Below are 72,089 nucleotides of genomic sequence, written 5' to 3' on the forward strand. Positions count from 1 at the left end.
TGAATGGAAGTCACCACTCTAACCTTGGTATGCATGCCTGTTAACAGTACTGTGAGGGCATAATGATCGCTCTCTGCCCTGTCAACCACCTTTATATCCCCCATATTTAACCAAAGGTGTATATCCAGCAAGCTGTAAACAATTCTACTTTTACGCTTAGCCCTCTTAAAGGTGTACCTAGGCATATGGTTGGAAAGTGATTAACCATTACATGCTCGTAACCCGTTAGTATTTTTTTTTAAAATATATTTTATTAACCTTTTGTTGCTTTACATTTATATGTTTGCTCGAGTTAACAACTTGCATTTGTTGTATGTGAACATTAAACAGTCTGCATTTGTGACACACATTATACAAGTTTCGTTGCTTATTACTTTGGTATTGTTAACATTTTCTATGCATTCGTTAATACTTGGTGTTGATATACCCAACCCTATGACGAACCGTGCTATACACTTCGCAATCCTATACTATCGATTTAACTCACGTATGTGATCAGTCAACTTAAACCCGTTCTACTCTGTACTTTGAATAGGAGAATGAGAGCGAAGCAAAATGAGAAAAAGAAAAAAGGAAAAAAAGAAAAATACGAAAATGGATAGAGAAAAAAAAAGGGAGGGGGGAAAAAATAAGCAAGATAGGAGAACAACTTTACGGCGTTATGTGGGTGGGATTTGTAGCTAACGGTGTTTGAGGAGTTAAAGCATGTCAGCATGTAGGGGGAGGCCAGGTGCACCATCGCGAGAGGGGGACAATAGGCCGTTCGCTTTATCCCCGTATCCAATGGTGATATAGTATTTGGTGGCTCGTTGGTTTCTGTTTCGCGTTCCTCAGTGTGGGCTCTACGAGTGTTCAGTTACCCCGTGGAATTCCCTGGGGGTCCCATCCCATAGGTCAATCCACCAAGATGTGCTAAGTATCTCCCACCACTCCTATTGGGGCTGCTGCTCTCTTGCATAGTCCATCCCAGTTCGCCACTAAGTCTTCCCTGGCCGGGGCAATAGGAACCTGACGGATGCCCTTGGCCTCCTCCGCCTTCAGGACCTGTAGTTCAGCCCTGGACCATTTCGTAACATCCTTTTTCCAATCAGCCAGTGAGGGGTGGTCTGAGGATTTCCAGCCCTTTGAGATCAGTCTCTTGTAAAGGGCCAGGGTTAGGTCCAGGAAACGCCCTCTTACTTTCCCGTTTAATGCTGCCGGCCTGAGACCCAGTAAGCACAGTTCCGGGGTAGGGAGTAACTCCGTACCGAATAGCTGGAACAGAATAGACAATATCTCCTTCCAACCAACCTGAAGCACTGGGCACCCCCACACCATATGGTCAAAGTCTGCCTCACCCCCGACATCTCAGACACGCCCTGGGGGGCCCCCTGTATATACGGAATAGTCGGGGCGGTGTTAGGTACGTTCTGTGCAGGTAATTATATTGGATGTATTTTAACCGCGCATTCCGTGTGATCGTCCGGGGGTATGCCAACGTTTTGTTCCACTCAGAGTCAGACAAGTCCCACCCAATCGTGCCTCCCCATCGCTCCCTCAATGCCTGCAAGGGATCTAATATGGATTGTAACTGGGTTTGGTATATTTTTGTTATCAAGTGGGGCTCCTCCCCCGATGTCAGTAGGAGGTGGAACACTCCGTGAGGAGTGGGTTCAGCGTTTATCATGCACCAGTGGTCCTTCAGTGCGTGCACTAACTTCCCGAAGAGCAGGAACTGACCCCGGGGAACACCCACACCCGCTCGCTCAGCAAACCCCCTCAGTACCCCCCCCTCGAATAGTCCACCCACTGTCTCAATCCCTGCACCCGTCCAGGGACCGAGTCCCAGGCTTTTCGGTCCTTTCCCCCCAGACTCCATAATCAGTGCCGATAGCGGTAAGGCCGGTGAGTATGGTGGGCCCACTCCTACTCTCTTCGCGCATCTCTTCCAGCATGCCATTGCGACTTTTAACATTATGTTGTTTCCAGGCAGGACTATTTTCTTGCCTGTCTTGTGTGTCGCAATCCATGACGTGTCCATTACCCCCTGGGTTGTCCACAGGTCCAGGTGTCCTTTGCCCGCCAGCCAGCCGGCTACCCACTGTAGTTGGGATGCCAAGTAATAAGCCTCAAAGTCGGGGGCACCCAGTCCTCCCATGTGGGTCGGCCTACAAGTGGTCGTGAGTGCAGTGCGTCTACGTCCATCGTCCCAAATGAGCTCTCTGAGCAGTACGTTCAGGTCACGGAACCATGCCGGAGGGATCAACAATGGTAAATTGACAAAGTAGTAGAGGAGTCTTGGAAGCATGATCATTTTAGATAGTGCCACTCTGGCCATTATTGATAACTTCAGGGAGCGCCAAAACCCTACCGAGGACCTCAAGGATCGAGTCACTTTGCCAAGGTTACCCTCCCTGAGATCTTCCAATTCGTGGAATATTTGAATACCCAAGTACCTGAAGGACCGGGGGGCCCAGTTCACGTCTGTCGGGCATGTTGGTGGGCGCTCGCAACCTGCAGTCAAAGGGAACACGTATGTTTTGCCACGGTTTAGGCGGAGTCCCGAACCCACCCCGAAGTCCTCCAATGCCCCAAGTGCCCAAGGGATACCACTGGGACCGTCCCTAAGATAAATTAATATATCGTCAGCGTAAAGGGAGACAATGTGTTCAGTTGGCCCCCACTCGACCCCCCTACCCGCACCCCCCTCCCGCAACCGGGTCACCAGGGGCTCGATTGCCAGGGCAAACAGTAGTGGGGAAAGGGGGCACCCCTGTCTAGTGCCACGGACACCGGATACGCTCTGGAGATTGTTCTACCCGTCCTCACTCTTGCTAGCGGGGACGAGTACAACAGGTCCACCCAACTAACCCAGTTTTCTCCCAGACCCATTTTTAACATCACCGACCTCAGGTAGTCCCACCGAATCGAGTCAAATGTCTACTCGAAATCCACCGCCAACAGGGTCCCCGCCAGCGGCCTCAGTTCTTCGGGCATGTGTAATACAGAGAAGAATCGCCTAAGGTTCAAAGAGGTGCTGCGACCGGGAATTAAGCCATTTTGGTCAGCATGTATCAGTGTGGACATGTGGGGGAGCAGTCGGCCGGCTAAGATCCTGCTGAGGATCTTGAAGTCACTATTTAGCATGGATAGCGGACGGAAGTCGGACACCAAAGCCTCCCTATTGGCTGTCTTGGGGAGTGGGACTACCAGCGTCTCACGTAGTGTACATGGTAGCTCCCCCTTTTGTATTGCCTCTGCATACATCTCCGCCAAGCAGGGAGTCAGTAATGATTTATATTTCTTGTAAAAATCCATAGGAAGGCCGCCTGTACCAGGGGTCTTCCCAGGGGCCAGCTGCGTTATGGCATCATTTATCTCTTCCATGGTCACTGGCCCTCCTAGCTTATCCCTATCCTCGAGACCCAGCACCGGTAGGGGGATCCGTAACAGGTAGTTGTCAAATGTCGCCGTCTCCAAGTCGTTAGGTCTTCTATACAGGTGTGCGTAATAATCCCTGAATGCGTCATTGATGGGGCCTGGGCATAGCCTGCGGTTTCCCCCTCTATCCAGCAAACTTGTGATGGGTTCACTATCTCCGTTTGGGTGCACCAACCATGCCAACAGTTTACCCAACCTCCCCTCCTCTGATTGTATGGATGCTAGGTATTTTTGCATGTCATGGCATCTTAGCCTTTCTTCAGCCTGTGAGTGTTCTCTGCGTGCTTGATTATATTTTTCATCCTCTTGCGCTGCAGGACCCTGTCTTAGCTCCCCCTCGTGTATGACCTCCTCCAGGGCGGTTAGTTCCTTCTCTAGTGTGCGCCTCACTCCCGCCGACTGCCCGAGACAGAAACCCCTCGTCACCACTTTGAGTGTCTCCCACTCCACGGCCCTGGAGGGGGTGGATCCCTTGTTTGTTTCAATGTGTTCTGTTAGGTGGTTGCGCAGTGCCTCTCTATATGCCTGATCTTCAAGTGTCGCAGGGGCCAGTCTCCATGACGTGATGGGCGGCCTGTCCCGTGATACCCTCATCGTTAGTAGTAGAGGGTTATGATCCGATATTGTGCGAGCAAGGTATTCAGACTGGGTCATATGACGAGCCAGCCCCGGAGTGCAGACCACCCTATCAATTCTGGTGTGCACTCGGTGGAGGCCAGAGTAAAGTGAATAGTCCCTGGCGGTCGGGTGCTGCATCCGCCAGACGTCCACTAACCCCCAAGTACTCAACCACTCAGTTAAATTTTGTGGTGTTTTAATTAATGTTGCCCCTTGGAGCGGTGGGGTAGACCTATCCATGTTTATATCTAGTACTGCGTTGAAGTCATCTCCTATTAGTACTTTCCCTGTGCTCTGGCGGGTGAGGTGACTTGATAAGCCGATCATGAATGGGATCTGATCTTGGTTGGGGGCATAAATGCAACTCAGGACTAACGGGATCCCCTGTAGTTTCCCCTCCAGTATCACAAACCTTCCCTCTTTGTCAATGCTGGAAGACTCAACTGTCAGTGGGACCCCCGCTCTAATCCAGATCAGTGCGCCTCTTGCATAAGCTGAATACTCCGTGGCAAACACCTGCCCCCTCCACCTCCGTCTTAGTTTCTCTCCCTCGCCCATTGCCAAGTGGGTCTCCTGCAACATTGCTATCTGCACCCCCCTTCTCTTGAGGAATGATAAAACTCTATGTCTTTTAGCCGGATTGCCCATCCCCCTGACATTCCAGGTTATAAGATTGTAGTCTGCCATCCAGTGCTTGGGACCTGCTTGTGGCAGGTCTGGCGCGCCCCTGATCTCAATAGCCTCCCCCACATGCCCACTCCTCCACTGTAGTCAGATTTCTCCACCCATTTAGCCGATTTAACTTGTAACTGTAAACCCCAACTCCCCAACCCCAGGGCGCCTCCGGAACTGTAGGTTGCCCAATAAACTGTGCTATAATGCAACTTTTTCAAACACATAACTGCAGTACTCGCCAGCCAAGTCGGACAGGCAAGAGTCGAGTCGGGGGGGGGAGCCAGGTCCGGAGGGGCCACTCCTTCAAACAGTGTGCTATATCTCTGTGCGCCGCTACACGTCCGGGCTATACGAGCTCGTCGGATGTCTGTGGGGTCACACTCGGTGCTCGCAATAGGCCCTCCGAGTCTTCGGCAGAGGACACCATTGTATCATCGGACTCTTCTTCGGACCCTCCTCGGGGGGGGCACCTCACCACCCACCCGGGCCGCCGCCTTTAGGGCCGCCCTCCTGTCCGTTTCTCTCTGCGTTTGCGTTGGTGCCAACCGAGGGCGGTCACTTGATTTCATCCCCTTCGGGGCTCGGCGGGCTCTTCTCGCTCCAGGGTTTTCACTTGCAGGTCGCACATTTTGGGATCTACGCCTCTCAAGCCATTCCCATGCCTCCTCCGGTGATTGGAAGAATGTGGTCTTACCCTCCACCATCACTCTTAGCCTGGCCGGGTATAATAGCGAGTACTGGATCCCTTTGTCTCGCAGGGCTCTTTTGACCATTAGGAATGAGGTTCGCCTGTTCTGGACCTCCAGCGTGAAGTCCGGTAACAGTGTAACTTTCCCGTTCCCTATTTTGAACGGGCCCGTCTCTCTGGCTTTCTGTAGGAGGATGTCCCTGTCTCTGTAGTGCAGAAGTTTAGCGATTATAGCACGGGGGTCTGCCAGGGGCTAGAGGTCTCGATGGTACGCGATGGGCACGTTCCAGGGTGTAGAAGGGGGTCAGGCATCCCGGCGCAACCACCTCGCTCAACCATTTCTCCAGAAAGCCCACCAAGTTTGACCCTTCGGTCCCTTCTGGGAGGCCTACCACGCGCACATTGTTCCTCCTGTTTCTTCCCTCCGCGTCTTCGGCACGTTGTTCAAGTCTTGCCACTCTGCCGGTCAATGAAGTTACCTCCGCCGCTATGTCTTTCTCCCATGTCCGCTAATGTGGTTTCCGCTTCTTTGACCCTGTCAACTAACTTGTGATGGCCAGCTCTCAGGAGCCCCACCTCAATCGCAACCTGGTTGATGTCACGTTGCAATGTTGATTTGGTATCCTCTATAGCCCCCAGTATCTTGTCCAGGGTGTCCTGAACTTTAATTTGTGATTGGTTTAGTGAGTCCGCTTCGCTCACCCCAGACGGCAACTCGGGGTCCATGGCTCTATTCTTGTGACGGCCCTTGGGGGGCATCGGTCCGGCAAGCGGGCGCGCCTCAGAGGTCCCGGAAGACGGTCCGCGCGCGTTTTTGTGAACCACAACTGGGATTGTCCCTTCTTTTCGTACTTTGGAGCTCTAACTTCTACTCTCGGCCCTTTTTGGCCGAACTCCAAGAGCTCCGCTGGTCGTGTCTGAAGTGCGGCTCCCAGGATGGGGGGCACTCATGCAGTAGGTCGCTGCCAATTACTCCCTATTTCAGCCCCGGTGCCTTTGTTCGGACTTCCAGTCAGGCCCCGCCCCGGCAGCCAGATCCAGGCGCCCGCCACAGCCAAGGCCCAGTCATCCATCCAATGGGGCACTCACCCACTTTCCAGTCCTCTTTCCGTGCTCATGGCTGTCCACCTGATCGTGTTCGTAATCTTCTCTCAGGGGTCAGTTGTGCCCCAAGGCGTCCGGTGGCTCCGCGGTCCCCTCACGCCGGACAGTCGGCCCGGGGCTGTCCGTTATGCGCACCTCTCTCAAGGCGCAACACATGGGGATCCGTGTTCAACTACTGGACCTCCACAGATGACACACTCCGTTAGGCAGCCCATCCCGTTGCCTTTTCCGTGCCCAGGTACTCCAATTAGGCCAAGTACAATGTCCTCAGGTCGGCTCTGGCAAAGATGGGGCCCTTACGCCCGCTCTGTCGCTTCCGTTGAGGGCTTACACCGGGGAGGGGTCCCTCCTGGACCCCCATTTCTCTCCAACCGCGTCAGGGGCCCCAGGGTACGCGATCCGGACTCGCGCCGCAATTGCGAGCGCAGCCGCACCTGGTCCGCCCGCCTCGTTCCTGCTGCGGTCGGCCGCTCACCACCAGGCCTCGGCTTTCAGCAAGCAGTAAATTCAGCCTCCGATGCGAGCGCCGATGAACTCGGGTCGCCCGCTTCGCTCCCGCCGCGGCTGACCGTGCAACGTCAGGCCGTGGCTTCCAGCAGGGGAGGGGCCGCACGCCTTTCCCCGCAACGGGACAAACAGCACGACCCGCCTCTCGCCCCAGGACTGCGTTGGGGGCCCAATCGCGCCTCCCGGCGGTCCACCGCAGGGAGCCCACACTCCGTGAGCAGGCGGCCCGGACCAGCGCGCTGGGAAGGATTAATCCGGCAGGCCCCTCCGGAGCTAGAAAATCAGGCGTCCGCCATGTTCCGGACCCTGGCCATGCCCCCCTCGTAACCCGTTAGTAAAAGCAAATAAACCTAACTGGGAGGCTACAGGGATTAACTTATACATATAAGGAACATCTATCTCAGGAATATTACAGGCCCTATATTCTTCTTTCATCAGCTAACTTAAGGTTCCTTGGGGCTCAAAGGTTGTGTTAAAGTCACCTGCAACTAATATAAAAATGATTGTTAGTATCTTGATTCAGTTAGTTGCCCAAACCTTGTAGAGTTGAGGAGTCCTTCTTACCTTTGGTACAACGAATGTAAACATTAAACATTATTTCAGAGGGAAACCTGTCAGAAGAAATAAGTAGCCCCAGTACACCTGGGGATCTTATATATAATAAGTTGATCTTTACAAAAACTGAAGTTTTCACCCAAATGGTTGCTCTCCCAGAGGGACGACAAAGGTTGATGTACTGCAGCAACATTGTAGTTTCAGGAAAGAAACACACATGGAACGAGTCAACAAATTGACGCCAGCTTGGATCCCCAAGCTTGGAGTTTAAGACTTGTTGATTCCAAGAAAGTAATCTTAGAGCATCCTGACTATACCCCAACAGTTGCAGAATTAGGGTTAGTTTGGGGACCCAATCCTTGGTCAGGCTGGCATGGCTTGCTATGATTATTTGCCAAGATCCTGTAAACCCCACCCCCCCCACCCCCAACTTGCTTTAGTTCATTATCACCCAACCTTCACATGCCAGAAGATCAATTGGAGGTGGCAAGGGGTCAGGTGGAAAGACTCCTTCCCCTCAAGTACCCAACCCTCAGTCCTGAGTCTCTGTAGGAGTATCCCAGGGGTAAAATATTTACTTCAAATGCCATGGTAAAGCCTTGTTAAGAGGAATGAATGAGAGGACCTGCTACAGATGGGATAGCAAAACCACTCAGTCACCCTCAAACTCTTTTTCCAAGTGGCCTACCCAAGCCACTCGAGGAGCATACAAAATACATGAAAACAAATTGGTTTTGCACTGGACACAGGAACAGAGTCAGAGGGTAACCTTGTTCATTAACTGGGTAGTACTTTTGGTAGCTTAGGGATAAAGTTTGGGTATGTTTGCTAAGATCTACACATATGTGCCAACAGCTGGTGATAGATGCAGCACTAGAGAGTAATACCTGTCTTTTGCTGAGGGTGATGAACTGGATGAAAAGGCAGACAAAGCCTGAAGAGAAGATGGCACACTGGACTGTTGGGACGTAGAACACCAGGTGCCTGCTGAGAAGGTGGCTGGTAGGGTGTAATAAAACCACATTGGTTTTTCTGGCAATAGATGTGGTACAGGCAGCAGAGGGTTCCCTGGCACTGTTAAATTGCTCCCTAGCAGGGGCACCATGCCTAGGCCCCATTATCTTGGACAGTTCCTTTCAATTGCTGTCAGTCACTCAAGGACAGGAAAAGGCTGGTGGCTAACACTGAATTAAGAAGATCCAACACCCTAGAGAAAGGCCATTATAGTCAAGGTCAGAGCCATGAGAAAGGTTATGGGAAGAAGGTGTGATCGTAGGCTCTTCTGTAGTGGCCAGTGTTCTTGGCTGTTTGCTGTGTTTCTTGTGCTTTGCTGGCAGGGAACATTGCACAAGGGGCGCAGTTAATGATAAGGATGGTGGACACTCCTGTGCTGGATGATGGGAAAACTCAGAACCGCTACTTTAAAGCCCCTCATTGAGGCCTGGTAGATCAGTGGGATTAGCAGGAGGGATCAAATTATGATTTTCGACAGTAAGGGAAAGTCGGTGCTCCACAAACTGGATCTCATTATCAATTAACCACTGCTAGGATTAGCTATTTTGTGCTTGCCCATTTTGGTCCTGAGGGCCCGACTCTTGAGGTGCAAGCTGAACTATAAAGTAACCCTGTTGAGTCCTCCAAAAATTTCCTTAAACAGGCACAATAATCAAAAAGTGCACAAGAAGCTAAAAAAAAAGTGTTAGGGTTACGCCAGAACCTTGGCACGGATCTCACCTTAGGACATAGATGATAAGCGACTGCAATGACTGACCGATCCAGAAGCTGGTGTCAAGGGCAGGAGCTGGGTCTTTTCCAGTGGTTGATGGGTGCAAGACAGGCCTGCTCTTAGCCCGAGATTTGCCCGTGCACTGCCTGTGAACATCCCACACAGCAGGAGTGTGGGCAGAGCTTTGTAGCACCTCTGGTGTCAAGCGCTCCTCCTCTGCAAGTCAACTGGTGACTTCTGGCATGGATACCTCTGGGATCCAGAGTCCCCAGTGACTTGCGTAGCCAATAGACAGAGGTTACTATTTATTTTATAATATGCTTTTGGCTATTATTTATAAGTAATCTACTCATTTGTTATTTACAAAAGGAGGCAGGTTGTTGTCCATATTGTGGTCCCTGCCATGTAGAAAATGAAGAGGAAGAGGAACATGTACCAAGTACCAAGACTGTCAGGGACCAGGATATGGTCATAAAGTACCCCTTTTTTCAACAATTTCTGCTGCCGTTTGGAGCCTGGATGAACCCATTTATATCCAACCAAGCACAACAATATCCCCCAGCACTTAGACCTGCTTTTTTAGGGAGAGGCCAGAATCAGACAAGAGGAATTAAAAAGGGAAAATTTCCTTGGGGGGATGCAAGCCAATGCATACTACCCAGGAGCAAAATCAAGGATCAAACTGTGGGAATGAGCACGAGTGCTCCTTAGTATTCACCCTTGCACATAACACCAGAACAGACCCCTGTCCCCAATAAGACACTTGGGTTTGTCCCTACTCCATCTTTTGACTGATTCCACTTACACTGTGTAGTTGTGGAATTTTGTAGAAATATTAACTATGAGTCTTCTTCAAGGGCAAGCAGGAATAATCCAGTGCTGGTGACACAAATCTTTGGAATCAACAACTTTCTGTCCTCCAACAGCAGCTGTTCCAGTAGAAAAACAAGCCTTCGAGCAAACTATCTTCAAGGAAATAGAGGCAATTCATGAGACTAAACTCAAACCATTGCACTATATTACTTGCAAAGAATGACAGGCACTGGGAGAGCTGGAAAATGACTTGAACATTTTTATAAAAACAGCCAACAAAGTGGGCGATATTGTCCAACAAATAAAGTCAGAGTGTCTTGCCAGAATGCCTACGGTTAATATTGGATGTACAACACTATCAAGTCATCACAGAGGATCCTAGAAAGTGATACAGAATGTTATTCACAACATGATGGAAGAAGCAGAGATTGGTGGTTAGATTTCAAAGAAGGAAGCAGACTTTTTTGTCAATAAAGATCCTAAGATACTTACTTCTATGTCCTACCCAAAATGCAAAAAAGCCAGGTGCCCCCTCCTGGTCATCATATAGAGTCTGGTATCAAGTGCATTTTGAAACCGCTATGTCAATTTCCTGATTTTGTTCCTTCGACCAATTGTACAACATACATCAACATACCTAAAGGACACCAGAGAGCTTCTACAGTTACCAAGAGATATACGTTTTGCTCCATCTAGTAATATACCCATTGGATTAAACATCAAGAGCCTGTATAGGAGTTTGCCCCAGGATGTGACTTTGGATACCTTTGAAGAAATTCTTTCCAACAAGGACTGGGAATATAACACACCATGTCTTTTCATTTTGGAATGCTGTGGACTGGCTTTAACTGAGAGTTTGCATGAGTTCCAGAGCTCCTTCTATCTGCAATTACCCTGATTAGATTATTCAAAAGAGCTGGAAACATGAACGGAATCAGAACAGAGATGCATTCTTCGAGCCATCTAATAATACTTCAGCTACCAACCAATTGACGTGTGTAACAACATATAATATAATATTACTTCTAAGAATTGGCACATAATTAATTTGGGATCCCTAAATTTTGAAAGACCAAGATTTGCTTGCAAGAGATTTCAATATATGTGGCCCTTTGGTGCACAGTTGACTACCCACAACCCTGCTCAAAATCAGTACTGTGTCAACTCTCTGGGGTCTACAACATGTTGTTGCGCATTTTCCATGTGGATCCTGCAATGTGCGCCATCTAACGAGCACAACAAGGACCACTGAGTTGGACCATAAAAAGAATGGATATTAAGAAAAACACATCAACTGCAATATCACACATGGGTTACATGATCCCTTCCCCATGTAATTTGCGATACATAGGGATGACCAGTAGGAAAGCCAGGACGAGAATTGGGGAGCATAGGAGCAATATCATGTGCAAGAAAGTCACAAGAAAAATGAGCAGCCACTTTCTAACAGCCAACCACGCCATCAATGACTTACAGCGGGTCATTCTGGAGACGACAGACAACGTCAACTAAAACGCAGAAAAAAATATCTTTGAGAGAGAGCAACGGTGGAGTTATTAAAATAAGACATAATGGCATTCCTTGGTTGGCCTTTACGTGACAAATACAAACCTTAGCACTCACCTTGTTCCACACTGAATTTTTGCATATTACTAATTAGCTTTGGTGTGTTAACTTCTTGTGTGCCGTGGATGAGGTGATCTCGTCCTGCACCCGACCCACAGGGGGAGCGCTAGCACTCCCCTGTGGGCCCCCCACCCACACCCCCCGGTCGTGGATGGAAGGGGAATCCCTTCCCCTTCCACACCGACCCCCCCTCGGCAATCTGATGACGTCAGCGCGCTCACATTTGCTTCCAGCACGTCGAGGGAAGAGGACTGCAAACAGGTGAGTCCTTCCCTGTTTGGGGGGGAAAACAGACACGGGGAAAGGACAGGGTTTTTCCTTTCCCCCTGTGCCTGTTTTCAGTAGATTCCTGCCCCACGATCGCGGGCGGGGCCCGCGATCTTGGAGCAGGAATCCCCACTAGGCACCAGGGATTTGTTTTTATGTTTAGTTTTGGGAGCGACCCCTTGGGCAAGGGTCGCTCCCTTTGGGGGCTATTTTTATTCCTATTTCGCCCCCCCCCAGGGGCCGAAAACCACTAGACACCAGGGAATTTTTATTTGTTATGTTTTTTGGGAGCAACCCCTTGGTCAAGAATCGCTCCCATTGGGGGCTATTTTTTTATCCTATTTCGGCCCCACCTGGGGGCAGATCGGCTGGTTTTTCAGCCGATCTGCCCCCACGGGGGGGTCCGAAAACCACTAGACACCAGGGAATTTATTTTCTTTGTTTTTGGGCAGCGACCCCTTAGGCAAGGGTCGCTGCCCCGGGGGCAATAATGTTTTATATGTTTCGGCCCCCCTAGGGGTTAATCGGCCATGTTTTTGGCCGATCTGGCCCCCGGGGGTTTGAAACCCACTAAGCGCCAGGGATTGTGTGGTGTGTGTTTTGTGTGTTTGGGGGCAACACTTGGGCAAGGGTGGCCCCCCCAAAGAGGGGAAATTTTGTATTGGCCATCTCTGCCCCCGTTGGGGGCAGATTGGCCTATTTTTGTAGGCCCATCAGCCCCCAAGGAGGGCAGAAACCACCAATACGGCAGGGATTTTTTTTTCCCCCAGTTTTTTGTTTAGTGCTGGGGGTTCCCCCTTTTGCCCCCTTTGGCAAGGGTCGCCCCCTAAAGGGGGAACAGAGCTGTTGGCCATTTCTGCCCCCCTTGGGGGCAGATCGGCCAATTTGTTTTACGCCCATCTGCCCCCAAGGGGGGCAGAATCTACCTAGGCACCAGGGATCCTGTGTGTGTGTGTGTTTTGTGTGGGGGTGAGGCACCTTTGGCAAGGGTCGCCTCCCAAAGTGGGCACGTTAGTGATGGCCATTTCTGCCCACCTTGGAGGCAGATCAGCCTTTTCTTTTTAGGCCCATCTGCCCCCAAAGGGGGCAGAAGGCACCAAGATGTCAGAGTTTTTTTTTTTTTTTGGTTCCCTTTGTTTTTTTTGTGCTGAGGGCACCCCCATTCGCCCCCTTTGGCAAGGGCCAGCCCCCCAAAGAGGGTACAGAGCTGTTGGCCATTTCTGCCCCACTTGGGGGCAGATCAGCCTATTTTTTTTAGGCCCATCTGCCTCCTAGTGGGGCAGAAGCCACTTAGGCACCAGGGACAATTTCTAAGTTCTTGGTGGTGGGGTGTTTGTCAACTGGCGAAGTATTTGTATTTGTGATTATAACAGTTTATTTCTTCTTTTTGTTCTACTTCAAAGCTTTTGCTTCCTTTGCTGTGGATCCCTGTGGTTTTGGCAGTAGGTGCATGTTTTAGGTAAGTGAAAGCAATTTACTCCAAAGGAGTGTTGTTGACATGCATGAATGACATGTTTGTAGGTGGTGTACTAAATGCAGTATTGTGTGTGAAATTGTCCTTAGATTTGAGCACAATTATATTTGTGTTGTCATATGTCTTATTTGCTTTTTTCCTTTTTCGTTGTAGTGGGATATCATTGGTGATTGCTGTGTCTGTGCAGAGTAGTTGCTGGTGAGTAGCTTTTTCAGGCAAGTAAGTGGTATCGTTTTTTAGTACATAACTCTTTGTGATAAAGCTACACTTTGTTTATTACATATTTTAGTGCTAGATGTTGTTGGCAATCCATTTGTTATTAGTGAGCTTCATGGCTAGCCGCAGAGTGACCGCTCAGCAGGTTGTTGGCATGCTCTTTGAGTTGTCTTCAGACCATGATTACGAGACTGACTCTGCATCTGAGGCAGCGGAGGAAGTGAGAGATTCTGGCAGTGAGTTTTCTGTCAGAGAGTGTTCTTCTGATGATGAAGCTACTCCCAGTGCAGATGAAGGCCCTGTTTTAGAGGAGGACATTGATGTGCCAAGAGTGCAGCAGCCTGGGGCTGAAGAGTTTCCCATTAGAAGACCTGACACCTGGATTTCCCCAAACATGGAGCAGCCACAGTTACCTGCATTTACTGGTCTCCCAGGGTGTAGAGTCAATACGGAAAACTTTTTGCCTGTCCATTTCTTTCACTTGTTTATGGACGATGTATTTTTGGAAGAGATTGTGGAGCAGACTAATTTGTATGCAGAACAATATTTGAGGGACAACGCTGCCAGACTTAGGCCTCAGTCTAGAGCTACTCAGTGGGTTCCCACATATCTGGAAGAGATGAAAATGTTTTTTGGTTTGACTTTTTTGATGGGGTTGATCAGGAAGCCGTCACTGGCTTCTTATTGGTCTACTAGTCCCTTGATGGCAACAGCTATATTTCCTTTAACTATGACACATAAACACTATTTGCTTCTTCTTCATATGCTGCATTTTGTTGACAATACTTTAGCCTTGCCACGAGATCACCCTGATTCCGAACGTCTTTTTAAGATTAGGCCTGTCCTTGATCATTTTGTAGATCGAGTTTCAGAGGTCTATGTTCCAGGCAAAGAGATAAGTGTGGACGAGTCTTTGGTCCTTTTCAAGGGTGTTTAGTTTTTAAGCAGTACATTCCTAGTAAGAGGGCATAGTATGAGATTAAATTGTGTATGCTGTCAGAAAGCAGTACAGGATATGTGTAGAATTTCCGGGTCTACACTGGTAAGGATTCCAGTATTGACCCTCCTGGTTGTCTGGACACTTTTGGAGTTAGCAAAAAAATTGTGTGGGAACTTGGTAGATGACTGTTAAACAAAGGTCACCATTTGTACATAGATAATTTCTACCCTGGAGTGCAGTTGTTCAAGGAGTTGTTTAGAGTGGACACTGTTGCTTGTAGCACAATCCGTTCTAACCGGAAAGTCTATCCAAGGGAGCTTGTCTGTAAAAATCTTGAGAGGAGACAGTGCAGTGCCTTGCGGAATAATGAGCTGCTAGCTCTGAGATTTTCAGACAAGAGGGATGTGTACATGCTATCTACCATCCATGATGAGAGTACTTACCCTGTGATTGTTTGGGGTCAGGTTGCGGAAGTGCGCAAACCTGTGTGCATTTTGGACTACAGTAGGCACATGGGTGGTGTTGATAGAGTAGATCATAGGTTGTAACCTTACACTGCTCTTCATAAGTCTTAAGTGTGAAATAAAAAGTTGGCCCTACATTTATTTCATTTGGCAACTTTTAATGCTTTTATTGTGTTCAAGGATTGTTCACCTGAGTCAAGGATGACATTTGTTAAATTTCAGGAGTCAGTGATAGAAAGCCTTATTGTGGTGGAACAGGCAAGAGTTCCTAGAGTAGAAGTGGTGGAGGATGTGGCTAGATTGAAAGATCAGCACTTTCCTGATCACATTCCTCCCACTCCCAAAAAAGACTTGCCCACAAAGAAATGTAGAGTATGTGCCCGGAGAGCAATCCGGAGGGAGAGCCGGATGTACTGCCCTGATTGCCCTTCAAAGCCTGGGCTGTGTCTGCCCGGCTGTTTTAGAAGTTACCACACCAGGAAAAACTTTTGGGAAATACCGTAAGCGTAAACTGCCTATTTTATATTTTCATATGTTCACTTTCATGGTTGGCATTACCGTCATGTATTTAGTTAGAGCTTTTGTGTTTGTAGTTTTGGACTTATTTTATAATTAGTTAGTGGATTCTTTGTTGTTTATAAACAAAATAAAGTGATGGCGGAGTGCGTGAGGTGGTGCTTGGCTGGCGGTGTGTGTGGGGTTGCGCTTGGCTGGCGGTGTGCGTGGGGTTGCGCTTGGCTGGCGCTGTGCTGGGGTGGCGCTTGGCTGGCGGTGTGCGTGGAGTGGCGCTTGGCTGGCGGTGTGCTTGGGGTGGTTCTTGGCTGGCGGTGTGCATGGGGTGGCACTTGGCTGGCTGTGTGTTTGGGGTGGCGCTTGGCTGGCGGTGTGCGTGGGGTGGCGCTTGGCTGGCGGTGTGCGTGGGGTGGCACTTTGCTGGCGGTGTGCTTGGGGTGGCACTTGGCTGGCGGTATGCGTGGGGTGGCGCTTGGTTGGCGGTATGGGTGGGGTGGCGCTTGGCTAGCGGTGCCAGCCAAACGCCAGTCCACACACTCATCAGCTGGTGTGATTGCTGTATAAGGCATATGGGCGTATGAAAGTGATGGTCCCTTGACTGGCTCTGTCTGTCGATGCAAGTGTTGTAATGTGCTGTGCCCGTGGTTGGCGGCGTGAATGGTCTTGTGCATGTCATGTATGAGAGGTGTGTGAATGGAATGTAAAGCGGTTGGTGCCTTGCCGTGGCTTTACAGCTCACGAGCTGTGAGTCATTGGTTCAGTTTTTTGGCCTTTCAGTTATTAACAGTGCATTTCACTTTTGTGAAATCTCTTGTTAATAAAATTTGATCTACTGAACCATCACTCACCCTCGTGCCAAATCAAACCAGCATGTGTGGTAAAAATTAAAAAACCTGCTCCGCTGTAATCAGGCGTCGCAGCACACTTGTGACACGCTAGGTGTCTCAGGTGGGACCCCGATGATGAAGCATGCCACCAACTTGGTTGGTGGGTGACGGGTCTTTTTCACATAACCTAAGAGCGTTTCTTTTCACAATTTTAGTGTTTGGCACATCACAGACGTATGTGGACACATCAAAATGATATATTACAAAACTACCTGTGTTTGGGGGGGAGGAGGCACCTATGTTTTTGGTCCTGGGTGCGGCCTTCAACTAGGGAAACCTACCAAACCCAGACATTTTATAAAACTAGACACCCCAAGGAGTCCAGGGAGGTGTGGCTTGCGTGGATCCCCCAACATTTTCTTACCCAAACTCCTCTGCAAACCTCAAAATTTGCTTAAAAAAGCATATTTTCCGGACTTCTCATTGTACGATCACCGCTCCAGCACAAAATTCCTACTCCCCAGCGTTCCCCTCTGTCTCCCAAGTAAAATGACACCTCACTTGTGTGGGTCCCCAAAGCAGAGTCAGCCTAAAGATGTATAAAAGAAGAATATGTGCATATCAACTCGGTGTGCTATCCCCATAATCTCTACAAGTTTGTGGCCTTTTTCTGTTGCAGGCACCTGGCCCAGCCACACAAGTGATGTATCATTTTTATCGGGAGACTTGGGGGAACGCTGGGTGGAAGGAAATTTGTGACTCCTCTCAGATTCCAGAACTTTCTGTCACTGAAATGTGAGGAAAAAGTGTTTTTTTAGCCAAATGTTGAGGTTTGCAAAGGATTCTGGGTAACAGAACCTGATGAGAGTCCCACAAGTCACCCCATCTTGGATTCCCCTAGGTCTCTAGTTTTAAAAAATGCACAGGTTTGGTAGGTTTCCCTAGGTGCCGGCTGAGCTAGAGGCCAAAATCTACAGGTAGGCACTTTGCAAAAACACCTCTGTTTTCTGTAAAAAAAAAATTGATGTGTCCACGTTGTGTTTTGGGGCATTTCCTGTCCCTGACGCTAGGCCTACCCACACAAGTGAGGTATCATTTTTATCGGGAAACTTGGGGGAACGCTGGGTGGAAGGAAATTTGTGGCTCCTCTCAGATTCCAGAACTTTCTGTCACCGAAATGTGAGGAAAACAAGTTTTTTTAGCCAAATGTTGAGGTTTGCAAAGGATTCTGGGTAATAGAACCTGGTGAGAGCCCCACAAGGCACCCCATCTTGGATTCCCATATGACTCTAGTTTAAAAAAATGTACAGGTTTGGTAGGTTTCCCTAGGTGCCGGCTGAGCTAGAGCCCAAAATCTACAGGTAGGCACTTTGCAAAAAACACCTCAGTTTTCTGTAGAAAAATGTGATGTGTCCATGTTGTGTTTTGGGGCATTTCCTGTTGTGGGCGCTAGGCCTACCCACACAAGTGAGGTATCATTTGTATCAAGAGACTTGGGGGAATGCTGGGTGAAAGGAAATGTGTGGCTCCTCTCAGATTCCAGAACTTTCTGTCACCGAAATGTGAGGAACAAGTGTTTTTTTTAGTCAAATTTTGAGGTTTGCAAAGGATTCTCTGTATCAGAACCCGGTGAGAGCCCCATAAGTCACCCCATCTTGGATTCCCCTAGGTCTCTGGTTTTCAAAAATGCACAGGTTTGGTAGGTTTCCCTAGGTGCCGGCGGAGCTAGAGGCCAAAATCTACAGGTAGGCACTTTGCAAAAAACACCTCTGTTTTCTGTAAAAAATGTGATGTGTCCGCGTTGTGTTTTGGGGCATTTCCTGTCGCAGGCGTGAGGCCTACCCACACAAGTGAGGTACTATTTTTTCGGGAGACTTGGGGGAACATAGAATAGCAAAACAAGTGTCATTGCCCCTTGTCTTTCTCTACATTTTTTCCTTCCAAATATAAGAGAGTATGTAAAAAAGACTTCTATTTGAGAAATGCCCTGTAATTCACATGCTAGTATGCACACCCCGGAATTCAGAGATGTGCAAATAACCACTGCTCCTCAACACCTTATCGTGTGCCCATTTTGGAAATACAAAGGTTTTCTTGATAGCTATTTTTCACTCTTTATATTTCAGCACATGAATTGCTGTATACCCGGTATAGAATGAAAACCCACTGCAGGGGGCAGCTCATTTATTGGCTCTGGGTACCTAGGTTTCTTGATGAACCTACAGGCCCTATATATCCCCGCAACCAGAAGAGCCCAGCAGACATACGGTATATTGCTTTCAAAAATCTGACATTGCAGGAAAAAGTTACAGAGTAAAAGGTAGAGAAAAATTGCTGTTCTTTTCACCTCAATTTGAATAATTTTTTATTTCAGTTGTTATTTTCTGTAGAAAACCTTTGTAGGATCTACACAAATTACCCCTTGCTGAATTCAGAATCATGTCTACTTTTCAGAAATGTTTAGGTTTCTGGGATACAGCATTGGTTTCTGTCCATTTCTGTCACTGACTGGAAGGAGGCTGAAAGCACAAAAAATCATAAAAATGGGGTATGTCCCAGTAAAATGCCAAAATTGTGTTGAAAAATTGGGTTTTCTGATTCAAGTCTGCCTGTTCCTGAAAGCTGGGAAGCTGGTGATTTTAGCACGGCAAACCCTTTGTTGATGCCATTTTCAGGGGGAAAAACCACAAGCCTTCTTCTTCAGCCCCTTTTACCCATTTCTTTTTAAAAAACGAAATGTTCACTGTATTTTGGCTAATTTCTTGGCCTCCTTCAGGGGAACCCACAAAGTCTGGGTACCTCTAGAATCCCTAGGATGTTGGAAAAAAAGGACGCAAATTTGGCATGGGTAGCTTATGTGGACAAAAAGTTATGAGGGCCTAAGCGAGAACTATTCCAAATAGGCAAAAAAAGGCCTGGCACAGGAGGCGGAAAAGGCCTGGCAGCGAAGGGGTTAAAAATGTCTGTGCATGATTGATCAACCTCTTAACCTCTCTCGTGTCACATTCAAAAGTTTGGATATAGTGACTGAGATGGGAATCATGGAGATTATAATCACTTTTATTAGACAATTGCACAGTGATGTTAAGGCATGTGTGCGATATGGCAATGTGAACGAATGTTCTGAATATTTTGATATAAGAAGACGAGTAAGAGAAGGGTGCGTCCTTGCCCCCGTCTTATTTACACTATATAAGAATAGGATGTGCTAAGGTCAAGTTCTAGTGACATTCCTTACATAGGGTCTCGTTCTATACCTATTCTCCCATATGCGGATGATGTAGATTTGATTGCGAGAACAGGTAGAAGGCTTCAAGGATTAATAGATGATTTTATCATTTTTATGCAAGAACTTGATCTGCAAGTTAAATGAATCCAAAACATGTACTATGTATTGTGGGGTAAAGCCTAGGAAAAGACCTGTTCATGTGATTAAGGATGCTAAAGCTATGGAGATAGCGGCATTTCATATCTGGGCATTTCATTTGATAATAAAAGTATGTGGACGCCAATGATTGAAAATAGGGTAGCTATGTTCATGTGAGCCATAAAGGCCTATATAGGTTTATAAAAAAAGCTTAGATCTAAACCTATTAAAGAGAACCTAAAAATGTATGCCAGTAAATGTGTGTAGCTTCCCACATATGTGCCGGGCTGGGATGGGTAGAATGCAAAAAGTATTCAACTTGTAGAACATACTTTTTTTAAAAATCTGTTAGCTGTCCCAGTAAGTTGTTTGAATACGATTGTCCATAAATAATTGTGTATTTCTTGCATTATGGACTTTAGTAATATGGCCCCTTTGATACTTTGGCACGCCGTCTGCAGGAGGGAGGAAACAACTTCAAATAAGTGGATTCCAAAGGACTGTTTGCGACTCCATGGTGCCCAGAAAATTCCTGTTTACGACTCCATAGTGCCCAGAAAATTCCCTGGCTAGCTTTTGTCAGGAGGACCTGTGAGTTGATTGAGTGCCCAAAGTTATTTAGGGAGCTGGAATCCTGTGTCTGTGTCAGTAAGAGGTACCTTAAGCATTGTTTCAAGAGTTGGGCTCAGTCACAAAGAAGTATGGAGGATAGTGCAAAACTGTCAGTTAGATGCTATAACAAATTACTCTCTTATGAAGGACATCTGACAAATGTATGCCATAAACAGAATATCCAACATAGATTTGCCCTGACCAGATTCCGTTTTATCGTCCTGCCCCTTATGCTAGGTTTTCCTGAAAACTGTTAGAATTTGGGAGATTTCAGATGGTGCCCAGGTGATAATCATTCTGTGCAATCGACTTTGCACATATTGTAATTTTTGTTAATTGTCTGTGATTCCCAGAAAACTGTTTTTAATTCCCATTCTTAAAAAACATGAAAAAACATGGATTTAGCTACTATATACAAGCGCTGTTGTTTTTACAAAACGTATATAGTCCATTGGTATGTAAGGCAGTGGCCTTGTTGCGTAGGTTCTCATTGGGGTAATAAGGTTACTGGATTTGGGCGGTAGGATCACCTGTGTTGTGGGTACTAAGTACAGTTCCATACCAGGTGACACCTGTCGGCCTAATCCGGGGTTTCCGGCTAACTAGCAGCACCCCATCTCTGAACGAGATGATTGTGGCAATCAAGCTCATGGTAAGATAGACTCCCCAGGGAATCGTGATATATCAGATCTCATCCCTTTCTCCCAGTTACCCAAATCTCACTTAGGCAAAGACAGAAGAGGCTGAATATATTTAAATAAGCATTGTTTAAGAAATCTGCATCTTAGATAAAAGCAGGTGCATAGCAACAACGAGAATAATGAAAAACAATAGGAGCAGGCATGTGACTAAAATTTAAAACACAAGGACAGGCCTACCATACTGTCTAAACATGGGAATGGATCTATAACCCCTCACCTACGCTAAGTATGAGCACAGCATACTAAGCCCAATCTGCCCTTCGGTTTTCCCCCTGGAAGAACATCATCCCTTATACCTGAAGAGGAGGCCTGAGGTCTATAGAGACACCGTCCCCATCTGGTTCAGGGCTCGGCCGTCTAAGCAAACAGCTGTAGCGAACCTTGCAGTTATCAGTATGCAGTTGAGGTCCCCTGGCAGGAATCTCCCTCTAACATGTCTGGGACTAAGGGGGGTTATTATAATAGGACAACTGACATTCTAAGAAATGGTCCCCATGCATAATGTTGTTTATGCGAATGCTGGAGATACAGCATACCACGTTTGTCGGCAACCCTATCTGACTGTAGCCTTGGAGAAAACACAAAGCGAACTACATGTCCTACTAAGAACGTGATGCTTTCCTTAGGCGTAAGAACAATGAGATAAAGAAAATAAAACAGCACCGCAAATGTAGCTATTGCTAGAAACACAAATCAGTGTGGTTTAAATTGTAATTTAGTTAAAGTGCAGGCCTGGTCAGCTAAAACAATGTGAACAGAAAATGGGTGAAATAGCTACAAAACAGCATCATTCGGCTACAAGGCTATCTAAATTCGCAGAGGGGTAATACATTAGGATAAGGTTTGCATGTATGTCAGTGGCTTCTCCTTGATATGCACTTTATAATTTATTACTGCTAACTCATGATCTTTTATGTTATTATTTGGTTGAAATATGGATTGTTTTTGTATATTACTTTTTTGGATGTTTTATATTTTTATGTACTTTTATGCTACAGAAATGCAGCGGAATAAAGATATTTGACTGACTGAATACCAAAAGCAAATAAATTAAGCTGAGATCAACCTGAGGTATGGCACAGAACAGATGGGCTTAACTTAGAGGCAATGTGTAAGATATATAAAACAGCAAGAAAACCAAAACACAACTCAAGAAAACCCCAAGCAAATTTAGAAATATAGAGTACATTTTAATAAATAAAGTGACACCAAAACAATCAAAATACAATTTGGGAATCCACAGATATACATTTTCATAGAGTTAAGCTACAGCAATGATCATCGGGTTGTACTTCACCAGTACCGAGGCATGGGTTAATAACAACTGGTATTGAGTGTGTGTTGGAATCAGAAACCAGGTTTGACCCAGTTTGAAAGATTGCATTTGGATTTAGACTTTGAGATGGGAGATAAAAGTCACCTGTTTACTTTTAGTGGGAAAGTTCCAAGCCGGGTTAGTTTGAATTTCCTTACCAAGGAAGGTCTAGGTTCAGACTTAGGGCCGATTTAATTCCTGGTGGTACGGACACTTCCTCACAACAGAGTATCCTTACTGCCAAAAATGCAGCCTGCCTACCAAATTTACCTGCAAGTGAACCTTAGGAGAATGCACCCTCTCCACCGTGATTAATCCCCTCCGATAGCCCGCTAAGTAAGGGTCATCGGAGACTGACCTGACATTCTACCCAATTTAGATGGACAGATTTACAGGTCAGTTTTCACTGCCTGTCACCTCCGGGAATACCCTGACAGTAAGGGGCAGTGAAACTGCTAATGTCGCGCCGCACCACGCGGCGCGAGCCGAGCATTCGGCTCGAGCCGCACAGCGCGCCCTCAGGACGCGGCGCGCCCCGAGCCTTCTGTGCACCTCACGAGGCCCCAGATTTTGCTTGGGGCCTCGCTCTGCTTTTCTTTGCGTTCCTGGTGCCCCCTAACCCCTCCTTACCGGTTCTTTTTTCTTCCTTTCTTCTTTTCTTCTTGGGGCATTTTTGTTGTACTTTCTTTATGTTTTTTCCCCCTTCCCATGTTACCTTTCTCTTCCCAGCATTCCTTGTTCCTTATTCTCTATGGTTCCTACTCTATTCTGTTCTATGTACTTTTCCCTATCTAAGATGGTGTCCTTTTACTTCCTGTTGGTCATTTCCTGTTTCTTGGTATCTAAGGGTTCTGTTTTCTTCCTTTCTGTGCGCTGCAACACTATCTGCTCTGATTGTGTCTTCGCTCCTGATTCTTTGCCTTCGGTTCTGAATCTCGTCAAAATTAGCGTTTACCTGCATTTTGTTTCTTTTTGATTCCTGGTTTTTTGTTCTTGTTTCAGGAATCTTCTGTTTGGAGGTTTTTTCCCCATTTCAGGTTTTTTTTCCCTCCGGCGCTATTTCTGAAGGGCACGGTCTGTTCTTGGCGTTACCATTGCCTACAGCACCGTGGCTACTAGAAAGAGTCGCCCCTTTCTGGGCCAAAGCCGAACACTCAAGACCCACGCCACTCGATCTGCGGATTCCAGGCGTAAGCAGCACGTGAGTCGTGACAGATTGCAGCGCCCAACCATTTCGACGTCCTCCGACACCATGGATGATACAGTGGCGGCTGCTGCAGATCCAGATCAATCTCTTCTGACAACAATTCAGCAACAAGCTCAGGAATTGCAACAACTACGCAATGAGAATGCTGTATTACGACAGGCTTTGGCCTTCCGCAGTGGCGATGTTCCGACTATCTCTGCTTCTACTCTTCGTTTCTCTGGTGAACCAACTAAACTGCGTGAATTCCTTGATGCATTAAGGGTGTATTTCGCCTTCCGACCTACCCAATTCTCCCATGACAGGACAAGGGTGGGATATCTTATCAGTGCGTTATCCGGTCCTGCCTTGGCCTGGGCAACCCCGATGCAGTCATCCAACGATCCGGTATTGTCGGACTATTCCGCTTTCGTGACTCGCTTCAAACAAATGTTTAGTCGTCCAGGATTGGAGGCCTCAGCGGAAGAAGCCTTATGTGGCATCCAACAAGGCTCACAAGATGTCCTTCAATATATTACACGTTTTCGTCAGTTAGCGGCAGAGACCACCTGGGTGGAGCGTACCCTGGTGACTTTGTTTCGCAGAGGACTTAAAGAAGAAATAAAAGATGAGTTAGTACATTCCACCAGAGTTGAAGATCTTCGTGGCCTGATGGATCAAGCACTTTCCATTGATTATCGTCTTCAAGAACGACGAATGGAGAAGAAAAGGAGTAGAGGGTCTTCCCAGCCAAGCACTTCACAGGTGTATCTGCCTCGTTCTGAGGAATCTCGTCCTCCTGCTAGAGACATAGAGGGGGAACCCATGCAAGTGGATACTACTCGAGGGCCACTCTCTGCTAGTTAGCGGGAAGACAGACGTAAGAAAGGATTGTGCCTGTACTGTGGTTCTGCTGGTCACATGCTTCGTACCTGCCCTGTACGTCCACCAAGACCATCGGGAAGCGCCACTTCCCGTCCTCTGTAAGAAGGGAGGGGGCGGGATCATCGGCTATACCTTCCATCAGTTCATTTAATGACAATACTACATACTTGTTCATGTTACTTGTCATGTTACAACTACCTGACGGCCGTCAAGAAAGGACTATGGCATTACAAGATTGTGGTGCTAGTGGTATTTACATGGATAAGACTTGGGACACTAATCAACAGATTCCAACACAACCCAAAGAAATGCCTGAACAAGTGCACACAGTGGATGGATCCTTGATATCCTCTGGTCCAGTCGATACTCCTACCCTGATGTTAAATTTACAGTTTGGTAATCATCAAGAACACATCTCCTTTGATCTCATATCATCCCCCAACCATACCATCATTCTCGGAATTCTGTGGTTTACAAGACATAATCCGTATGTGAATTGGGTAACCCGGACTATTTCTTTGTCCTCACAGTTTTGTCATGAGAACTGTTTTGCTTCCGACAAATGTTGGTCACCGAACAGATTAACACCTATTAAAAGTACTACGGAATATTCCATCAATACAGTCCAAGGAGTCCCTGAACACTATTTAGAGTTTCAAGATGTGTTGCAAAAAACATCCAGACCTGTATTACCTCCACATCGAGAATACGATTGTGCTATTCCCTTGGAACCTGGAACTGTCGTTCCCTTTGGAAGGATGTATTCCCTCACGGAACCTGAAAAGGAAGTTCTAAAGGAGTATCTGGAAGAAAATGTACAGAGTGGTCTTATCGTTCCATCGTCTTCTCCGGCAGGAGCTCCTCTCTTTTTTGTACCCAAGAAGACAAAAGATCTTCGTCCTTGTCTGGATTTTCGAGGCCTGAATAAGATAACTATAAAGGATCGTTATCCTTTGCCTCTCATCAAGGATATTCTAGAGGCAGTCAGAGGGGCTCAACGTTTTACCAAATTGGATCTTCGGGGAGCCTACCACCTCTTACGTATTAAGGAAGGAGACGAGTGGAAAACAGCATTCAGGACACCATTTGGTCATTTTGAGTACCGGGTCATGCCTTTTGGTCTTACTAATGCCCCCGCAATATTTCAAAGATTTATGGACTCAGTGTTTTCTGATCTTTTGAACCAGACAGTTGTAATCTACTAAGACGATATCCTTATTTATTCCAGACACCCAGAACTCCATTCTTCCCATGTGAAACAAGCCCTTCAAAGACTCCGGGCACATCAACTATTCTGTAAACCCGAAAAGTGTGAGTTCGATAAGACGGAAGTCAAATATCTGGGTTATCATTTAAGTCCCACCGGCATAGCTATGGACCAAGAAAAAGTACAAGCCATTCTGGATTGGCCTTCTCCCTCTTCTGTTAAAGAAACACAATGTTACCTAGGATTAGCTAACTTTTATCGGCAGTTCATTTTAGACTTTGCTAAACAGACCAGCCATATAACTCACACTTTAAAGAAGGACAATTTAACGAAGGGGTTTGTCTGGACTAAGGCGGCTGAAACAGCTTTTCAAGATTTAAAGAAGGCTTTCACTCAAGCCCCCATCTTAAGACACCCAGATACCAACAAACAATTTATTGTAGTTACCGATGCTTCCGAAAGAGCCATTGGAGCTGTCTTACTCCAACGACAAGAAAATGATGGTCTTGAACATCCTGTTTTCTATTTGTCCCATATACTCTCTACAGCAGAACAACATTACTCAGTACTTGAAAGGGTGTTATTAGCTCTGAAAACAGCCTGCCTAGAATGGAGACAGTTTCTGATGGGTTCCAAGGAGCCTTTTGAGGTGAGAACAGACCACCGTAATCTACAATGTCTACGTAATTTTGTATGCCAGAATAGTCGCCAGGCCCGTTGGGCCTTTTTCTTCAGTCAGTATGATTTGTACATCACCTATATTCCTGGATCCCAAAATATTCTGGCTGATGCTCTGTCTCGCCGTTATCCAGATTGTACTCCTTCCCCATCTCAGTATCTACTTGAACCTAGTAAGATCATTGGAGTTGCTCAGTCTTTCCTGGAGGAGGTACAACTGGAGTATTCCAGCCTGTCTAACCGCGAAGTAGAGAGACTAAGAACCTTTTTATGCAAGAAGGAAGGATACTATTATCATCAGAATCTGTAATTCCTCCCTACTAACAGAGTTTGAGACAAGGCATTACAGATGTGCCATGATTCGCCGGTTGCTGGTCATAGAGGCATCAAGGCCACACAAGAACTTCTCTCACGATCTTTCCGGTGGCCTACCTGGAAGTCGGATGTTGAAAGATACGTTCAAGCGTGTCCCATATGTGCTCAGGTCAAGATTCCCCGTACCAGACCTGCAGGATTACTACAGCCTTTGCCTGTTCCACCAGCTCCATGGCATACTATTTCTACTGACTTCATGTGTTCACTTCCACCATCAGCAGGAAACCGGGTTATCATGGTCACTGTTGATTCCTTTACTAAAATGGCTCACTTCACTGCCCTAAAAAAGTTACCTACATCCCAAGAATTAAGCCAGATATTTATCGACCATATTTTCCGACTCCATGGACTTCCACATACCATTGTATCTGACAGAGGACCTCAGTATATTTCCCGGTTTTGGAAATATTTTTGCAAGACACTAAATATCAATATAGCACTATCATCCGGTTTCCATCCTCAGACCAATGGACAGACTGAGCGTCTGAACCAAGTATTAGAGCAATACCTTCGCTGTTTTTGTAATTCTACCCAAAGCAACTGGAACACTTATCTCCCTATTGCTGAATTTTCCTACAACAGTACTGTCCATAGTGCCTCCAAAGTCACTCCTTTTTTCTGTTCCTATGGTTATCATCCTACCTCTTTTCCTACTTCTCCTCAATCTACCTCTCCTCTGCCTGCGATTACTTCTTTTTCCAAACGTCTTCTACAAATCCATAGACTAATTCGGTCTAATTTATTAAACACCAAGAGATATATGAAGAAGATCGCAGATAAGAAACGTGGACCCACTCCAGATTATCACCCTCAAGATAAAGTCTGGCTTTCCTCCAAATTCTTGCCCTCACGCCTTTCTCTAAATAAGTTCACACCTCGTATTACGGGCCTTTCCGTATTCTTCAGTTGATTAATCCTGTCACTGTTCGTCTTCGCTTGCCTCATACTTGGAAAATTCATCCAGTCTTTCATGTTTCTCAGCTCAAACCTTATGTACCTGACCCTTTCTCTCGTCAGTTTCCTTGTCCTCCTCCTGTGTTGGTGAATGATGTACCTGAATATGAGGTTCAAGAAATTTGTGACTCTCGCCTTTTTCACAAACGTCTTCAGTATTTGATTCACTGGAAGGGATATCCTCTTAGTGAATGCTCTTGGGAAGATGCATCTTCTGTTCACGCACCTCTTCTGATTTCTCGTTTTCACCGTTTGTTTCCCCTCAAGCCTGGGCCTTCGGGGGGGGACCTACTGTCGCGCCGCACCACGCGGCGCGCCCCTAGCCTTCTGTGCACCTCACGAGGCCCCAGATTTTGCTTGGGGCCTCGCTCTGCTTTTCCTTGCGTTCCTGGTGCCCCCTGACCCCTCCTTACCTGTTCTTTTTTCTTCCTTTCTTCTTTTCTTCTTGGGGCATTTTTGTTGTACTTTCTTTATGTTTTTTCCCCCTTCCCATGTTACCTTTCTCTTCCCAGCATTCCTTGTTCCTTATTCTCTATGGTTCCTACTCTATTCTGTTCTATGTACTTTTCCCTATCTAAGATGGTGTCTTTTTACTTCCTGTTGGTCATTTCCTGTTTCTTGGTATCTAAGGGTTCTGTTTTCTTCCTTTCTGTGCGCTGCAACACTATCTGCTCTGATTGTGTCTTCGCTCCTGATTCTTTGCCTTCGGTTCTGAATCTCGTCAAAATTAGCGTTTACCTGCATTTTGTTTCTTTTTGATTCCTGGTTTTTTGTTCTTGTTTCAGGAATCTTCTGTTTGGAGGTTTTTTCCCCTTTTCAGGTTTTTTTTCCCTCTGGCGCTATTTCTGAAGGTCACGGTCTGTTCTTGGTGTTACCATTGCCTACAGCACCGTGGCTACTAGAAAGAGTCGCCCCTTTCTGGGCCAAAGCCGAACACTCAAGACCCACGCCACTCGATCTGCGGATTCCAGGCGTAAGCAGCACGTGAGTCGTGACAGCTAAATGCTCCCTTCTCCCATGGTGAGGAGAGCATTTAGGGGGTCATTCTGACCCTGGCGGCCGGTGACCGCCAGGGTCACCGACCACGGGAGCACCGCCAACAGGCTGGCGGTGCTCCCAAGGGCATTCTGACCGCGGCGGTTCAGCCACGGTCAGAAAGGGTAAACCGGCGGTCTCCCGCCGGTTTACCGCTGCCCCATTGAATCCTCCATGGCGGCGGAGCGCGCTCCGCCGCCATGGGGATTCAGACACCCCCTACCGCCATCCTGTTCATGGCGGGAAACCCGCCATGAACAGGATGGCGGTAGGTGGTGCCGCGGGGCCCCTGGGGCCCCTGCAGTGCCCATGCCAATGGCATGGGCACTGCAGGGGCCCCCGTAAGAGGGCCCCACAAAGTATTTCAGTGTCTGCTTTGCAGACACTGAAATACGCGACGGGTGCAACTGCACCCGTCGCACCCCTGCAACTACGCCGGCTCAGTTCTGAGCCGGCGTCCACGTTGCAGGGGCATTTCCGCTGGGCCGGCGGACGCTCTTTTGGAGAGTGCCCGCCGGCCCAGCGGAAATGTTTGAATGGCTGCCGCGGTCTTTTGACCGCGGTACGGTCATTTGTCGGCGGTACCTTGGCGGACGGCCTCCGCCTTCCGCCAAGGTCTGAATGACCCCCTTAATTTTTTATTTTCAGAAAATCCTATTTCAAGAGCCCTACACCAAACAGGAACATGCATTAAAAAGAACTGCTGTGACGACAGTTCCGACCAATGCTTAATAAATGACCACTAGATTGGTGGTTGTTTATAAATTTGGTGAGTGGAGCAGTCTTGACCTGGTGGATGTAAAGTCCTCCGCCAGGCAAACATCCACCAAGATCAAAATCAGCCCAATAGTCACTTTTCTGGAGCTCTGATTCTTCCAGCAGGACAAGGCTGTAGCTAAAGAGTGATCCACAAGGCTGGATAGCTTCTCTGCAAATTTCTGCTGAGTCAGATTTGCTGCTCCAAGTGGGAGCAAACTGAATCTTCACTCCATCTGCAACGCATCATCACAGTATTGGCTTGCCAAGTAGGTTCTGGTCCTCTGGAAAGTCCCAGGATCCAGGAAATATTAGGCGTAGTGCACTTTGACAAATCTCAGGGTCCTAGGACCTTGGGGACAGTACTTTGGGGTCAAGACTCACTCCAGCAGGGACCAGCAGCAGGATACAGGACAGGGCCAGTTGGAATTGGTCAGCTGGGAAGTTGGATGGAAGTTCTCTGTGTCTCCATAGATTAAGGATTAAATAAGAGATCAGCCTTATGAGCTTTGGAGTCAACCTATTTGGCCTGGGTACAGGAGGGCAGCAGGTCCAGTTCTTCTTTTCTTCCACAGGTCCAGAAAATATTCTAAGGAGGGTACTGTGGGTGTCACAATTATGCCTGGAACCAGCCTGTGGATGGGAGTGACTCCAGGCTCCTCCCTAACCAATAGGTTAACGTTTTCTGAGGTTATCCTACCAATGATGGCAAACTTTCGGGGTATGCTACTGCAAACAATTCCAGAGTGCCCTTCTATGTCTAAAACTAATATGCCAGAACCTTCCTTCCCTTATGCAGTTTGTGTGCCCACTCCAGAGGTGTGGAAAAGGGAATGAGAAGCCCCTTGTTTGGGATCAATTTAAACCAACCAGATCCTCTCCCACTGGGATTGGTGCCTGCCCGACTATGGGAACAATGAAAGGGCCTGCTTAGGTGTCAGCTAATATTTGCCTCTAACAGGGTAGGCCTGTTTTCCGTGAATCAAGTTCCAGGGCAAAGCCCAGTGGCTATCCAGTGAAGGGAACAACAACTTCTCAAGCAAGCGGGACGGTCAGGGCACATTGCATTGTATGCTCTTTAATTGTCATTTGCACAGGGATAAGAGGGAGCTGGTATCCATGACATGAGAATACTCTGAGAATCCTACCCTGCAGGCACATGCCCTACCCCATTATTTTACGTTAGGGTGGCACACTCATCCCTCGTCATCCTCATCAGAGTGCCCAGCCTTGCCCTTTTGTGTGACAGCCTACTGCATTCTGGGCATTGTACTCTTGATTCGTGTTACATTGAAGTATTCAAACTAATGTACTTGATAACAATGAGCTGTAGGTTAAAAATCCAAGGCTGGGAGCAGAGTCCTTGATGACATGACGCTAGGTGGTCACTATTATTACAACAATGCTAGGGGATGCTAAATGGAATGTGTTTCCCTCTCCTGCATGGCCCTAAGGCACCGTTGTGGTGGCCAATTCACCTGTGTTCTTAGGTGGCAACCTGTTCCAAACTCACGTGGTTTCTTAGCCTGTAACAAAGTTGAACACCAGACACCTCTTTCTCTTGTTAATTTTAGCTGCACTGTTTCAGTCACAGCTTTGAAATGGTTTTTCATTCAACTTGTGAACTCTATCTAGAATGCGTGGTAGGGAATGTAAATTAAATGAATACACACAATGCTAGTACTCAGATGGCACTCAGAATCATAATCACCGTGTTTCTCAGTTGCACCCATTCTTCCAAATTTACACCCCAATGAACCATGCAACTGGTTGTGGTTGTTGTCCTCGGCTTTACATACTTTGAGCACCATTTGTGTTAAATATTTTTTGTTACTTGGGAGTTTTCACCCCATCATATGAAATTTGTGTTGACATAGATAGATTGGCTTTGTTGAGGGTCAAATTTGCCAACGTTGACCAGCCTGATGTCATCAGCATTGAATATCTGCACATTCAAGATGTCGTAGGCAAGTGGGGCATTGCCGTTAATATCAAAATACATTTTGTCACCGTTGTGAATAGTTATGTTTCTCTTCTTCAAATAGTAGAGCACCTGCAGCAGTGAAAACACAAGTGTGGTGAAACACTGCCTGAGAGCAGAGTCCAATTATAGGCAGTGAAGAAAACATCTTAAAACTGAAACCTTCTGTGGCGCCTATGAGTGAGCTTCAGGGAGTTGTTAAGGAGCAGTGCTTAATTTGTGCCAGTGCTTGCCAGTGCTGAGAACCGCCATCTATTTAAAAATACTGGCACTTAATTATGACTGTCTACCACATGGTGGCACTGCCTGTCTTTTGTTAAGGCAATCAAACTATTTCACACTTCCTTGTACTTAAAAATTATAAAGAACAAGTGCTTCTACGTAGTCCATACTCAAGATGGCATACAATAGTTCAAATTGTCACACTTGTGTAAGTTGGGCCCTGGCACCTACCTTTTTACAAATTAACCACCGGTGAGGAGTGAAGAATAGGAGACAAAAACCCACCTCCGTGGTCATTACTACACATCTCCTTGAAGTAGGTGTTCCTGACAAAACCCACCGGGCTGTATCAAGGGCTTATGCAGTACTTTATCACATTTCCAAGTAAATACCCATAAAAATATTTACTGAGTTCTATAAATCTGCAGGTAAGTCTTTTGTTGACTCGCTCCCCACTCTCATGGGGAGATGGCTACTAGACAAGGCCTTCTACATGCCTATAGTATACTGTTTTGCTGAAACCAAGATTAAGAAGGTTTTAATAGATATTGAGAAATGGCTGTAGTTAAGATACAATTACCAAGAACCACATCAGACTTTTTTGGAAGCAGGGAAATAATTAATAAGGTTAAAGATACCACTGGCAATTACCACATCCACGAAAAGTTTGCTAAGGTCTTTCATGATCATCACTGGAAGGTGTGCCGTGTAATGGTTACACCTTCTACTAGTTAACAGGGTGGAATTATTCCTGATGAGCAAAACATATCGGATAACTGGGTTACCAAATATTTTCACCTCTTTGCGCTGAAAGCATTATTGGCCTAATAATATAAAAATAAGAACCTAGGGTAATATAATTTGGTAGCATAATACGCAAGAAGGGCTCTGGGTACTTTGTTAAAGAAGAAATTGAGAGGGTCCTGCCATACCACTATCCGGGTGTCCTGTTTAACCAAAGAGGTTAGCGTCAAGCTCATCTTGATTCACTAAAGACCTTGGCCCTTCCCCTTTGTGTTCCATAGGCTCTCAGAGAATATGACAGGTCAGGACATGACGGCATAAAATTAATGCTGCGTCTGACACAGCAGATGATTATATTCAGAAATCTATTGATCAACTGATAATGTTCAGTGTCGATGTTATAGGAGGCTCTGCCACCCTCCTGAAATATCTGCCCAAATTTGCTTGGAGATTAATTTACAAAGACAAGATCTGATCCTCAGCATCTGACTTTTATTATATTGTGAGAAGATTGAAGCTGCTGACCCCAATTCCTTAAATATCTTCTATGGGAAAACACACGAAATGACAAGTCATCGATACACATATACCGTGAAGTGTCCATTCGAAACCTGAACAGTACGGGACATATTTCTACTCTGTTTGTGTCAAATTTGCATCATTTTATTTACATAACTCCGGCACAAATTTAACTCCATATTTATATTTTGGTGCTAGACATGTTTAGCGCCAAAATATTGGAGTTAAAGTAATATTTTGCCTGAGCAAAACTACCTTGCGTCAATGAGATGCAAGGTAGGCTTTCCCAGCCAAAAAATGACTAAGGCCCTTGCGCCTTATTTATCCTCCTGGGGGGAGGAGGGGTAAAAAAAATGGTGCAAAGCTTGCTTTGCACTGTTATTCAACGCCTGGGTCAGGGCAGGTGATAGGGGACCTGTGGGCCTATTTCCATTGTGGAGCAGCTTGGAATAAGCCCACAGGTGCCCTCCCCAGGCCCCAGGGACACCCCTACCCACACAAGAGGGACAGCAGATGATGAGGGACCCCATCCCAGGTAAGCATAGGTAAGTACAGGTAAGTATTATTATTTTAAAGTGCCATTGGGGGCCCTGAAATGGGCCCCCTTACATGGGACTGGGTGCAATGGCCATGCCCAGGAGACACTGGTCCCCTGTGCTGGCCACTGGGGTGGTGGGCATGACTCCTGTCTTTTCTAAGTCTAAGTCTAAGGAGTCATGTGATATGGATGGTTGTGCTTCAGAAAATGACTCTAGGCAGGTTAGCCTACCTTTGCACTGTCTTGTACCATTCCATAAATATGGTGCCCGACTGATGCACAGAAATGGTGCAAGCCGGTGCTAAACCTTTTGGTGCAAAACTGTGTTCGTACAGTTTTGCACCAAAAGTATAAATCAGGGCTTAAAGACATTCAGGGGCAAATTTATCAAATATTCACACAATGCAACTCAGCAAGTCACTCTGATGCTCTGCATGACTGGGAGATGGTTGGAATGTGCCATATTTAACATTATAAAGTGCATTCCTGCTCTCTGCCTGCGATGGCACACAAACTGTAGCCTAGCACCAATGTAGGCACCCTGCATTACATGCAGGATTATTGTTGTAGAGGAAGGGGCACCTTCCTGCACAAAAACAATCCCGGGAGGCTTTTTCCTCTTTCTATGTTTGCTGCAGAGTGCAGCACACAGGGAAAAAGGAACCAATGAGGAGAAATAAGCATCATTCTCCATGTTACGTTTCCCATGGGGAAGGCATAACATTTTATTGCATTTCCAAGTCTATCAGTAATGGTATGTCTCGGGGTTGAGCCAAAATCCATAGGTGGATGTGTGGGAAAACCCACACTCTACCCATGGAACGCCTCCTGGAGGGACAGTAATGCAAGGCTGAAACCTGCGCCGCCTTACCATAGTCTACATTTACCAAGCCACGCCAAGCCATGCAAGGTGGCCTTGTGTGGCTTGGTGCATGTCATTCTAGGTTTTGCATATTCCCTTCTGCCCCTTTGTGTGGCACAAGGGGTGATGCAAAACCATGATAAACATGCCCCTTAGACTAGTAATATTCCCAGTAAACAACTGGCCAGGGTCTTATTAAAACAAGCAAAGATATTGTCAATCAGTCTTTCTCTATATATCTCCACGAACCCCCAAACTGGCCAGCGTGTCTAACGCAGCAGCTCAACCTTGACTTTAAATGCCACCTTCTAAGAACTCTATGGGGCTTCATTCCTTTAAAAGAATCCTTACTAGAGATTAGGCAAGAAGCCCAATCAACTTTGCAGACCATTTAATTCATTATCAGAGTCACATGGTGATAGTATTCATGTATTTTTAACAATCTGAGGGTGCTAAGAGGACATTGACTGATCCTCATGTTTCACAGTCTCAACATTGGCTTATGCAACAACGCTGTGGAATGTTGCCTCAAGGAGGAGTCTGATCATTTGGTAGTCAGGCTTCTGAAATTCTGTAAGTGTGCCCTAAAAACAACTGAATCAAGAAAATAAACGAGATAATTGTGTAAAGTGAGGCATATGCAATCCTGATGCCAACATAAATACAAAAATGGACAGAAAATGAATGTCTAGTGCTGCTATCTACAATCTGCAATTAACCTCTCGTCATTTAAACTTTGCATTTGCATTTCACATCCTGTCTTTATAATGTTTTAACTCTGCAGCAATTGCTTCCAAAGTGAATTAACACAAGGAATTAAATTGAGCTGACACGAAGCTAGTTAAACTTTACACTTCATATTCTATCTTTTTAACTTTTTAACATGGCTGAAATCCTCAACAAAGTAAATTAGTACAAGGAGCTAAGAAAAACTGGCAAAGTTATTTTAATTTTGTACATTACATCCAGCCTTTTAATCCTTACAGTTTGACGACAATTGGCACCAAGGTCAACCCTTTCAAGGAAATAAGCATGATCCGTTTTTCCAGTCAGTGACTGGTACTGCCATTAAAACTCTGCATACTATATTGTATATTTTGTTGTCCCCTGTCTCCAATTATTGTAACAATTTTAATTAATTGCACAATAAATGTGTGAGAAATGTCCCCTTTTGACATGGTTAGCCCCCACTTTTTGTCAGGTATTTTATGTGGTTTCAAAAGTGTTAGTGCCCAGGGCCTGTGCTATCCAGGTTCCCTCGGCCTGATCTCTTTCCCAAAACTGTTGTGATGCATTGGCACAATTGGCAACACCTTTAGCTGCCACTATAAATCCCTAGTAAATGGTAATTAAGTACTCAAGGCATGAGGTACCAAGAGTAGTCCCCTGATGGTGGCAGCACAGATCGTGCCACCGTCATGGGCCGTGCATCCAAGTGCACCCAGCACCGCCAGTGCAGGTTGAGTATCCTGGTACAATCCTAAAATGCAAAACTGACATGGCACACAGCCTGTGCGCCCTGTCCACTACACACTGCATGCAATATAGGTAAGTCACCCCCTCTGGCAAGCCTTCCAGTCCTACGGTGGAGTGCATTATACCGCATGTGTGGACATAGATGCATGACCAATATGCCCTTACTATGTCCCTGTCAAACCTGGGACATAGTAATTGAACAGAGCAGCCACTTTACTTGCATGTGCTGGGCACTGGTCAGTACAAGTTTCCCAGCTACATGATGGCCACTCTGCACCCTGGGTTCTTTGGTATCAAACAACTCAGAATAATAAATCCAAACTGGTACCAGTATTGGATTGTTTGTAAAATATAACCAGGGTTCACCTTAGAGGTGCCCCCTGCAAAAGCTAACTACCCTGGCATAGATGCTGGCTGGTCGCAACCAGCCTGCCACCATCAGACAGGATTATGGAACTCTGGGGTGAGAGCCTGTGCTCTCTGGGTCCAGAGAACAAAGCCCTTCCTGGGCAGAGGTGTTACACCTCCTCCCCTAGAAATGTGCGCAGTCCTGCCTATGAGCTTCAAAGGGCTTACCACCCTTGAAAGTCAAACTCCAGCACTGATGCTAGCAGCAGATGGCCACCCCCACTGCAAACCCCTCTTCTGGCTGGAGCAACGGTGGGAAAATGCAAAATGGATTGGAGAAGTGGCCACAGCCAGCTTGCACCACCCCTACAATTTTGCATGTGAGGTGACTTCTCCATTTTATTTTCCTCCATCTTGTATGGCAGGAAAGTAGCCTATCAGTGGTCGGGAAGTGACCTCTGCTCACAGGAAGTGGTCACGTAGTGGGTGTAGCCACCCTAAGGTAGATGACCCATTGGTCTCTACTAGGTACTCTCCTAAATACCCCTAGACTTGCAGATCAGATTTCAAGGACACAAGAAGGCCAGCAACAAAGAAGATCCAAGGCTCGAAAACTGCAATCCTGCTGCACAAAGAAAAAGGTGCCAAACCCTACCTGCTGCACCCAGGACTTGACAAATGCAGCTGAGAGGTTGCAGGGACATCTGACGGACTCCACAAAACTCCAGAGGACCTCCACCCTTCTAAACATCACCAAAGATCTCCCTCCAGAGTGAAGGCACCATTCCCTACAACTAAGAAGTAAAAGACCAGTTCACTTACTGGCGGATGAACAAGGAACGGGACAAAACAGCTGGACCAAATTATACCCAACAGACCCAAATCCTGGACAAATCCTGCAAGTGTGGCAAGTTTGGTGGCACCGTGATCTCCAGTGTCTGAACTGTGCAGTAGCCCAAGGTACTGGACCCCCAATGTTGGACACTCGAAGAAAAGTCCATCCTGTACTCTCGAAAAGACCAGAAGAAAGCTCCAGTCGAGAGACTTCACGACACATAAGAACCACCCCCCAGAGTGTCCCTGCTGACCTGCAATCCATCCTCAAAGTGATCTGCCTCCTGGTTCCTAGGTCACCTTTGCGCACAGCTCTTGGCTCACCTATCTGCTCTGCCCCTGGCCTCCCTGGCCCCTGCACTGGAGAACCAGCTGGGCTCTCAGGGTCCCCCGCCCCTTGCACATCTACACTCTAAGGCAGTGGTCTCCAAACTTTTTAATGCTGCCCCCCCGTTGAAAAATATAAATCATTGGGCCCCCCTTCAGAATTTTTTCACAATTCTTTTATAAAGATCGCAATGTTTAAATATGCCTAGATGTATTTAAACACTGCAGCTAAGTACTGTTACCTTTTTATAAATGCAATAACATGTTTCTGCTTAAAACAAAACACTGTTATTTGTGTAATGACTCTTTTGACCACAGTTTGGCGCCCCCCTGGGATCACTTGAGGCCCCCTTGGGGGGAGCCTGCCCCCCAGTTTGAAGACCCCTGCTCTAAGGGGACCCTCCAGGCTCACCTTGAAGTCCACCTGTGCATTGCTTTCTCAAGTGATCCTGCGCAGTAGTCCTGCACCAACTCCAAGGACTTTTCAGCAGCTCTTCCTGCCAAAACCTGGAACCGCATGTGAGAAAAGGCATTTTTTTGACATGGTTAGCCCCCACTTTTTGCCTGATGTTTGATGTACCCCTGCTAAACAGGTTCCCTGGGTCAGAGCTCTTTCCCTAAAACTGTTGGGATGCATTGGCACAATTGGATACACCCTTAACGAATACTATAAGTCCCTAGTAAAGCGGTACCTAGGTACCCAGGTCATGGGGTACTATGGGTAGGCCCCTAAGGGCAGCAGCACTGATTGTGCCACCCTCTATGGCCATGCATCCAGAAGCACCCATCACTGCCATTGCAGGCTGAGTGTCCTGGTGTAACCCTAAAACACAAACTCGACATGGCATAATGCCTATAAGCCATGTCCACCCTACACTGCATTTACTATGGGTAAGGCACCCCTCTGGCAGGCCTTACAGCCCTAAGGCAGAGTGCTCCATATTATATGTGAGCACATAGCTGCATGAGCAATATGCCCCCACTGTGTCCTTGCCAAACCTGGAAAATATTGAGTTAACAGAATAGAGCTGGGCAGTGGTCAACACAAGTTTCCTAGCTACATGATGGCCACTCTGAACCCTGGGTTGTTTGGTATCAAACAACTCAGAATGATAAATACAAACTGGTACCAGTATTGGATTTACCCGTAAATGTACCCAGGGGTCCCCTTAGAGGTGCCCCCTGCAAAAGCTAACTACCTTGGTTTCTGACTGGTTCTATCCAGCCTGCCACTGCCAGACACCTGATATACAAATCTTGGGAGATAGCCCTGTCTCTCTGATTTGTAAAACAATGCCCTTCCTGGGTGGAGGATCTAACACCCCCTCCTTCAGGAATGTGCACTTCCCTGGCGGTGAGCTTCAAAGGGCATACCGCCTTTGAAACTCAACCTTCAGGCCTGCTGCTGGCAGCAGATGGTCAGCCCCTTTGCAAATCCCCACTTTTGGTGGGAGCAAAGGCAGAAAACCACACAAAAGATAGAAGGAGTGGCCCCACCTGGCATGCACCACTCCTAAGGTGTTGCCTGAGAGGTGGACACTCCATTTCGTTTTCCTCCATCTTAGATGGAAGGAAAATAGCCAATCAGGTTTAGGGAAGTGACCCTTCCCACAGGAATTGGTCACTATAGTGAGTGTAGCCACCCAAAGGTAAGTGCCCCATTGGACACTATTAGGTACGCCCTAAAATGGCCACTAAATTCAGTATTTATTGGGCATGCCTGGATCAGGAATTCTGATTCAAAGAGCACAAAGAAATCCAGCACAAAGAAGATCCAAGGCAAGAAGATTTTATTGTTTAGTTACTTAAAACCATAACAATCAAATACAAAAAATAGACAAACACTATATAAAAAGGTTAAAAAAAAAGAGTATCCATCAAATAATTATATACATTGTCCAGTCATTTCGATTCACACTCCCGAGGAGCTCATTTTAAAAGATGGATGAGTATCTCTGCTTAAGATTTTGCATTGCTCCAGTGTGAGTAGAGCATCACTTGATGCCATTGTAGTCCATTGTCAGGCATTGGGCTGTGAGCTAACCTCCTGTGGTTCAAAACGGGGGCAGTGCTGCTTATTTTAATCTGCTTTTGTGACACCTGCAATAGAAATGCTTTTGTGACACCCACAATAGAAACTTTACCAAAGCACAATTCAACTCTGGGTCACCAGGTGCAAAGCAAGCCATTACTGCTTGTCTCCATGTCCGTATGCCTTTTTAATTAAATTTGCTCTTCAATAGGGCTTTTTGTTCTAGTGCAAGATGATTGCATGAACAGAGGACATGGAGGAGATCTTCCGTGTCCTCACCGCACAGGCGGCAGATAGAGTTGGTCACGTCCCTCAACCAGGGGGCCGCATTTAAAGCGAGTGGTAGGAGACCAAGTCGATACTTTAAGAAATCATCCTTTGTTCGTTTCAAGAAGCCCTGGCCTAGGTATGGCTGTGGTGTCGAAGACGTGTAAGTGTGCAAGGTCATCCAGGCATGAGACCACCATGAGAAGGCTGCTTTGTCCTCCAGTAGTGACTGGAGCCTAAGTGATTTCCCAGCTGCTTTCTTAAAGGCATAGTGTGGGATTGGGGTCCTCCACAAGTCCGTTAGCCCGGTCTTCTTAAGTGAGTCATCTAAGTGGATTCTGAACGGGGAGGTGTTCTCACGTTCAAGCTCTTGCCACATATGGTAGTTGAGAGTGCCCAGGGAGGCACAGCAGGCTTTGCTCCAAAAGTTTATGTAGACAATGGGTCGAGGCAGGGATTGGTTCAGCAGACCAAACTCCAGTCTCAGTTGGGCAGGGGACGTGAATCTGGGGATGTTGAAGATCATCCGGTAAGCTTTGCTCACTGCACAGTTTAAGATATCAGAGTCCCTACCTCTTTGTACTTCACTCCCGTATGTTATAGTGGGGAGGAGCTTGGCTTTTAGCACTTTTAAGAGGGGGTGTATGAGGGCCCGTTCAGAAGGGTTTTTAGTCTTTTTAGAGAGAGTGTTATGGCTAGACTTTTTTCTATTAGGCTTTTCCTTTGATGCACGAACTTCCATGATTTGTCAACAGTGACTCCAAGATATTTGTACTTATCTGTTTGTACAAGTCGACTCTCACCCCAAAACCAGGCTCTCAAGGGTGTCTTTGATCTAATTGACAGTTTGCATGTTTTGCCAAAGTTTGCTGTCAAGGCATTCATAGCTGTGTGGTGCTGAGTGGCATTGAGTAGTCTCTGAAGGCTTAGTTCCGTGTGGCTGAGTAGTATGAGATCATCAGCGTACATGAGGCATGGTAGCTCAAGGTCCCCAATTTTTGGAGGGTGCGAGTTTGTGAGGGTGAGTGCACCTGCTAAGTCTGCTAGATATAAATTGAACAGTGTGGGGGCCAGATCCCTCTTTTGGGTATTTGGTAGTAGGGATCCGCCTTGAGAGATGAGTTCCTGTGCCCAATTTTATCTGGGCCCATGTGTCCGTGTGAAGGGCTATTATTAGGCGTAGAAGCGGATGTGGGAGCCCGCAGGTTTCAAGCTTCTTCTACAGCAGGTTCCTGTCCACATGGTCAAATGCAGCCTTGAAGTCAACAAAGCATAGATGGAGCTGACGTTTCAGTGGTTTTGCTTTGTCGGTTAGGAGGGCAATGGCCATGATGTTCGTGATGGTGCCGGTATGATTGGAGAACCCTGTTTGAGTCATAGGGATTATTCCCTTTTCAGTAGACTATGCCAGCAGATGATCCAATAACAGGCCTGCAAAGTACTTTGCGTTGTTGTCAATTAAGGGAATCAGACTATAGTTATCGGGGAGCGACCTGTCCTCTGTTTAAAAGATGGGCCAGATTATGGACCCCTTCCAGGACTGCGGTATCGTTCCTGTCAGACCTATTTCCAGGTAGAGGGGTTCAAGAATCTTTTCCCAGAAGGGTCTATTGTACTTGAAGACTGCGGGCGGGAGGCCATTTGGTCTCGGGGTGCCTTCTCTCCGGCCTTTGGCTAACTGCTAGTGACTGAATCGGTGAGTAATGAGTGTATAGTCTTTGGTGAGGGCTTGTGTAGAGGAAGACTTCCTGGTGAGGTCATGCTTTGAGTGACCATGCTAACTGATGTTGGTCTGTTGAAATGAAGTCCAAGATATTTGACCAGACGGCTTATGGTATATGCAATGTAATGGCACCATGGTATGGGTGTGTGAGGTTGCATATTGTCCTCCAGAAGTGAGCGCTGTTATTACTCCTTGCATCCGAGTGTAGCCTGGCCCACAAGTCTTCGTTGCAGCTCCTATTGATTTCCCATTTTAGCTTCTTCAGTACCTGTTTGTGGTGCCTTAGGATTGTCAGAAGGTCTGGATTACCCGGGCTTCCACGGAGTCGCCTTATATTGGAGTTGATTGCCAGGTGAGTTGCTGCTGCAGGAGGTGGCAATCGCCTGTTGGTGATTGGTACCGCAAACATTCTGCTAAGCCTGGTTGTGAGTTGTTCCATTTCTGCACTTCGCTATCATTAGTTGTTTCTAGTTCGAGTGCGAGATCCGTTGCTGCTTTGATGAGTTGATCCATGTTTGATTTTCAACATTTGACCCGCTTGCAATTTGTGGTAAAAGTGGTGATGTGTGTGATGTTCGTTTTCTCCATTTTGGTTATCCCCAGACTGATGGATAGTTCCTGTGGGCAGTGATCACTCTCACACCTGTTGTCTAGCTGAAAAGAGGCTACTTGGTTGAATAGTGGAAGAGAAATGAACGTGTAGTCAATTATGGTGGATGCTGTTGTTGAAAAGTATGATGCTGCCGGAGGCAAGTCCTCTGTAAATCTGCCATTCAGGGCTCTTAGCTGTAACAGTTCTAAGCCATTGAGCAGAGTCCTGCTGATCTTTGTCGGACGGCCATGTTTGTTGGCCTCTTTTGTGTGGAGGTCCCAAGCACTTGAAAAGGCTGTTGAGGATCCTAGTAGGTGCAGATTGAAGTCGCCTGAGACGATGATGTCGGACGCGTCTGCTATGACGCCGCTGCTTATGTAGTTCTCGAGTAGAGCCACTAAATTATTGGCATCACTGAATTTGGGGTGAAGGTATGTGTAAACAAGAAATATCTCTGCTGCGGACGCACTTGTTGTGGCGGCAATTGACACAGTATTGATGGAGGAGCAGGTGGAATGCAAAGGGGTGACTGTAACCGATAGTGCTAAGGAGACGTAGGTGGCCAGGGCACCTTGTGGATGCCCATACTTCGCTATCCTGGTTGCTGGGGTAATGAAACACATATAGCCCTGCAAGTGAAATGGTTCCTCCAGCCATGTTTCCTGCATTAATATGATGTCAAAGGTGCTGATGTATTGGATGAAATCGGAGTCCTGAACTTTGGAGAGTAGGCCGTTAACATTCCATGAGCACATACGGAGGGTCTCCTTTGTAGATGTAGAGCCCATCTTTTTATCTGAGGTTTGTCACCCTTGCCTGTTGCAGTTGTTGATTGTTTTTCAAAAAACCACCTTAAGTCATAATTGTTTGAGAGGAGGTTGACTGAGGTGATAGATTGTTGGGGCAGAGATTCCCTCCTAGCAGTCCTGGAGGAACTTGAGTTTGCCGGAGAGCAGCCCAGAGCGCTCCTGACTATGCAGCATGTTTCCCAGCACTGGCGGCCTGGTTCTAAAGCAGGATCCGATGATAGCAAGGGAGTTGGGTAGCCAACCTCACAGTACATGGTACTACTGATACCCCAGTGTTCGAAGGTTGTACTTTCTTCTAGGATTGTTTTCGTGATCAGGCTTGTCTTCCATCTGGCTTTAGTGGGTTTGGGAGCAGTGGTGTTAGTTGGTGTTAGTTGGGCGGAGAAATTCAACTGCTAGAAGATCAGATGAGTTGAGGCCGCTTGTGGAGGGAATATGTGAGAGTAGCTGAAGAATGTTCCCCCTGTTCAGGATATCACCAGATCCCTTGGATTTATAATGAGAATGAAAAATTAGTGAGTTGGTGGTTGCAGAATCTGGTGGAGTCTTGAATTTCTGCAGTGGATGCCGAAGGGTCCATGGGGAGGAGTCTTCTCCCTGATTCCAGCAATTGTTAGACATGCTGTTTGTGGAGTTTCCCACTTGTGCGTGATCTATGTGGCTAGGAGATGTAATAGTTGCTCTCAGGGCCTGTGGAGGAGGAGCTGTTAGCTGGGCCAGGGAGGGGTTGTGGGAAGTGTAGGAAAGTACCATCTTGCCTGGCATGTTACCCCCATTTTTCACTGTATATATGTTGTTTTAGTTGTATGTGTCACTGGGACCCTGTTCTCCAGGGCCCCAGTGCTCATAAGTGTGCCTGAATGTGTTACCTGTGTAGTGACTAACTGTCTCACTGAGGCTCTGCTAATCAGAACCTCAGTGGTTATGCTCTCTCATTTCTTTCAAATTGTCACTAACAGGCTAGTGACCAATTTTACCAATTTACATTGGCTTACTGGAACACCCTTATAATTCCCTAGTATATGGTACTGAGGTACCCAGGGTATTGGGGTTCCAGGAGATCCTTATGGGCTGCAGCATTTCTTTTGCCACCCATAGGGAGCTCTGACAATTCTTACACAGGCCTGCCACTGCAGCCTGAGTGAAATAACGTCCACGTTATTTCACAGCCATTTTACACTGCACTTAAGTAACTTATAAGTCACCTATATGTCTAACCTTTACCTGGTAAAGGTTAGGTGCAAAGTTACTTAGTGTGAGGGCACCCTGGCACTAGCCAAGGTGCCCCCACATTGTTCAGGGCCAATTCCCTGAACTTTGTGAGTGCGGGGACACCATTACACGCGTGCACTACATATAGGTCAATACCTATATGTAGCTTCACAATGGTAACTCCGAATATGGCCATGTAACATGTCTAAGATCATGGAATTGCCCCCTCTATGCCATCCTGGCATTGTTGGCACAATTCCATGATCCCAGTGGTCTGTAGCACAGACCCTGGTACTGCCAAACTGCCTTTCCTGGGGTTTCACTGCAGCTGCTGTTGCTGCCAACCCCTCAGACAGGTTTCTGCCCCCCTGGGGTCAAGCCAGGCTTGTCCCAGGATGGCAGAACAAAGGACTTCCTCTGAGAGAGGGTGTCACACCCTCTCCCTTTGGAAAATGGTGTGAAGGCAGGGGAGGAGTAGCCTCCCCCAGCCTCTGGAAATGCTTTCTTGGGCACAGATGTGCCCAATTCTGCATAAGCCAGTCTACACCGGTTCAGGGGACCCCTTAGCCCTGCTCTGGCGCGAAACTGGACAAGGAAAGGGGAGTGACCACTCCCCTGACCTGCACCTCCCCTGGGAGGTGTCCAGAGCTCCTCCAGTGTGCTCCAGACCTCTGCCATCTTGGAAACAGAGGTGCTGCTGGCACACTGGACTGCTCTGAGTGGCCAGTGCCACCAGGTGACGTCAGAGACTCCTTCTGATAGGCTCCTTCAGGTGTTAGTAGCCCATCCTCTCTCCTAGGTAGCCAAACCCTCTTTTCTGGCTATTTAGGGTCTCTGTTTCTGGGGAAACTTTAGATAACGAATGCAAGAGCTCATCAGAGTTCCTCTGCATCTCTCTCTTCACCTTCTGCCAAGGAATCAACTGCTGACCGCGCTGGAAGCCTGCAAAACTGCAACATAGTAGCAAAGACGACTACTGCAACTCTGTAACGCTGATCCTGCCGTCTTCTCGACTGTTATCCTGGTGGTGCATGCTGTGGAGGTAGTCTGCCTCCTCTCTGCACTAGAAGCTCCGAAGAAATCTCCCGTGGGTCGACGGAATCTTCCCCCTGCAACCGCAGGCACCAAAAAGCTGCATTACCGGTCCCTTGGGTCTCCTCTCAGCACGACGAGCGAGGTCCCTCGAATCCAGCAACTCTGTCCAAGTGACTCCCACAGTCCAGTGACTCTTCAGTCCAAGTTTGGTGGAGGTAAGTCCTTGCCTCCCCACGCCAGACTGCATTGCTGGGAACCACGACTTTTGCAGCTACTCCGGCCCCTGTGCACGTCCGGCGGAAATCCTTTGTGCACAGCCAAGCCTGGGTCCACGGCACTCTAACCTCTAACCTGCATTGCACGACTTTCTAAGTTGGTCTCCGGCGACGTGGGACTCCTTTGTGTAACTTCGGGTGAGCACCGTTTCACGCATCCTCGTAGTGCCTGTTTCTGGCACTTCTCCGGGTGCTACCTGCTGCTGAGAGGGCTCCTTGTCTTGCTCGACGTCCCCTCTCTCTCCTGACGCAATTTGCGACATCCTGGTCCCTCCTGGGCCATAGCAGCATCCAAAAACGCTAACCGCACGATTTGCAGCTAGCAAGGCTTGTTGGCGTTCTTTCGGCGGGAAAACACTTCTGCACGACTCTCCACGGCGAGAGGGATCCGTCCTCCAAAGGGGAAGTCTCTCGCCCTTTTCGTTCCTGCAGAAACCTCAGCTTCTTCTGTCCAGTAGAAGCTTCTTTGCACCCACAGCTGGCATTTCCTGGGCATCTGCCCATCTCCGACTTGCTTGTGACTTTTGGACTTGGTCCCCTTGTTCCACAGGTACCCTAGATTGGAAATCCACCGTTGTTGCATTGTTGGTTTGTGTCTTTCCTGCATTATTCCTCTATCACGATTTCTTTGTCTTTTGGGGAACTTCAGTGAACTTTGCACTCACTTTTCAGGGTCTTGGGGTGGGCTATTTTTCTTACCCTCACTATTTTCTAATAGTCCCAGCGACCCTCTACAGGGTCACATAGGTTTGGGGTCCATTCGTGGTTCGCATTCCACTTTTGGAGTATATGGTTTGTGTTGCCCCTATCCCTATGTGTCCCCATTGCATCCTATTGTAACTATACATTGTTTGCACTGTTTTCTAAGACTATACTGCATATTTTTGGTATTGTGTACATATAACTTGTGTATATTTGTTATCCTCATACTGAGGGTACACTCTGAGATACTTTGGCATATTGTCATAAAAATAAAGTACCTTTATTTTTAGTATAACTGTGTATTGTGTTTTCTTATGATATTGTGCAAGTGACACTAGTGGTACTGTAGGAGCTTCACTCGTCTCCTAGTTCAGCCTAAGCTGCTCTGCGAAGCTACCATTATCTATCAGCCTATGCTGCTAGACACCCTATACACTAATAAGGGATAACTGGGCCTGGTGCAAGGTGCAAGTACCCCTTGGTACTCACTACAAGCCAGTCCAGCCTCCTACAGGAAGTTACTTGTGTGGATTGACCGTGACTTCCAGAAGGTGCAGTTCGAAGTTCCCCGGTGTTGCCCACCCCTTCTACAGACCAAGGGTGGTCGCTTTTGGCAGCGTTCTTCTGCTTTGTGGCCAAATTCAAGGATGGGACCACAGAGATTGTTGTAGGGGCAGGTGACCCAGGGGACATAACTTCGTTGGAAGGCCCAGATGTCAGGTATTGTTAGTTTGGGTGCTGTGTATGGGATTACTCTGTTCCCTGCGATTCGCTTTTTGCAGCCTTTCCTCCGCTGAGTACGTCTCTGCTTGGCTTTGAGTTTCACCATGCCATTGCTGCCCCCAGGACTGCCAGTTAAGAGTATGTCCCTTGAAGGTGGCGGTACGGTTACTGTTGGAGTCGGATTGCAAGAGTTTGCGATTGCTGGAGTCTCCTGGATGGGGCCATTTGCTCTGTCATAGCCTTTTTGTTCCCAGGCCGATGGTTGTGAGTCTGAGTGAGTCTTTCCCAGAAGTTGTGTGGAAAGGCCAGGAGAGGGATGCAAGTGTGGGTGCTGGCTGGAGGCTCCCGTCTTTAGAGATGCACAGAGGTTGGTTAGCATCAAAGGTATTGTGGCTAGTTTGCTACTTAGGCAGCTTGTGGGAAAGTTCATGGAGTTTTCTTGTGGGTGCATAGAGAGGGATTTGAGGTCACCTAATTTCTCATCAATGCCTGCTACCAATACTGCCAAGGTGTTGAGTAGGGTTACCTGAACGTCCATTTTGTCCGATTGGTAGTGTAGTTCTTCGACTAGGAGGTGCATGGTGTTGAGCAGGGAAGCCCAGGTGCCATCCATGTGCGATTTGAGACGGTTTGAGGCAGGGTCCTGTCCAGTTGTTGATGTGGCGCTAGTGTCCATGCTTGCACTGATCCTTGCACCGTAGTTGGGAGATGGTTGGCTAAGAAGTGGAGTGTCCATGTTGTTCCTTGGTTCGTCATCTGGAGATTGCTGGCTAGGCTCTAAGGTGAGTCTAGTGGCAGAATGGGAGTCTTGAGAATCTGCAACAAGCATATCTTCCCACACCTGTGTGTTTAGGTAAGATAGGGTTTCTGCGTCCGCTCCTGTATGGAGCACCTCTGATATCATATTTACTGAAGGAGGTGAAGGGGAGAGGGATGGAGATCCATCTTTTGATGCGCTTTCTAGGCAGCCATCGTCAGAGGCCATCAGACATAAGACCAAAATGTCTGTGGGCAGCTGACCCACCTCGTTGACAAAATCAGGCTGTGCCACTTTTAGTCCACATAGCACCAGGTGGATTTGGTGGGAAGTCACCATGACTTCGCTGGAGTCCGTCTGGGCTCCTCGTGCACCTCTGCCCTGGCGAATTTGACAGATTGCCCCAGACATGTTGCGATTGTGCTAGCTGTGGGAGGTTAAGCAGAGATTGGGCTTGAGGAAGCCCCCGTTGTGGCTGAGCTGTTTCTTGATGGGAGGCTTTCTGTTATATGAGTGAAGATCGACGGAATTAGTGGAGACTGTAGCCTCTGTGTGTCGTTGATATTGGAGACAAGGACAGGTCTGCCTTTTTTTAGCAAAAAGAACTTGGTGTAGATTTTCGGTTGGGAATTGGTGGCGCAGCGTTTTTTGGATTGTTCTAGACTGTATCTCCATTCCAGACTGTGCCCAGCAAGAGGTCTGGAGATGGATTGCTCTTCTGGACCTCCTTGGAGTGGGTCTAACTCAATCTCAATAAGGAGTGAGGCATTCGGGGCCTCATGATGGCAGTCCTGAGCTTGTGGTCTCCTCTTCCTTTTTCCCAATAGCGATTTTGTTGGGGGGTGTCTTCCTTGTTTTACCTGACCGCATGGTCATGTGATTTCTTCCCAGCACTTCCTTCCCTTTTTTGCCTCCTATGATGCCCGTAGTTTCCCGCTAGCGGGGTGATTGTGGTAGTGGAAGTGGGAGTGGAGGCGTGGGGAAGTTGACTGTCGGCTGTTATGCTGTCACTCGTAAGAGCACTGGGCTCCACTGAGGTAGAGTCAGATGGAGAATGAAGGATATGGAGATGTCGACGCTGGTGCTGCTGCTTCTGATGTTGCTGACTGGTAAGTGGGGCTCACCAGCTGTCCGCAAACCGCACCCACCCTAGGAGGGCCACTTCCGCAGATGCTGGGGCACACCCTTTGCGGTGACTGAGTACAGTCACCACACTTGCCTGATACTGCACGCAGAGGGGCCCGACCAGCACTCCTCCCTCTGCCTAGCCCTGCCTGCTTGTCGGCTCTGCCAAGGGCCTGGTCGGGTGGGGGGGACTCGGGAGGATCGGGGAGGTCAGGTGCTAAGAAGCCGAGGGCTCTAGGGCACAGAGGCACTGTCAGCGGTGAGGCAGAATCCCAGAGCAGATGCGAGGGGAGGGCCCCAACCACAGGGCGGTGACAGGTGAGGCGGGGGACCAGGCGTAGATGGAGGGGGCGGAGCCGAGAGAGAGGGAAGCCGAGTTGGAGGAACCAGGGGGCAAAGGGCCAGAGGAGAGGTGCAGATGCCGATCGTGGCAGGAAGGTAAGCCAGGCGGTGGATGCAGGAGAGTGGGACCTCCATCCACCAGTCCCCTTCACCTTGCACCACACACCTCAGCACCTCCCGCTTCCACAGTGTCCACAGTGTCCGACCAATCAATCAGCCTGGCCCTGTCTCTGGCCCAACAGCAACCCAGGCATTTCTCCTGCACCCGTGCACCGCACACTGCACGTTGCAGTGTCGTCCTATCCCCCTCACTGCCTCCTCCCTTCCCAGCACCTCACACAGGCACACCCTCACACCGCCCCTTCTTTACCTCCTCTCCTCTCCGCACCCTGTCCGCTCGTCCACGGCACCACCAGCACCACACAGACACGGGTCAGGGCACGGGGGGATGGCCGGCGGCATTCCAGCGGCATTCCGGCGGTGCCACCCTGCCCACAGCACCTCAGCAGGACATGGCAGGACACAGTCGCGAGTGCGGGCGCAGGTGCCAGCGTGCTCCGCGTTTCAATGCTCATGGGCGCTCAGCACAGCGGCTCGGCGGCAGCTCACGGTGCTGCTTCCGGGTCAGTGTTCCAAGGCAAGAGAACTGTGGAGCCGCGTCACAAATAAAATTCACCAAACCCTGCCTGCTGCACCCAGGACCCAACAATGGCTGCTGAGGAGCTGCTGGACAACTGGACTGACCTCAAGAAACCCAGAGGACCTCCAGGCTTTACCAATCGCCCAAGAACTGCCTCCAGAGTGGACGTACCACTCTGCAACAAGGTACTTCAGAAACAATCCTGACATCCTGCCAGAGTGCCCCCGTTGTCCTGCAAGCACTCCCTAAAGACATTTACCTCCAGATCCAAAGGGCATCTTTGCGCACAGCTCCTGGATCACCAATTTGCTTTGCGCCCAGCTGCCCTATGCTCTGCAATGAAGAACTTGCTGTATTCTAAGGGTTCCTCGCCCCTTGCAACCTCAAAACTCCAAGGGGCCCCAAAGGAACCACCTCTAAACTTACCTGTGCAGTGCTTTTCCAAGTGGTCCCCCTCAGTGGCCCTGCACTAGCTCCAGAGACTTTTCCCAGCTGCTCCAGCTGGAACCGGGAGCCATCCAAGCTTCTGCAGCTGGCACAGTGTGCCTACCGACGACCTCAACCAACCTGCAAAGGAGAACTTGGTAACTCAACTGTACGATTTTATATGTATTTTTAAAGGTGACTTTCCATTGATTCCTATGGTGCCTAATTACACACAGAAGGACAATGGGCCTGATTAGGACCTTGGTGGATGGATTACTCCGTCCAAAATGTGACAGACATCCCGTCCGCCGTATTACGAGTTCCATAGGATATAATTAGCTCGTAATTTGGCGGGCAGGATATCCGTCACATTTGGGATGGAGTAATCCCCTCTGCCGCAGTTGTAATGAGGCCCTATAGTCTTTAAACTTCAAAAATTCATATCTCCAAAAGTACTAAACCAATTTTGATGATCTTGCTAAAGTAGTTTTATAAATTGGTCTTGAGTATTCCTTTGCATGTGTGAGTCGCATGATTAATACTGTGAGTACAACAAATGCTTTGCACTTTTCCAGGATTGGCCTAACTGCTCGGCCAAGCCACCATAAAAAATAAAGCATTAGGTGATCTAGTTTTTACCTCTGTAAACCATTGTGTGGTTGCCTGGACCCCTTGCACAGTATGCCTAGGTTTGCACACTACATAGAGGGGCAGCCTCCTACACCGCTCAAACTCCTCTGCCTGGCCCACAGGACTTCCGGATGACCTTGACCTAAGAACAAAAGGAGACATTGATGAATGCATTGGCTGATTTTATATGAATTTTTAAAGTTGTATCCCATTGATTCCTCTCTGCATGATTATGCACAAAAAGATTATTTTTGTTAAACTTGAAAAATCTTAACTTAAAAAGTACTTACCAGATGTTTATGATCTTGGTCTTAAAAATTTGACACAAATCAGAAGTATTTTTGTAAATTGGTCTAGAGTTATTCTTTTGAGTGTGAGTCTACATTTATTGATATTGCGAGTACAACAAATGCTTAGTACTTCTCCAAGATTGGACTAACTTCTCAACTAAACTACCATAAAAATGAGAGCATTAGGTGGTCGAGGTTTTACCTCTGTAAATCACAGTGGGGTTGTTTGGACTCTCTGCACAGTGTAATTCATTTTTGTACACTATAAATAAAGCCAGTCTCCTACAAAATGTATATTCATTCATTTATTTATTCATTCACCCCTTTACGCCTTTAGCAGGTGAGTTTGCAATGACACCTAAGGGCCTCTTAATTACAATGGGGCTGGTATCACCAGTTACCAGTCCCATTGGAATCGTGTGATCGAGGGAACCCCATAGCTCTCTTCACTTTAACCCACAGATTTTGGCTGCTGAAAACAGCAAAAATCTGTATGTGAGAGTATAGGGAAAATAGGAGATGACCATGGGAATGGAATTATTGATTCCCTTTGAATTTCTAATTTCTTTGTGGTTCCTAAGGTCCAACTACTAACGATCTGGATTTGCCCCAGGTGCAAGTTACCTGCACCCCAGATATTAGCAACTCTGGGGATGGGGAAAATCCATCCCATTTACTGAGCCACTCATAATGAGGGTCTAAGGCCCTGATTCTAACCCCGGCGGTCTTCGACCGCCGGGGCGAGGGTCGGCGGGAGCACCGCCGACAGGCCGGCGGTGCCCCGCAGGGCATTCTGACCGCGGCGCTTTGGCCGCGGTCAGAAAGGGTAAACCGGCGGTCTCCCGCCGGTTTACCGCTGCCCTCAGAATCCCCCATGGCGGCGCAGCTTGCTGCGCCGCCATGGGGGATTCTGACCCCCCCTACCGCCATCATGTTCATGGCTGGAAAGCCGCCATGAACAGGATGGCGGTAGGGGGGGTCGCGGGGCCCCTGGGGGCCCCTGCCGTGCCCATGCCAATGGCATGGGCACGGCAGGGGCCCCCGTAAGAGGGCCCCGCAAGGTATTTCAGTGTCTGCCTTGCAGACACTGAAATACGCGACGGGTGCTACTGCACCCGTCGCACCTTCCCACTCCGCCGGCTCGATTACGAGCCGGCATCCTCGTGGGAAGGGAGTTTTTCCCTGGGCTGGCGGGCGGTCTTTTGGAGACCGCCCGCCAGCCCAGGGAAAAACTCATAATACCCTCCGCGGTCTTCTGACCGCGGAGCGGTATTATGGGGGCGGAATTCTGGCGGGCGGCCTCCGCCGCCCGCCAGAATTAGAATCACCCCCTAAGTCTTTAATCTTATTTCATTTGCCTGCTTCATATCAAAATCTGCATGTGATATTGATGATTCATTTCACATCCAGTTGATTGTAAAATAAATCATTATTGTTTACTCTTTACTTGGAGTGGACTGTGTTTCCTTATTCTCTTTGACTACTTTGATCTGCATGTGTAGTACTCGTACTCTTCTACAGAACTCAGGGTCTACTTTACAATCTTTTGGCGCAGGGCACCGCTGCAAGCCTACTTGCTGCACTGCCCTGCATCAAAAGAAATGGGCAGGACTGCACCCTATCTATAAGATACAGTGCATTCCTGTCCTCTTCTACCGTGCTGTGCACAATGGACTGCCATGCGCTAACGCAGACACCCTTGCGTCATGGCTTAAGGGTGTCTGCTTTGCAGGGATGACTGATTTTGTGCAGGAAGGGACTCCACCCTGTACAAAAACAATCATGAGAGAAATGTTCCTCTTTCTATGTGTGCTGCAGAATGCAAACAAGCATCCTGGGACCAGTTTCGGGGTATCACCCTTCATCAGCCAGGCTAGCTTGAATTGACTGGGGGTGAATGTTTGATTGGTTCAGCATTCCGTCCATCATTTGTTCTTTTTGCAATTGTCATCCTAAATGGGAAAGGTATGCCCAGATGTGGGTCCCTTGCTCACTGCACCACTGGATTCAAGCTAGACTGGCTGATGAGGCATGTTATTCCGAAACTGGCCCCAGGATGCTTGTTTCAAGTCCACGGAGGACTTGGCCTGGCAGTTTGGCCGGACTGTTCCTATGGGGAGATGGGTCTAGACTGATTTGCATATGGCTGGGTCTAAACTGGAATGGCATGGCACGCAAAAAAACTATAAATTTAACTCAGATCACTGACTGGGGTGAATGTTTGATTGGTTCAGCATTTTGTTCATTATCTGTTCTTTTTGCATCAGTCCCAATAAAGACACATCTGAGGCTATCAAAGGCACCTACCTTTCACTCCATAGAATCAAACAGTTCCTTGCTGACATTGGTGCAGTCATGATGCAAAGGCAACAACAAAACCCTTGCTAATGTGACAACAGTGAGGGTGTCACCCAGCTGGGGGTCAACTGCACCATTGTGCGATCTCTGGAGTGCAAGCAGGACTCCTATATAGCAACTATGGGTGCCTTCCACAGTGACGTTGTTGCCTTGAGGGCAAGCCATCAGGACCTTGTCAGCGGCTTTGCTGCCTTCCTTGCTGTCCCAGACAAATGCTGCCCAAAACAGGGTAGCTGCATCTATTGCTCCAGATGTGTGTGTTCCTCAGATGCCCCCCACACCAACAACACACATCAGAGGAGGAAGATGTGGACTACACCAATATCCGGTGGCGACCTACCCCGTAACATTTGTCTGTGCCTCTTAGCCAGTTTCTCCGTGGACCTGTATTTATCATCATAGCGCCTCATTTGTTACCTGCTACTGTTCCCTTTTTGTATGCTCACTTGTTTATCAAATCCATTTGTGAGCCTTTTATTGAGGCCTGCCTTCCCTAATGGCAAATTGGACCTCCTCCCTACCTCCACATGTCACATGGCATGTATTCTGTTTGGACTCTGCCTGGACATCTTTTGGTCTACAACAGTGGCGGTGTTGTTGGCCTTAAAACTGCAGATCTGTGCATGCCTATGTGCACACCGGTAAACAAATGCACTCACATGAACCAGTGTGTTGTATGTCTATTGCAGATAGGACTAACTAGACCATGGCGCATGTGTGTATACAAAAGCTGCTACTTAGCATCTGAAGAAAATAATACAAAAGTCACTATCACCTGATCTAGTTGGACTTGCCCAAACATTATGTCATCCACTGCCATGGCACTATGTGGAAAGTTTAATTGAACAATTGAACGTCATGGTGTGACAGCCTTCAGTACCTTGACTGGCACACAGTGAAAATGCCTTACTAATCACACAAATATCTCCCTGCACAAATTGTGTCTTGTGCGCCATGTGATCCACTAACTAAGCTCACACATCCACATATGGCTTGCTCAATGATCATGACAATGCTTACACTGAAGAGATCCTAAAGTACTATAATTAAGCATGCACTGACAATAAGTAGATACTCATACGCAGACTCCTTCTGATTTTGCATCATACCTATGCCACTCAAGGATGTGGAAGCTCAGTGCAAGACCTTCAATGTCAGTATGCATGAAATGCAACTAATATGTATTTGGGGTCCTGTGTCAAATAATAAATAATGTTGACAGGCACACTGGGATACGTAGGGTAAATTTGTTCCTCTGCCCATGAGAGCCCTCACATGCGTTGAGTGTGAATGTAACCACACCTCACGTGCATAGAGTGCGAATGTAACCACATATGCTATCAACTGTACCATATACACACATATCACTAATTAGGAGCTAGAGCACAGAACGAGGGACAGAGTTACACATCCCCAGGGTAAGAAGGAATGTGAGACTTTTGTTTTTCAAACTTAGCATGTAGTAGCACAAAGTCATATGCATGAGATGCCACACTTAACAAGTACTCATTACAAGGATGAGTGAGGTTATCCAGCTACCAACAATGACATACTAATACAATGGTTCAGGGTTGAGGGCGTAAGTGGCATCCACCAGTGTGGGCCGCAGCACGGCCTGGAATGGATAATCGGGAGTGAAAGACCCATCCCCCACCAGTGTGGGCCGCAGCACGGCCTGGAATGGATAATCGGGAGTGAAAGACCCATCCCTACTATACATGCAGCATCTCTTACACATACAGTGCAACAATAGGTGACTATCTGTATTGGACTGTGCTTCGATTCACACAGAGAGGACCACTCACAGTGCCTGACGAATGGTGAAGAGTTCTTAAGTGACTCAATTGTGTGGAAAACTAACTCCTGTCCATAGGCCTCATACAAAGTAACACATATTTACAAACAATGCAGGGAATTGCTTCATCATGTACTGCACTCAACCTAAGCAACAATGACAACTTTTAAGCAAGAAATGATTACGAAGTTTTGAAAGTAGAAATAGAAAACATTTTACATGAAAAAATGTTATCTCAAACAAACAAAAAACTATATGTATCCTAGGGAGGTGTCCAGGTGGTGGTTCTTTCTGGATGTAATTGGTTTATGTCCCTGTCACTTCATGATTGTTGGGCCGGCACATAGCCTGTGGAGTGAGTCTGGGTTCAAAGAGTACATGTGCATTCCTCTTCACCCAGCCCCGCAGACAGTGCACATTTCAAGGGTGCTTCTGCTCCCTGCATGCAGCAGCATTGCCAGCGGCTTTATTATGAGTCGGCGGCAATGCTGCCTCTCCTTTTCCACTTGGCTGACCGCCAGAAACCTTGGTTTCTGCCAGTCAGCCCAATGTGCAGTGCATCACATTGTATTTCTATCTCAGTGGATTGAATAATGAGTCATGGCCCCAAGTTGCTCAATGAGTCTGACAACATGATTGTTACATGCAGAGGTCTAATTAAAGATGATGAAATGTGAGTGACTTGATGTTTACAGTGATTGTGACATAACATTTCCAACACAAAGAATGAGCACAGGCTTTTATTTACATTTTGTTCAATTCAGTAAACATCTTAGATTTTGTCCATCCAGTAAATGGAAATTTACAGAAAGAACACAGCCATTGTGGGTTACATCTTTCTTCCATCCTCATACTCCTTCTCCTCCTCCATTAGTTCCTCATCCTCATGGTCCACAACCCAAGGGACATTTGTCCATACATTTATGTTGTGTAGGATGGCACATATAAGGATGATCTTGCATCCAATATGGCGTGAGTATTGCAATATCCCCCTAGCATGTCCAGGCATCGGAACCAGGACTTCAGCACCAAACGTATGTTCATTAATGTTCCAGGTCTTGGCCAGTGCCTGGTTGTACTGCCATTCCAGCTCAGTCTGGGTATGTGCAATTGAGGTCATGATCCATAGCCAGAGACCATGGGCCTAATCTACAACTTGCAAACTGGTCTCAAACAGCTTTGTGAATGCAAAAACGACAGTACACAATGTTCGACAAGCATTCTCAAAGAAGAAATTGCATTGCAAGTGGTTTGCAACTCACAAAAAACAGCAGCCAGAAAATGGGAATCGCAATTATCGAGTCAGTATATGGGAGTCGCAGAAATGCATGTACAAACGAGTCGCTGTTCGCAAGTAGTCACAAAATGGTCCGTTTGCACATGTAATTAAACACCAGCCTAAAAACTTGAACCGACCTTTAAAAACAGACCCCAGAATGCATCAGAGACTACCCACAATAGATTCCCTGTACCTGATGGTGAGGAGGAGTTGAATTCTGAATGACCAGCTGAGGAAGCCGTGACAGGAGAGGTCCTTCAGGGTTAAGCTGACCCTGTCTGAAAAGAGAGAGGAGGAGATATTTGAGCAATAGAGGCTGAGTAGCAATGTGAACCTGGAGCTAATTGCCACTGTAAAGCCACACCTTTAGAGCATGGCACAACACAGCAATGCAATCCCCACCCATGTCCAGGTCCTGTGCTCCCTCCACCTATTGGCCAGTGGTAGCTACCACCATGTCATAGCATTTGCTTGAGGGGTGTCACAGAGCGCACGTTTGCATTTCCTTAACTTCCTAGACACCATGCTCCTGCACTTACACCAGCACATCTACATGCCCAGGGTCAGCCAGGAAATGCAGCATACCAAAACACAATTCTACCAGATAGCAGGATTCCCACAAGATATTGGCTGCATAGATTGGACGGATGTGCCCATATACCCCCCATCCCATCTAGAATACATATTCCGGGTATATAAAAGCACATGCATTCCAATAACATACAAGTTCTGTGCAATGCTCAGAACATCATCACAGACCTTGTAGCTAAATACCTAGGGAGCATGCATGACTCCTATATATTCAGGCACAGTGGCATGTTACAGTGACTAGAAAGAGACAAATTTGATGAAGGAATCCTACTAGGTACTGGAATGGGGGTGCACATCAATGTCTAGTGGCAGGTACATATGTTTGTCTGTTGTAACAGACCCTCATATGTGTCTCTACAGGTGACACTGCATATGCATGAGGGCAACTTCCTTGCAGTGCCAGAAATTAGCATCCAATGGCCCCCAAAAAGCCTTATCTTCAGGAAAGGGGTAGCATGAAAAACACTGTCATTTGCACGGAATGTGACCATATTTGCGCCATGACTGCAGGCACCAGTGCAGCTCATGAATCCTTCAGCATGTCTCATTCTTCTGCTAGAGCTTAATGTTTCTTCCAGGTCTGGCTGGTCCTGCAGGGTGCAGTCTTTCTTAGTAGGGCGTCTCTTCCTCAGGCAAGACAGCTCTTGTGAAGTGACAGTCAGGGGTGGGGGAAGGGAGGGATCTGTGTATACTCATAATCCCCAGCTGATTTGCTGTCTAACAATGAAAGGAACCAATTAAGGATGCTAAATCGAGATAACATCAGAGGAATATATTTTAATTGTAACTTTTTGCAAGTTGCAACTCACTCCAGCGATTTGCCACGTTTGCATGTGTGCATACCTTTGATTTGTAAACCGCGAATCGCTTTATTTTGTAAAGCAACTATTTTATTACACATCTTAGTTAACAAATTGTTCATTTTTATCGAGTCTGTTTTTACAGTTACTAACGTATTAAAGAACCCCTCAGAACTATTTTTTAAATATTTGATTATTTTCATAATTAATTATATCCTTTTTGACCATCATACTAACGTGAAGAGGGTCCTTTGCTCGCTTTCCAAGCTGCAAAAGTAATTTTTCCCTGAAAAATTCAACCAATTTGGGTTTCGCTAACTGAATTTAGCCAGCCTCACACTTGGACACTTGTATCTCAGGTTCCTGATGTCCAGTCTCAGGTGATCGGATATTATAGCACCCTTCTATACCTTGTCCTATAGCTTCTGATGTACATGTGTAGGTCACAAATGCTTCCAAGCCACCAGCATCGCGCCACATTTAAACGCTTGCCACTGATACAAGCAGTGATATGATAATCACGAGGATGAATGTGGGAAAAACACTGCCTGAGCTTCTTATCGAAATCTTGTTTACTTTTGGTGGAACTTCTAAACAATAGAGCTTTTCTACCATGTGTCGCACATAAGGGCAGCCTTACAGTTATTTACAGGGTATTTTTTGGCAAGAAATCTGGGAAATACAGACTTGTCAATATCCTGCCACTAATGCGCCAAGACCTTCTGCTCTGTGATACTGTAACCAAAAATCATCCTCCTCAGAAGTGGAGGAGGGGGTTCAGGAGGAGGAAGGTTTATATTTGACCTTAAAAGATGAACCATTTCAGCCAGTACAGGACCCTGAATAAAGCACCCTTCCCTGCTGTCATCATCCATATCCCAAGCAGGATAATCGTCAAATTCCTCCAATTTAGGGACCTAAGGTGGTAATGGACCTTCTCTAGCCTTGAAGATGGCCACTGGAGTCAATTGTTTCGTCCGCATATGAGATGATTTTCAGCCCATGATTCGTTATGGTGTTGTCAAGGGGTGTCATGTAAGTGTTGAAGAGAGTGGGGCTGAGGGATGAGCCTTGGGGGATGCCGCAGATGGATTCTTAGGCTTTGAGGTGAAGGGAGGGAGGTGGACCCTCTGAGTTCTTCCAGAGAGGAAGAATGTGATCCATTTCAAAGCGGTATCTTGAATGACGATTTGCTGGAGCCTCTTGATCAGGGTGTGGTGGGAGATGGTGTCAAAGGCCACATTGAGGTTGAGGAGGATTAGGGCGCCTGAGTCTCCTTTGTCCAGGAGGGCTCTGATTTAATCTGTGGTGGCAATCACAACGGATTCTGTGCTTTGGTTGGAGTGGAACCCAAATTGAGATGTGTCCAGAAGGTTGTTGTTTTCCAGGTATTCTGTGAGTTGCTGGTTCATGGCCTTTTCAAGGACTTTGGCAGGGAAAGGGAGCAGGGAAATCAGTAAGTCGGTCTCTTTGAACCCTACCTTTCCATCACTTCTAGCATATCTACTGTTTAAGAAATTGGATTATTATCTGTGCAAGGTGATAGGCCTGCATAATTAACAGAACCTCAATTTCCTCTTTTTGGGAACCAAATATCCCATTGTAGCACTAGACTTTTATGGTAGTGAAAGAGAGCAGTTCAAAGCCTACTCATGATATGTGGTGTGGGTTAGTAATCACTATTCACTGGCACGCAACAATAACACTCAATAAATGATTGTCCATTCAGTATTATTTCTTTGAAAAAGGGAAAGTGTATTTATTAATCACACACTATTAAATACTAAATATTATGCATAACTTTACAGATATATACAAATATACATAAGGCAGATAGAAATACCCTAAAGGGTTATGAGTCGCTCAAAATCACATTCTCCACCTCCACCTATAACAAATAGAACTTCACTATATAGGAGAGCATCAGCAGACATAATGACTTTGACAGGGGGTCAACACAACAACAAATTAGGCCTATCTGCTGGCGTTGTCATAGGTCACCACATTAAAAGACAATTAGGCACATATTTGTGTAGCTTTCATGCAGCGAGCCACCTTACTGCGCTGCGTGAAAGGGCAAGAATATGCTGTATTTAACATAATACAATGCATTCCTGTCCTTTCCTTGTGCTGGCACTCATTTGGATGCCTAGTGCTAATGCAGGCCCCCTTGTGACATGGGGCAAGGGTGCCTATGTTGCAGACAGGATTGTTTTTGTGCAGGAAGGGTCACCTTCCTGTGCAAAAACAATGCTCTGAACCTTTTTCCTCTTTCTATGTGTGCTGCATTATGCGATCTGTGCATTATGCAGCACACATAGAAAGAGGGAAAAATGAGGAGAAATAAAGATATTTTTCCTCGTCATGCCTCCCCTGGGGAGGTGTAGAATTTTGATGCATTCCCAGGTTTACCAGTGTTTGTTAATCTGGGAATGTGTCAAAAACTGTATGGATGGATGCGTGGGAACACCCACACTCCACCTACGGAATGCCTCTCTGGGGCAGAGTAACACAACGTAGTGGCAGGGCCAAGCAAGGTGGCTTTGCGTGGCTTGATAAATCCAACTTAGGTTTTGTGTTGCCTTTGCCTCCCTTTGCATGGCGGAATGGTGATGCAAAACTTTCATAAATATGTCCCATTTAATCCACAGTTTAAAAACTACCATTATGTCACCATAATCAAAAATTATCTTTAAATGCAATCAATAAACCATTGGAATGTTTATCAAACATCATTTTCAGCAATATATTGATATTAGAACAGTTAAAATAAACATAGCATGTTTGAATCTTTTTTATACACTTTCAGGCCACATAAAATGCAGCCATAAAACCACCCCCTGGAGACCCGGTGGAAGAGTTAAAGCTCCAGCCTAGGATTGCTCTTGGAAACAATGAAGAAAAGTCTATTGTTGTTGCGTCGCATGATTTCCAAAACTTAAGGTCACTTTCCAAAATAATTTGCCAGGGTCACACCCAGACACCCCTGTATTCTAATTTGTTGAGGTCACGTGGGAGCCCACTCTCCTGCGGCTCATCTGTTCCCTGTGCAACCAGCACAGTCCTCACTGGCATGGGAGCATGCAGTCTTCTCCATTCCTGCTCTGTGTTGGCAGGGTATTGTGGTGGCTTCCCTGCTCCCCCCAGACAGGGGCAAGGTGACCACCACCATGGGGGGGCTTGATGGTGCTACCACTTCCTTTCTCCCACACCAGGGGACTGAGGATGGGGTCCTCAGTCCCTTGTCTCTATTGTGGGGGGCATAATGGCACTCCTTCCTCCATCCCATACTGGGAGCACAGAGATGGGGTCCAAGGCCTCTCTTTTCTTTTGCATGGTGGGGGGGTGAAGGCACTCCTCCCCTTTTGCTTTCTTTGTCAGGAAAACAGAGATATGGTCCTGGGACCTTCTTGGCATGGATTGGCCAGGAGATGGGCTAACCGGGCCTTATACACCTCTGGGGCACTGGCCGATCCAAGGGGATTGCTTCCAAAGTTGCAGCAGCACTGCATGTGGCCAGTTTTCTTGTCTGGGAGGGATGTCAAAATTAAAATCCTTCTCCCGCTCGTATCTTGAGCCTGTTAGGTCGATTTGCACAACCTTTGGCTCATTTAGATTTTTGCTTCTAGTGAGAAGTCCTAGCCACCTGGAGTCTTTTCCACAGACTTCTTGGCCTTTGAGGTAGCACACTGGATTCACTGGCTCCCTGCAGCAGCCTTCCCCCTTTCCTGGTCTCTGGTTTCCCTCTGGTCTTGCAGGGGCACAAAAGTCTACATCTTCCCTCAACTAGTCCTTAGGAAATGTAAAGGAACCAGCTTCCCTTGAGAGACTTACTGGTCCTGGGGTCAACTGTAGTCAGAGTCCTTAGTCCATTAGGGTATCAAGGCTTGTGCTTCCAGTTGTCCATGGCTGCTGCTGCAGTCCAATTCCAGTGTCCAATTCCAACAATGTCAACAACTCTCCATTGTGCAAGATTTTTTAAATGGGGTGGAACGTTCCAGAAGCAAGGCACCCAGGCCACATTACTCCACGCCTGTTGCAACCCTCCTGCACAGCATGCTGGGACAATGCAAAATACAGCTGTCAATGAGTGATTGTTAACATCTCATCTGGGGGTCTAAGCTCCACCTCTAGCTGACATCACTGTCAGGTACTTTCCCACCAAAACTTCAAAGGCAGGCCCCTCCAGTGTTAGCTCCAGTTGTCTTGTCTCCCTCCTTTGTTCACTGGGCCTAGGCCATCCCAACCCTGGTACAGTGTGACATCAATTAACGGATGCAGATTACCTTTCCCACCCCTTCGTCCTCAGGAGCTGAGTGAGGTGGCTGAATGAGGCACTACACCATCTGCAGTTGAGCGCATCTACCCTTAGTGGTAAGTAAAGTGATGTCCGAATTATAAATGAGCACAGCATATTTGGCCTGTGGTTGGGTAAAGTCTGTCTGATCTATCACTGAGTGAAGCACTTCACTATGTATCACCAAGTGAAGCAGTTAAATATGTGTTACTGAGAGAAACACAGCGATGATGTGTCTGTGAATAAGCGTCTATTGTTGAATAAAGAACTACAGTTTGTTTCTGAGCAAAGCACTACAGCATCAGTCACTGATGGAAGCACAGTAGCATTTGAGTGAAATACAGCAGTATCTATCAGGGAAGCACTACGCGGTCATGCAGTAAAATGCTGGAGTGGCTGTCACTGAGAAAAGTGCCAGAATATACCAGTCAGAAAGGGTTATACTGAATTGTAGTCTGTTGTGTGAGGTTTGCGAGAGGCAAAAGGCAATGCCAGGGCCACCTGCAGTGACCTTGATAATGGAGACACCCCAGCGATGAGAGGAGGAGTTAGGTGAGCGCAGGAGAGGAGGTCTGTGATCCAGGGTACGCGGTACAGAAGAGACTGCCTCTGCGCACTTCGGCTGTCTGAACCCCGCAGGAGAGGTACCTGATGGCAAATGTGGCAGATGGAATGCTCCTGTGGCCTCTGGCAAACTTCGTATACATATACAGGGCTGGGACACACTATGGTGCCTTTATGGGAGAATCTGTACTATGGAAATTTAAAGAGTACCGGCCCTGACAGTGTTATACACTGTGCCTGGAGAAGGGCTTGTGTTCATTGTTAGCAGTAATCTTGGCTGAGAAAAGATTCCAGCAAATCATTTCCCGGAATCTTCGCAGAGTTCTATTATAAGTCTGTGGAATTCCGCAGAGTACTACTTTGCAAGTTCCACCCAGGCCTAATAAAAACTCCATGTGATTCTGCAGAGTTCCGTCCACCTCTTTTACCCCCCCCATATATTTAGTAAAGAGAAGGAAGCGTCTCCAGCAGGCGCTGAAAGCAAACCTTCTTTCAGTGCATCAAAAACACACCAACGCAGCGAGAGCGGCGTCTTCGCTCAGCGTGTAGGAATTACGGCTCATGTCATAGACGCTCCTTCTTTAGGTGCCTATAAGGCAAATGCTTCAAACCGCGACTGGAATTGCTAAGAGGAAGCAACAGCAGTCTTGAATGCATGTTTTTTATAGCAAAGACTAAGGCCCTCATTACAACCCTGGCGGTTGGTGATAAAGTGGCGGTAATACCACCAACAGGCTGGCAGTAAATACTGCTAAATTATGACCATGACGGAAACAGCTCAGACAGGTAGCTACTTTGACACACTGGCCGCCAGGGCGAAATGGACAGGCACCATGGCGGTAACAGCCTACAGCCAGGTCGGAAGCCAAAGTTCCACCCACTGCATTAAGACACAGGAAACTGCCACCTTTTTCGGGGCGGTACCAACGACATCAAAAGCCTGGTGGAAACTGACCTCAGAATTCAAAGGACTGACCTGTGGAGACTCAGGGAAGAACCACAATGCCATGGAGCTCGAGCTGCACATATTCCCAATGTTGATTTACGTCCTGCTTCACTACGAACACCAACGACGGTGAAGACGACCATGGTGAGTACAGCCACCTTGTACACAGGGGAGGGAAGAGGAAAAAGAGAGTGACGCGGGGGAGGAAAAAGAGAGACACGCACAATACACACCCCCACCCACAAAACCATACACACAAGCAGTTGCAGTAACAGAACATATTTATCCCGTACCCCTAAGGAATAATTCAAGGACAACTCCAATAGATAAAAGTGAGTGTAATAAGATAAATATAGTAGAAATACATGCATCCAAATCAAAAAGTATATACATATTTACAAATGAAGGGACACTACCCAGTCCTCAATGTCTGTGGGCCACAGGGCCACATTACAAAGTCCAAGGCCACACTTCACTCCTGCAACAACACAGGGAAAACACTGCAGGGGCATCAGATCAAAAATAGGCAGGCACCTCAGGGGGACAGGGAACGGGGGGCACCTCAGCCGGCAGATGGAACAACGCCACTGGTCCTGGAGGGGGCAACACATGCCCTGTGCTTTGTCCTGTGGAGTGCCAGGCCACAGTCTCTCGAGTAGGTGACTTGCCCACTGGCTCTGGAGGGGGCATCGTGCCCTGTGCTTTGTCCTGGGGAGTGCAAGGCCACTGTCTCTCAAGTGGGTGACTTGCCCAATGGCATTGGAGGGGACATTGTGCCCAGTGAGCGTCATCCTAGGGAGGATGGGATGAGTGGATGGCTTCTCCACTGATTCTGGAGGGGGCATCGTGCCCAGTGAGTTTCATCCTGGGGAGGATGGTGTGAGTGGATGGCTTCTCCACTAGTCCTGGATGGGGCATGGTGCCCAGTGAGCTTCATCCTGGGAGAATGGTTTGAGTGGATGGCTTCTTCACTGGTTCTGGAGGGGGCATCGTGCCCTGTGATGCAGATCTTGGGGAGTGCAAGGTCACAGTCTCTCAGCTGGGTCTCATACCCACAGGATTTGCAAGGGGCACAACAGCCCATAGAGGAAGGTTTACCGAATGTCCGCCAGCGGGCACGGCTGTTCAGTGGTGGCAGTGGTGCTGCTGCTGCTGGTAATGGTGGGGGGAGGCTCCAGCCTATTCCCTGCAGCCTCGGACAGCTGCCCACCAGTGCTTCAGGCGGAGCTGGTAGTGGTAGTGGTGGGGGGAGGCTCCAGCCCATCCCCTGCAGCCTCGGACTGCTGCCCACTGGTGCTGCTGGCAGAGGTGGTGGTGGTAGTGGTGGGAGGCTCTAGCCCATCCCCTGCAGCATCGGACGGCTGCCCACTGGTGCTGCTGGTGGAGCTGGTGATGGTGCTGGTGGCGGTGCTGCTGGCGGAGCTGGTGATGGTGCTGGTGTCGGTGCTGCTGGCGGAGCTGGTGGTGGTGGTGGGGGGAGCCTCCAGCACGTCCCCTGCAGCCTCAGACGGCTGCCCACGGCTGCTGCTGGTGGAGCTGGTGATGGTGCTGGCAGTGGTGCTGCTGGCAGAGCTGGTGGTGGTAGTGGTGGGGGGAGGCTCCAGCCCATCCCCTGCAGCCTTGGACGGCGGCCCACCGGTGCTGCTGGGGGAGCTGCAGGTGGTAGTGGTGGGGGGAGGCTCCAGCCCATCACCTGCAGCCTCAGACGGCTGCACCACCATGGTTGGTGGTGGGGCGCCGACTGAGTCCTAGCACCAGGCCCCTTGTCCTTACTGCCTGCTAGTGGAGGCCCCTTGCCCTTCCTGCCAGCCGCTGGGGATGGCTCCTTGCTCCTTTTGGCAGCAGCTGGGGTGGCTCCTTGCCCTTCCTTGCTGCAGATGGGTGTGGCTCCTTTCCCTTTTTTCCTGCAGCTGGAACTGGCTCCTTGTCCTTCCTTCCTGCAGATGGGGCTGGCTCCTTGCCCTTTCTTGAAGCCCTTGGGGCAGGCACCCTTTCTGTCTGGCTGGCTGGTGGCCGGGATCCTTTCCCACCTGAAATTGCTGAGGAAACTGCTGTGCCCGTGGACTGGGTGGCTGAGGTGCTTGCCTAGGTTCTGACCACCCTGGCCTGACGTGAAGGACGGGGGGGAGGAGGGGTAGGGAAGCAGTCAACGGTGGAAAGGAAAAGCTTCTTAGGGACATTGGGGCAGGAAGAGGGAGACGGTCTGGGAGTGGTTGTAGGAGGTGTCTGTCTGCTATGTTTGGGTGCAGGTGCATGGGCTGGATGCTGTTGTGAGGTGAATGGCTGTTGGGTGTCTGAGTGCTTGTGTTTGTGTACTTTGGGAGGAGGGGGCACAGACACAGTGGGAGTTGACACAGTGGCCGTGTGCATGGATGTGGGGGCGGTGACTGCCAGTGAGGTGTGTGCTCTGATAGGTGTGCTGGTGATGGTGGTAGCAGATGAGGATGTAGTGCATGCAGATGTGGGTATAGACGGAACTAGGAGGGAGGTGGAGGACGAGGAGGAGGGGGCCACAGTGGAGGCAGTGGATGTTGGTATGTCTGCATCTGGAGGGTGTTTGTGTGAGTGCCTGTGGGATGAAGTGTGGTGCTTGTGTTTGCCATGTCCACTCTTGTGTGTTGTTCTGTGTGCATGCTCATCTGCCTGTGTGCTTGGGATAGGTTGGGGTTGAGGGGAACGGGACTCGGAAGAGGAAGTTGGAGGGCGGAAATAGGGACAATGGCTTCTATCGGAGAGGCGGCCAAAACCTGGATTGATCTGTGTTGGGCCACCAAGCCAATGTGAATACCCTCCAGAAATACATTGGACTGTTGCATTTGGGCTGCCAGCCCCTGGATGGCATTCACAATGCTTGACTGCCCTACAGAGATGGATCTCAGGAGGTCAATAGCCTCCTCACTCAGGGCAGCAGGGCTAACTGGGGAAGGGCCTGAGGTGCCTGGGGCGAAGGCGATGCCCACCCTCCTGGGTGAGCGGGAATGGGCAACTCGCTGAGGGGCTGCTGGGAGGGCGGTGTTAGTACAGGGGTGCCGGCTGTACCTGTAGCTGGGGTGGTCACAGAGGTGTTCGCCACCCCCAGGGAGCTTCCATCGAAGGAGGTATCCGTGTCTGAACTGTCCCCTCCTTTCTCTGCCGTGGTGCTCCCCTCACCCTCCATCCCACTGGTGCCCTCAGTGTCAGTGGACTCTGCCTCCTGGGTCCTGTGGGATGCAGCTCTCTCCGTCACCGGTGCCTCTGCTCCTCTGCCAGATGATGTTAATGCACATAAGGACAGGATGACAAAACAAAAAGGGGGGAGAGACAAAAGATTCACTTGGTCAATGGCGGCACCAACACCACCATTGGCATACACAACACACTCACACACAGCCCTACGCACTAGGAAATGCACTACCAGTTACAATGCTAGTCACCAAGCCATGGGTATGGACAGATATTGCCAACTGCAGCATACCTGGGACCCACACACCCCTGCCCAGTAGTGGATGCCTACTAGGTAGGTTAAAGGATTTTCACATCAGAACCCTGCCCAACATGGGACCTAGTCTTCAATGTCAGGCCTGGCCTAGGGGTAACCACAGGCCCACACCCCCCACCCGGATACCACCCCGCCAGGCGTAAGTAGTAATGGAGGGCACTGTGCTAGCCCCATTGTTGTTGCTGTGATGCCCCCAAGCGCCCATCTAGCTCCAGATAGACCACCGCCAGTATGCAGGCCATCAGGGGGTCAGGGTTCGACGGGTACCCCTTCCTCTTTGGGAGTCCATCCCCAGCTAGGCCTCTGCCGTCTTCCATTCCCAGCATCTCAGGTCCCCCGACCGTTTGCAACAGTGGGTTCTCCGCCTGCCGTAGACCCCCAGGGTCAGCAAGTGCTTGGCGATGGCATGCCTTATACCCTTCTTTTGATGGGCGCTGACCCACAGAGGAAATACACACAGGGAAAAGCATTAGACTGACCTACCTGCCTGTTACACTTCCACCATGCCCCTTACCATCCCCATTAGCACAGACATGCCCCAGCGTACATGGTGCATGCTGCCCAGGGCCCATCCCCTAACCCCCCCTCACACGAGGCCTTCACACAAAGCACTCCATGAATTCATGACCCATGCATCGTACTCACAGTGTCGTCACCTGTTGGTCTGGAGGCCCATACAGCAGTCGATACTGGGGTAGGACCCCATCCACCAGTCTCTCCAACTCCGCTGAGGTGAAGGCAGGGGCCCTTTCCTCAGTCACACGAGCCATGGTAGGATCCAGACACAGGTCACAGCAGCACATGCAGTGTAGGTCCTCTCCTGTGGAAGGTCAGCTAGCAAGTGAGTGAACAGATAAAAAATGGCGGTCACGTCCGTGGCGGTGCATACCGTCACCTCCGGCGTACATCACCATTGACCACTGTACCCCATAGGGCCCATGCCCGACCGCCTTCCGCAATGGCGCACAACGTCAGCGGAATTACCTCATTTTCATGTGTCCCTCCATACAGGACAGGTGGACGCCATTTCGGGGGGTGGGGGCAGGCCATGGATCACAACTGTGTCACAATTCACAATTTCACATTCTGGACATATGCCACCAAAATATTGTAACAATCACAATATGCATTGTGGTAACAATGTACAGATAATGACCAGCTGCTCACTCTTTTGCCCCATAGATTGCAACCGCTGTGGATGAATAGGAAATGGAGACATCCCCCCATGTACAGACCCCATGTGGACTTGGCAATAATGGAGGACAGGCACATTATCTTCAACTACAGACTTGACAGGCCCACAATGACAGAGCTGTGTGCCCAAATGGAGCCTGAACTGATATGTGCTATCCGTCACCCCACTGCGATCCCCCCTCTTGTGCAAATGCTATCAGTGCTCCATTTTTTGGCAAATGGTTCTTTCCAAGTGACAGTGGGCTTAGCAGCAGGAATATCACAGCGAATGTTCTCAGTAGTGCTGACCCCAGTGTTGGGTGCCCTGATTAAACAAATGTGCAGCTACATTGTTTTCCCCCAGGTGGAGCCACAGTGGAGGCTGACTTCTATGCAATGGGACATATCCCCAACATCATTGGTGTGATTGATGGGACACATATTGCATTTGTCCCCCCCCCCCCCGGCGAAATGAACAGGTCTTCAGAAATCGAAAAAGTTATCACTCTATGAATGTGCAGATGGTGTGCTTATCAGACCAGTACATCTCCCATGTCAATGCTAAGTATCCAGACTCGGTGCATGATGCTTTTATCCTGAGGAATAGCAGCATCCCCAACTTCAGAGGCACAGGGTGTGGCTAATAGGTGAGCCCTGGTTCCTACCCAGTGGATGTTGGTGTATAGGTATGGTGTGAGACAGAAGGGTTAGTATGTGGCTAACAGTTGTCCCTTGATATTTGCAGGTGACTCAGGTTACCCAAACCTCTCCTGGCTACTGACCCCTGTGAGGAATAGCAAGAAAATGGCTGAGGAACATTACAATGAGGCACGTGGGTGAACAAGAAGGATTATTGAAAGTACCTTCGGCTTCCTGAAGGCAAGGTTTTGTTGCCTCCCTCTAACAGGTGGATCCCTGTGATACTCACCCAAGAAGGTCTGCCAGATAACCATGGCATGCTGCATGTTGCACAACCTTGCCTTGAGACGCCACGTGCCTTTTCTGCAGGAGGAGGAGGCTGGAGATGGCCGTGTGGCAGCAGTGGATCCTGTGGACAGTGATGATGAGGAGGCAGAGGATGAGTATGAGGACAACAGAAGTGCATTCATTCATCAATACTTCCAATGACACACAGGTAAGACAGTGTTATTTCACATTTCATTGACAGTTTGATGTGTGACATTGTCACTGGCAGGCTGTGAATTCCTACTTCTATGCCCACTCAGTGTACCCATTGGCATCTTTTTTTGCAGATGGTGGTGCCCCACTATTGCTCCTGGTGTGTTCACTGCAGCCGACTACAGGTCTTTACAATGTATACATTACTGTACAGTTGAATTGCAATGTTTAAAGCATGTTAAACGAATACACCCTTAAATCATTTGACATACTCCATACTTGAATTTTTTCAAAGGGTGTTTATTTAAGTGCTAAGGAGTAGGGGGACAAGTGTATTGGGCTGGGGTGATGATGGAGGAAAGTCCAGGGTATAATTCCAGTCTATTTATAGCACAGGTGCGTTGTCCAAGGAGGCATGAGAAGGGGAGCAATGGGAGTTCAAGGTGGACAAGGTGACAAAGTGGGACACAAGGGTGGCAATCAGGAGAGTCTAATTTGCTGGCGGGGGTCTTGGCAATAGTTTCTGGTTTCTGCCTGGATCACAGGGAACATTTGCGGGGTGGTTCTCCTTCTGCAGGGGGAGGGGTTCTGGTGGCCTGTTGGTCATGTGGTGGGGCCTCCTGTCCACTAGTTGCAGCAGAGGTGGAGGGCTGTTCAGTAGTCTGGCTAGACTCAGGGGACCACCGGTGTGTCACTACCTCCCTCATACTGTTGGCCATGTCTGCCAGCACCCCTGCAATGGAGACCAGGGTGGTGTTAATGGACTTCAAGTCCTCCCTGATCCCCAGGTACTGTCCCTCCTGCAGCCAAATGTTCTCCTGCATCTTGTCCAGGATCTGGCCCAGGGTATCCTGGGAATGTTGGTATGCTCCCACTATGGCGATGAGTGCCTTCGGGAGAGTCAGCTCCCTGGGCCTGTCCTCCCCCTGGCGTACAGCAGTCCTCCCAGCTTCCCTGTTGTCCTCTGCCTCTGTCCCCTGGACCGTGTGCCAACTGCCCCTGACCCCAGGTCCCTGATTGTCCTGGGTTTGTGGGGTGCCCTGAGGTCCCTGTAGTGGCGGACACACTGCTGATTGACACGTCCTGAGGACAGAGGTATGGCCACGCTGGGTGGGTGCTGTGGTAGTGTTTCCTGATGGGGAGGCTCTGTGGTGGTGTGAGACTTTGCCTGGGTAACCGACTGTCGGAAGGTCCCTGATGGGCCAGGTTGGTCATCCTGATGAAGGCGACCAGAGCTGCTGTCATCACTGTGGGCCTCTTCTGTGGGGGGACTGGATGTTGCTGGCACCTCTTCTCCAGTGACATTGGCTGGGATACCTGTGGGGATGTAAATGCAGTGTTATTGTTTCTGTGTGTGACATATTATGCATGGGTGAGTTGATCTCTATGGTTGTTATTGCCCTGGCAGCTTTGCCTTGTGTGAATTGTTATTTGGTAGGCTATCTGATTGTCTCCTGTGTGCATGCTTTAGTGATTTGTGTCCATGCAGGGCTGTGAGTGGTGTCCATGCATTGGTGGTGCATGCAGGGCTTGGCATTGGGATGAGTGGGTTGTGATGATGGGGTGTATGGGAAGTGGTGGAGTGATGGGGGTGAGGGTGGGGTTATGTGATGGCATGCAGGTAGGGTGGCGATAGTAGTACAGAGTTGACTTACCAGAGTCCAGTCCACCTGCTACTCCTGCCAGGCCCTCAGGATGCATGATTGCCGAGACTTGCTCCTCCCAAGTTGTTAGTTGTGGGAGAGGAGGTGGGGGTCTACTGCCAGTCCTCTGTACTGCGAGCTGGTGTCTTGGTGCAATGGAACGCACCTTCCCCGGTAGGTCATTCCACCTCTTCCTCATGTCATCCCTTGTTCTGGGGTGCTGTCCCACAGTGTTGACACTGTCCACAATTCTCCGCCATAGCTCAATCTTCCTAGCAATGGATATCTGCTGCACCTGTGATCCAAATAGCTGTGGCTCCACCCAGATGATTTCCTCCACCATGATCCTTAGCTCATCCTCAGAGAATCTGGGGTGTCGTTGTGGTACCATGGGTGTAGTGTGAGTGGTGTGGGTGAGGATGTGTAGGGTGATGTGTTGGGGTGTGTGATGTAAGGTGTGTGGGTGGTGTATAGGTGATGGTGGTATGTGGCTCTGATTGTGTGTGTGCTCTTGCTGTCGCTCTCTGATGGCAATGATTAGTATTCTTAAAGGGTTGTGGGTAATGTGGGTGTGTGTTTTGTAGTGGTGTGGGTGTGGTATGTGTATGGGTGTCAGATGTGTGTAATTTGAATTGTCCAATGTGGTGCTGTTTTGTTAGTGTGTGTGGATTTTGAGCATGGCGGTATGTACCGCCAATGGTTTACCGCCATTGAGTGTACGCTGTGGTGATTCATGTGTCATAATGGTGTGGGCGTTGTTCTGTTGCCGTAACGGTGTGGGTTTTGCTACTGCCAATTTATCAATGACCTTTGGGCTGGCGGATTTGTGTGTGTGTCTTAATAGTGACGGATTGGTGTGTGTGTGTCAGAATATGGTTAGCAGATATCCGCCTCGGCAGAGGTATGTTGGCAGCAGTCAGCATGGCGGTAAGTGTGATTTACCGCCAATGTCATAAGGAGGGCCTAAGTATTTTCATTCTCCGTTAATTTTTTCTGTATAATAAATGAATGGATCATGTTATCACTCAGTTCTGCATACTTATTATATTTCACTGTGGTGCATGCAAATAGCAGTGACAGCAGACACTGTTTTCAGATGTGCAGCCAATTTCAC

Source organism: Pleurodeles waltl, chromosome 8, assembly GCF_031143425.1.
Source record: "Pleurodeles waltl isolate 20211129_DDA chromosome 8, aPleWal1.hap1.20221129, whole genome shotgun sequence".
In the NCBI taxonomy this organism is placed as follows: domain Eukaryota; kingdom Metazoa; phylum Chordata; class Amphibia; order Caudata; family Salamandridae; genus Pleurodeles; species Pleurodeles waltl.